The sequence below is a fragment of the Citrus clementina genome, unplaced genomic scaffold, assembly GCF_000493195.1.
Source record: "Citrus clementina cultivar Clemenules unplaced genomic scaffold, Citrus_clementina_v1.0 scaffold_2, whole genome shotgun sequence".
In the NCBI taxonomy this organism is placed as follows: domain Eukaryota; kingdom Viridiplantae; phylum Streptophyta; class Magnoliopsida; order Sapindales; family Rutaceae; genus Citrus; species Citrus x clementina.
Window position 1 is genome coordinate 9,926,012 of NW_006262688.1, and position 68,054 is coordinate 9,994,065.

General features: G+C 34.3%; 11 protein-coding genes across 17 annotated transcripts in view; 8 read left to right on the forward strand and 3 right to left on the reverse strand.

Moving 5' to 3' along the window:
* Positions 1-801, forward strand: part of LOC18051195 (serine/threonine-protein kinase STY13) — a 4,821-nt gene extending 4,020 nt beyond the window's left edge. The window contains exon 6 of the mRNA XM_006446557.2: positions 1-801. This exon is cut by the window's left edge and continues 509 nt beyond it. The gene's annotated coding sequence lies outside the window, so the exon portion shown is untranslated.
* Positions 802-1,053: 252 nt separating this feature from the next.
* LOC18051196 (SUPPRESSOR OF GAMMA RESPONSE 1) lies at positions 1,054-5,184 on the forward strand. Of its 2 annotated transcripts, none has more exons than XM_024191069.1 (6): positions 1,054-1,542; positions 2,459-2,591; positions 2,747-2,933; positions 3,335-3,831; positions 4,260-4,577; positions 4,674-5,184. In XM_024191069.1, exons 1-6 carry the CDS (start codon positions 1,529-1,531, stop codon positions 4,722-4,724), a joined length of 1,200 nt encoding a protein of 399 aa, XP_024046837.1. In that variant the 5' UTR covers positions 1,054-1,528; the 3' UTR covers positions 4,725-5,184. The 2 variants fall into 2 exon arrangements, with proteins under 2 accessions (XP_024046837.1, XP_006446621.1); XM_006446558.2 differs by having other exon boundaries at positions 1,054-1,536.
* Positions 5,185-6,459: 1,275 nt separating this feature from the next.
* LOC18051197 (uncharacterized CRM domain-containing protein At3g25440, chloroplastic) lies at positions 6,460-10,806 on the forward strand. Its single transcript, XM_006446559.2, has 4 exons — positions 6,460-6,673; positions 7,030-7,321; positions 8,610-9,011; positions 9,587-10,806. The coding sequence occupies exons 1-4, from the start codon at positions 6,546-6,548 to the stop codon at positions 10,556-10,558; spliced, it is 1,794 nt and encodes a 597-aa protein (XP_006446622.1). The 5' UTR covers positions 6,460-6,545; the 3' UTR covers positions 10,559-10,806.
* A 3,584-nt stretch (positions 10,807-14,390) lies between these two features.
* LOC18051198 lies at positions 14,391-17,131 on the reverse strand. 3 transcript variants are annotated; one of them, XR_002907180.1, is made up of 3 exons: positions 16,715-17,131; positions 14,814-16,024; positions 14,391-14,711 (listed from the first exon to the last, which is right to left on the reverse strand). XR_002907180.1 is itself a non-coding variant. In XM_006446562.2 (2 exons), the coding sequence occupies exons 1-2, from the start codon at positions 16,775-16,777 to the stop codon at positions 14,924-14,926; spliced, it is 1,161 nt and encodes a 386-aa protein (XP_006446625.1). In that variant the 5' UTR covers positions 16,778-17,131; the 3' UTR covers positions 14,391-14,923. The 3 variants fall into 3 exon arrangements, 2 of the variants coding, with proteins under 2 accessions (XP_006446625.1, XP_024047110.1); XM_006446562.2 differs by having other exon boundaries at positions 14,391-16,021; XM_024191342.1 differs by having other exon boundaries at positions 14,391-16,024.
* An 8,507-nt stretch (positions 17,132-25,638) lies between these two features.
* On the forward strand, positions 25,639-34,744 carry LOC18051199 (golgin candidate 6). 3 transcript variants are annotated; one of them, XM_024190510.1, is made up of 20 exons: positions 25,639-25,795; positions 25,907-25,968; positions 26,169-26,221; positions 26,690-26,817; positions 26,906-26,958; positions 27,251-27,397; positions 27,511-27,584; positions 27,684-27,753; positions 28,010-28,063; positions 28,987-29,082; positions 29,164-29,214; positions 29,290-29,376; positions 29,507-29,620; positions 29,722-29,793; positions 30,443-30,628; positions 30,756-30,859; positions 30,981-31,029; positions 31,205-31,270; positions 32,552-33,310; positions 33,936-34,744. In XM_024190510.1, exons 2-20 carry the CDS (start codon positions 25,936-25,938, stop codon positions 34,488-34,490), a joined length of 2,751 nt encoding a protein of 916 aa, XP_024046278.1. In that variant the 5' UTR covers positions 25,639-25,795; positions 25,907-25,935; the 3' UTR covers positions 34,491-34,744. The 3 variants fall into 3 exon arrangements, with proteins under 3 accessions (XP_024046278.1, XP_006446626.2, XP_024046279.1); XM_006446563.2 differs by having other exon boundaries at positions 25,928-25,968; XM_024190511.1 differs by lacking the exons at positions 25,639-25,795; positions 25,907-25,968; positions 26,169-26,221; positions 26,690-26,817; positions 26,906-26,958 and adding an exon at positions 27,042-27,106.
* Positions 34,745-35,650: 906 nt separating this feature from the next.
* On the forward strand, positions 35,651-38,517 carry LOC18051200 (glucuronokinase 1). The gene is made up of 6 exons (XM_006446564.2): positions 35,651-36,173; positions 36,274-36,423; positions 36,814-37,002; positions 37,082-37,198; positions 37,535-37,695; positions 38,048-38,517. Exons 1-6 carry the CDS (start codon positions 35,883-35,885, stop codon positions 38,289-38,291), a joined length of 1,152 nt encoding a protein of 383 aa, XP_006446627.1. The 5' UTR covers positions 35,651-35,882; the 3' UTR covers positions 38,292-38,517.
* A 263-nt stretch (positions 38,518-38,780) lies between these two features.
* On the reverse strand, positions 38,781-40,233 carry LOC18051201. Its single transcript, XM_006446565.2, has 2 exons — positions 39,688-40,233; positions 38,781-39,366 (listed from the first exon to the last, which is right to left on the reverse strand). Exons 1-2 carry the CDS (start codon positions 40,060-40,062, stop codon positions 39,208-39,210), a joined length of 534 nt encoding a protein of 177 aa, XP_006446628.1. The 5' UTR covers positions 40,063-40,233; the 3' UTR covers positions 38,781-39,207.
* A 2,571-nt stretch (positions 40,234-42,804) lies between these two features.
* LOC18051202 (probable LRR receptor-like serine/threonine-protein kinase At3g47570) lies at positions 42,805-46,153 on the forward strand. The gene is made up of 3 exons (XM_024191417.1): positions 42,805-43,539; positions 43,687-45,516; positions 45,611-46,153. Exons 1-3 carry the CDS (start codon positions 42,825-42,827, stop codon positions 45,985-45,987), a joined length of 2,922 nt encoding a protein of 973 aa, XP_024047185.1. The 5' UTR covers positions 42,805-42,824; the 3' UTR covers positions 45,988-46,153.
* A 1,124-nt stretch (positions 46,154-47,277) lies between these two features.
* On the forward strand, positions 47,278-53,746 carry LOC18051203. The gene is made up of 9 exons (XM_006446568.2): positions 47,278-48,437; positions 49,524-49,579; positions 49,679-49,761; positions 50,568-50,646; positions 51,228-51,338; positions 52,013-52,122; positions 52,708-52,791; positions 53,240-53,277; positions 53,528-53,746. The coding sequence occupies exons 1-9, from the start codon at positions 47,483-47,485 to the stop codon at positions 53,596-53,598; spliced, it is 1,587 nt and encodes a 528-aa protein (XP_006446631.1). The 5' UTR covers positions 47,278-47,482; the 3' UTR covers positions 53,599-53,746.
* A 510-nt stretch (positions 53,747-54,256) lies between these two features.
* Positions 54,257-56,924, reverse strand: LOC18051204. Its single transcript, XM_024191525.1, has 14 exons — positions 56,780-56,924; positions 56,569-56,677; positions 56,314-56,457; positions 56,117-56,221; positions 55,938-56,021; positions 55,712-55,827; positions 55,517-55,618; positions 55,297-55,410; positions 55,159-55,215; positions 55,001-55,067; positions 54,875-54,928; positions 54,712-54,786; positions 54,556-54,591; positions 54,257-54,453 (listed from the first exon to the last, which is right to left on the reverse strand). The coding sequence occupies exons 1-14, from the start codon at positions 56,797-56,799 to the stop codon at positions 54,316-54,318; spliced, it is 1,221 nt and encodes a 406-aa protein (XP_024047293.1). The 5' UTR covers positions 56,800-56,924; the 3' UTR covers positions 54,257-54,315.
* Positions 56,925-61,388: 4,464 nt separating this feature from the next.
* LOC18051206 (SAGA-associated factor 29) lies at positions 61,389-66,400 on the forward strand. 2 transcript variants are annotated; one of them, XM_006446572.2, is made up of 9 exons: positions 61,389-61,703; positions 63,218-63,311; positions 63,593-63,669; positions 64,090-64,199; positions 64,364-64,449; positions 65,291-65,344; positions 65,688-65,838; positions 65,978-65,991; positions 66,180-66,400. In XM_006446572.2, the coding sequence occupies exons 1-9, from the start codon at positions 61,580-61,582 to the stop codon at positions 66,280-66,282; spliced, it is 813 nt and encodes a 270-aa protein (XP_006446635.1). In that variant the 5' UTR covers positions 61,389-61,579; the 3' UTR covers positions 66,283-66,400. The 2 variants fall into 2 exon arrangements, with proteins under 2 accessions (XP_006446635.1, XP_006446634.1); XM_006446571.2 differs by having other exon boundaries at positions 64,093-64,199.
* The last annotated feature ends 1,654 nt before the right edge of the window (positions 66,401-68,054 follow it).

The window sequence follows — 68,054 nt, forward strand, 5'->3', positions numbered from 1 at the left end:
TCAGGACCTTCGGAGTTGGGGTTGCTGTGATGTGTTATCATTGTAAAATAAGGTCATCCAAAGGCTTCTCCTCCCGTTTACACGAAACTTTTCTCGTTATTATTCTGAATTTGATTATACCAAATGACTTGAGTTGCAAAATACGAGCAATTTCACCAGTGCAAAGCAGCGGTACCAAGTCATCTGACAAATGGGCAAACGGCTAGGAGGGGTTTACATAGATTGACTATATGACATGGCAGTTGACTAGGAGCTGACTAAGATTATTGGAGGTAACTATCAGAAGGCGACACCTGTCCTATAAAACAATCCAGAGAGGATTCGAATCTGCATGACTGCATCTCTTCTTACTCTTCTTGATCACTTCCAGTTTCTTCTCCAGATGGCATAATTCAATCAACGTTATTGTAACATAAACACTTGCATACAGAACGGTAAGATAATCAGCCAGCCCCTAGTAGGGTCGAGTGAGGGGACTCCCTGTTGTGCCTGGGTCTAAAATAAACCAATTTGTGGGAAAGTAAATGGTGGCGTGTGTGATTTCAAAAAATAAGAAAAAAAGAAAATGGTGACATGGGTCTAATCAATAAATCCCAAATACAAAGCAAAGGGAGGGAATCTTCTCCGACAAGGATTCCAAAACAAAGGAAACATGAAGATAATGAAATATGATCATATATAGCAAGAGTAGAAATTTGGGCTATTAGGGTAGTCTAAATACAGTGCAAATATCAATATTTTAAGATAGTTCTAAAAAAAAATTTAATTGTAATATTCATATCAGTGCAACAGATTAATTGTAAGGGGTCCTTTTATTTATTTATTAATATATTTATTTTAAAACACAAATATGGCTTCTGTTATATGTACTGATATCTTTATTCTATTGACTCAGAGCTGTGATCTTACCATTCCTGTTTAACATTTTTCGTTTCAAAGCGGAAAAAGTGGGCTTGCAAAGTTGCAATGATTATGTTGATCCGGTTGGGTCAAATCAATTTGACAAAGTCCCACTTGCCCACAAATGAACATTAATTTCAATGTCAAATTTACTTGAACAGAGACAATAAAAGAGTCGTTTGCTTCTGTTTCCTCAAAGAGCTTGGAGAGCAAGAAAGCAGGAGTCCCTACATCTCCATCCCAATGCCCCGCCTTTTTACGATAATGCCACTGACTCGGTTTTCGAAGTTGCCAAGTGTTTGGCATTCTCGCGACAAGAACTAGCCTCGTGTCCGAACGAAAGCCTCGGGTTTAGGTTCAGTCAACTCTCGGGACCCACATTAAACCGAGTTCTAAACATCGTTCGTCTGAAATGCTTGACCCGAGCCTCAGGTTCGGAGGGCGAGCCTATCATAACGGATCCAAAGCTAAGTTTTCCCGCTCTCTCGCTCACACTCTATTAATTTCCCCGACACATCACTTGACTTAATAGGGTGGAGAAAAGAGAAAGCTTTAAGTAGCTTGTTAATAAACTCTAAAGCTGTAGGACTGTAGCTCTTCCTCTACCCGTAAAGTTCTGCTCATTGAAATGTCGAGGTCAAGGTTTTAACTGTTAATAAACTTGTTATTAGATTTATTTTTTCTTATTTTTTTTTAAATTTCAATTATGGGTTTGATTGAAAGATTGCATTTTTGTAACTTATATTGCATATGGAAATGTAAATGCTAGATGTTGGATGGTTAGCGGAATGGTTTGGATTTTATTTCTGGTGTTTACTTGATAAACCCATGCCAACTTTTATTTTTCTTTAAAAAAAAATTCTGGGTTTTTAAATTTAAAAGAAAAAGAAAGAATTGGTGTCTTTATTTGTTTGAAAATGTGGAGGGCTCTTGGAGAAAAGGGTGTTTGGAGTCTGATTTTTGCTCAGAATGTCTTATTGAGGATTTCCCGGATGTACTGTTCAATTTTATGAGAACAAAAATGGAGCTTCCCAGTATGAACAGTCAGAGCTATTAGGGCTTGTGTTGGATATTAAAGGATCAGAAGTTGAACTCTGCATCACCTATAGAGAACGATTAATGCAAATATTTAGTCCCATGCTTATTTTATTGAACACTTTTTTCCAATTTTGGGGAAGAAAGAAATTAAGTCCTCTATCATTTGAGTTCACTGATTGGGATTCTCTTGAATGATTGAATTTCCTGAACATTGGATAATCTAATAAAGTACGCAAGTTTCAACCTTTGGCTGGTTATTATTATTTTTTATGTAGCCCTAATTGATGTTGCACGCTCTGGAACCGGAAACATGCCATTTATAATTGCATCCATATCAACACTAATGATTATTTGTGCAATAGGTTTCTAATGATTTACGTATGTAGTGTGTCCTTCTCTACTTGCTCTTTCACACTAGTTTTTACTCATTGATTACATTTGCAACTTTTTTTTCCTGCTTCATTTCCTTAAACATGATGTATAATTGAACCTTGAGTTTATCGACGTGTCATATTTGCAGAAGTTGGCTTGTTAATAGTAGGGCTATTGCAAAGAAAGTGAGAAATGCGGCTCGATCTTCTGCTCAACTAATCAAAGACTATGGGGCAAATCGGGAGTGCCCAAATTGCCATTATTTCATTGATAACAGTGATGTATGTTGGAACCTTACATTTTGCATAAATGGGCGTGCTATGATCTTCCTTTGATTTGCATGTGTTGGCTGTTTATGCCGACTGTGATTATAGAATTTCTTTTTTCACATGTTACCTCTATTAGTATTATATCTACTGCTGCTTCTTTGATACAGGTATCTCCTGAATGGCCTGGCTTGCCTATTGGTGTTAAGTTTGATCCATCTGATGTAGAGCTCTTAGAACATTTGGCAGCGAAATGTGGTGTCGGAAACTCAAAACCTCACATGTTTATTGACGAGTTTATTCCCACAATTGAAGGGGACCAAGGAATTTGCTATACCCATCCAGAAAATCTTCCTGGTGAGGGAGCTTTCAATCTTATATTTGTCTTTTGGTTTTGCTGCAAGATGCTGTTTCTTTTCTATTGACTACTCTTTCTGCACAATTATGTAAATTATTAAATTGAAAGATATGAAGACTGCTTATTCACACATGCTCATGAGGCTCTGTCTTGCTGGAATGCTGGTTGCTTTTGGCTATTCTTCACTCTTTATTGCCTGTTTTTTCTAGATTGAACTTACAAATTAATTTCCCTGTTTTATTTGGGTTGATTGGATTTATGTTTCTTTTACTCTTGCTACCGCAAAAAATGTACTGAACTTTTTTTGGCTTTGACAAAATTGGACTAAGAGGATGCATGCTTATGAAATTGCAAGTTAATCAAACTATTGTTTTAATCTCTATACCTGAATTTGTTGCAGGTGCAAAGAAAGATGGAAGCAGTGTCCATTTCTTTCACAGAACAACTAATGCCTATGCTACTGGACAGAGGAAGCGTCGCAAGATCCAGAGTGAACATAGTTTAAACGAAGAGCATGTTCGCTGGCACAAAACTGGTAAGACCAAACCTGTGATAGAAAATGGAATTCAGAAGGGCTGTAGGAAAATTATGGTTCTTTATAAAAGCACAAAGAAGGGTACCAAGCCAGATAAGTCCAATTGGGTGATGCATCAGTATCATCTGGGAACTGATGAAGATGAAAAAGATGACGAATATGTTGTATCTAAAGTTTTCTATCAACAGACAAAGCAGCCTGAAAAGAATGTTGATAGTCCAATCATTGAAGTTCCTGATAATTTGATCCCTGATTCAAGTCCAAGGACCCCCTTAACAAATCCTCCCAATCCTCCCCGGCCAGGGAAGTCCATGGTGTGCGATGATGTTGCTGATGATAACACACTCAAGTCATCTGCCCAGGTAGGTAGTTATTTTTTCTATACATGAATTTTTGGCACATTTTGATTATAGGCTGCCATTTTGTATTCAGATATGTTTGTTGCATGTAAAATTGTAGTAAAGATTACATGGGTGGTGAGGATATCAGTTAAAACTAGTCTTTTAAAAAATAAACCAATAATTATAACAATAAGATTTGTTTGCTATTGCTGATGGTGGAAATTTTGTAAAATTTGAAGACTTAAATCATTTTTATTCACAAAGCAATGATAGTTTTTGGACGGATAGTTTTATAAAATTTTTAATGAGGTAACATGATATTTGCATAACAAATTGTCACAATTTTTATTTCAATTATTAGCTAATTGTTAAGTTCCCATATAATTGGACCTGAGATTTGAATTTTAATTTCCTGTTGGTACTTATTGAAGTTTAATTTTGTGGATTAGGAACCATTGCATATTGCAGAAGCATCTCATGTCCCTCAACCAGCTGTCAAGCTCGAGGACGATCAGGGGTACATAACTTGTTTGGCAGGCGAATCCGAGCCTCAGGACATTGGAGACCCTGGTTTGGATGGCATATATGATTCTTTACTATTATGCAAGGAAGATATCAGCTCTAAAGTTTTCTCAGGAGTCAATAATGTCTCATATGCTGACATTTTCCACAATGCACATCACATGAAAGGGAATGACAGTGCACCCTGTGGAATTGCTGACCTGGAGAACCTAGAATTCGATACCCCACCAGATTCTCATCTTGCTGTAAGCTAAGCTTCTTTCATCAATGGATCTTCCTTACAGGCTTGCAGTCATTGAAATATAATTTAATATAAAATTTCTTCTCTCTGTATCTTGCAGGATTTGCAGTTTTCCGATGAAAGCATTTTGGGTTGGTTAGATCGCATCTAAGGAACTATGTCATGAACCAAAAGCATTGCATAGACAATAAACTCCCTAATTTTGTTCTGTCCCAGGATTTTGGCTGAAGTTTGTCTTGTTTCTAAGTATTTTCTTCAGCAGCAATGAGTTTAACTTGATTTCTGCAAGGGAAGCAGGGACTTTGTTCTTTCCGGTTCATTAAGTTTCAAGGCATCTGAGGCGGCCTCTCTTTCTGGTGTCAGAGATCGTTAACAGTGCTTGATCAAGTAGAAATGTCACCAGTGGTTTTGTGTTGTAGCCTCAATTGCAGCATATTTGTTGCATGTTTGTTTACCATTAAGGTGCTTTAATTCTGTGGTTGATTTCTGTACTTATGTTGCTTCATCAGTAAACCATGAATACTTACGTTGCTTCATCAGTAAACCATGAATTAATGTTTATTGATTTCCAAGCTTGTTTGTACTATCTCAATACTTGTAAAAACTAATTTTATCTTGGCTTAGGTGGAGATTTGCAACATGTACAAAGTTACTTACGTATAACATTTTGTTTTTTCCTAATTTAGATCTTCAACTTCGATCATTGAGCAAGTTTATTTGATATCTAAACACTCCAGTCAATGAGTTGAAAGCTTGAAAATATTTCAATGCCACGACTATGAGATTATTAGATGTGGGTATTATAGTGTCGTAAGTATTGCCCCCTTCAATTCTATTACAATTTAGTAGGAGTAAGCGACTAAATATTGAAATGGTTCGGTAATTACACATGATAAATCAACTTTTATAATTATTTATTGGAAGATTGTTAATTTCTCTCCAACTATAATTAATATATAGCATTTGCCCCTTTACTACTTTTATAATAGCTAATAATCTCTTTGATAGCTTAAGTTTACAATATTACTCTTATTTTCCAGTACACTCTTATTCATATTTATTATAGATAAAATAAATCATATAAATGAAAAAAAATAAGTATTAAAAATAAGAAGTATATGTTTTGATGTGAAAAAAATTAATAATAAAATAATTTTCTTGTACTTTTTTATTTTATAAACATTTTCTTATAATAAATATATAAGAAACTTATTATAAAATGATAAAAAAATTATTATAAGCAAACTTGAATTATAAATAAAAATTATTATAAAATAAATAATGAAATTTTTTTCTTGTGCTTTTTACATTTAATTTTAAAATATTATAAAATATTTATTAGAAGAAAATGTTTACAAAATAAAAAAGTTAGAGAAAAAAATTATTATTAATTTTTTTGTTCACATCAAAATATATATTTCTTATTTTTAATACTTATTTTTATTTTTATTTATGTGATTTATTTAATTTAAAATGAATATGAATAAGAGTGTATTTAAAATAAGGGTAATATTGTAAATTTAAACTATCAAGGAAATTATTCACTATTATAAAAATAATAGAAGGTAAATAGTATATATTAATTATAATATTTATTTATTTTCAAGCCTTTATTGTATTTGATTTTTTAAAAAAGTAGGGAATGGGCATGGTTAAGTCAATTTTTTAAATTGTACTTTTGCTATAAGAGCTCTTGAGTGCCTAATTAAATAAAATTCTTTGAAAACCTGTTGCCACTTTTGTTTGCTTTGCACTATTACCATTTACCAAGGGCTAAATTTCAAAAACATGCAAATCATGAGGGTAATATGGTAATTACAAAAAATCTGAAGCCATACTGGTAAATTCAACCATCACCATCTCTAAAGACCCAAAACCCTGAAAATTGAAAAACCCCTGTAACTCATGTGACTCGAATGATAAAATTTTTTCGATAATTTAAAAAAAAAAAAAAAAAAAGAACCATGAATGAATGCAAAACAGAAACAGTAACAGCGATTTGAGACAAGAAGATCAAATGTTTGGTTCAAGGAATATGCCGAAGCAATGCTTCAAGACTCTCTCTTGTCTCCTCCAATCCAATTCCTGCTCTATTATTAAGTACGTTTCATACTCTTTTCTCTAAACCCACAAGCAAAATTATCATTAAATAAAAAATCAACTTCTGGGTTTTGATTCTTTCTTTCAAATTCCTTTACTAAAGCTTTGGTTGTTTGTTTGCTTCAATCTGCTGTCAAAATGTCAGCTTTGTTTATGTTCGTGGTCATATATTAGCTTTGATTCAATGCTCGGATAAATGCATCCTTCTTAACTTGTTACATTTGACCCCTTTTGTTTTATTTTTTGTTCAAATTCATTAAATTCGTATCAGAAAATGAGAAAATGAGAGCGAGTCTTTGAAAATTTTCCATTTTTAATTTGTCGGGTTTGGTGTGCTTGTGTTGACTGAATTACAGGAACGTAACATTATTGAAGGACGTGTCGCCGAAATTAGTGTCATCCAATAAGATTCGACCAACTACTCATTTTTGTGATGATAATCGTTTCTCATTCGCACCATTGAATTATCCCTTCAATTGGTGGTCTCGCGCCATGTCGACTTCTAAAAGAGGGAGGAGCATGCGGAGCAAGGTAGAGAGGAGAATGCAAAAAGAGTCCGGTAAGACCATGAGAGAGATTCGAAGAGCAAAAAAGATAAAGAAGAAGCTTATGACTGATGAGGAGAGGCTTATTTACAACCTCAAAAGGGTATCTTCTTGCCATTATACATAGTTATGATGTATGCTTATGGCATACTATAGGTTATCAATTTTGAATTTTGATAGTCGCAGTTGTTCTTTGCTTACATTGTTTTACTTGGGAATGCTGTAGTATACAAATTGGTCTGTTTAGCCTAAGTAAACTAGGAATGAAGGCTGCTCATGTCTTCGGTCAGTTATTCACTTATGTTACTGCTGTTCTAGATTAATTACATGAATGGATTCAACAGAAAAGTATCTGACTGTGTTGGATAATTCAAATATCTTTTCTTGGAAATGAATAATAATCAGTTATATGAAGCAGATAGGCTATCGAAGTGAATCATACATCAAAAGCTGGGCCTTCTGATGTCTGTTTTTGGAAGATCTTACAAAGTACTTTCTGAAGATACTTCTGTATCTAACTAAATATTGTTGGCTTACTTATGTTACCATCAGTCAAAACGAATGAACACTGTCCATCATCATAGATTCCCCAATCCAGCATTAGCTGCTCTCAGTTACTTTGAATATGGATCACCGAGTGATGCCCTTAATTCCCATAGCTTCTGATGGAAAAATTTCTCATATTCTTGAGTTGTATCAGAGTAGTTAATTGGACCATCATCCGAGGTAGAGCTTCAACATCCAAGATGAATGTCAGAGTCTATTAGTCACATGAGACACTATAAGCATAATGGCACTAAATCCTGTAGTCCAAGTTTCCTTTTGTACATCATCAGAGATATAGATCATTTCACAAAATGCTTTTTTTTCAGACCTTAGAGATTGAATGTTCAAGAGAACGTATCAGATTTAGGAAAAATTATGTTTAGAAGAAAAAGAAGAATATATAGAAGAGCAAAAGAGACTCTCATATGATGTATATTTTTATTTTACTCCATTTGCATCCATAAGTCTGTGACTTCTTCATATGATCATCTATTGTGATAAGTTCTGGTTATCTTTAATGGATTTGGAGAAGCTGTAAGTCTCGCTGTTTCCACTTTTATCGATATTTTTTTCCTTGAGCCAAGGTTTCTGTAGTTACACTGCATTTTTTCAATCTTTTGGTTCTCTCCTCTGTTTGTATCATCGAATTAAGTTACTGGCCTTTAATATTTTTAAAATGTTATTATTCATGTGCTTTTGCCTTTGCAGTGATCAATCACGTTTTATTCTTCCGGTTAAATGTACTGCAATATTCAAGTTTTGATCCCTATTTTCTCTGTTTGTAACATCTTATTGACTACATACACTCCTCTAAGCAACTACGTTATTGTATATAACTGTTGCAGGCTAAAAAGAAAGTTGCTTTGCTGCTACAAAAGCTTAAGAAATATGAGCTACCGGAGTTACCTCCGTCTGTGCATGATCCAGAGCTATTTACACCTGAGCAGCTTCAAGCATATAAGAAGATTGGCTTCAGAAATAAAAATTATGTTCCTGTTGGTGTTCGTGGAGTCTTTGGAGGAGTTGTACAGAATATGCATCTCCATTGGAAGTTTCATGAAACCGTGCAAGTTTGTTGTGATAACTTCCCAAAAGAGAAGATTAAGGAAATGGCAACCATGATTGCAAGACTGAGTGGTGGCATTGTGATTAACATACATAATGTGAAAACAATTATCATGTTTCGTGGCAGAAACTATCGCCAGCCCAAGAATTTGATACCTTTCAACACCCTTACAAAAAGGAAGGTCGGTAAATACCAATGTTTCTCTGTCGCACTCAACCGCATCTTTATTCTCTCTATTTCCCTTTTATTTTTTTTGTTAATCTGAACATATTGTACTTCATGATATTTTACAGTACTGTGTCCTTGTGATCCAAGATATTGAACTGAACTCTATGAAGAAATTCCACCCTGTATTTGCTATGTGTTCGTGAACCCAGCCCCAGCCCCAGCCCCAGCCACAATCCTTTCTTTACTCTCAATCTGTGGCAAACACCAAAATAGGCCAAAAGCAATTAAAAGATGACAAACCTAAGGGCCTAGTTCTTCATCTGGTGAACAAATGTGCACTTCTATTCTGTTGATTCTAATTATCTGCTCTGTAGCCAATTGGATGCTATAACTATTCGTCACGATAAATCATGCGTTGGATGGAGAAATGGACATATAAAAATATGGTGCAGGCAGGGTTACACCAGTTTGTAAAATGGAGAAACATACATCTTAATTAGACAATGTATTATGATGTCAGCTTATGGTTCTCACTCTGCAAATCAAGGTTTAACAGTTCATTTTCTATTTTCTCATCTTTACCTGCAGGCATTGTTCAAAGCGAGATTTGAACAAGCTCTTGAATCTCAGAAGTTAAACATAAAGAAGATAGAGCAGCAGCTCCGAAGAATGGGCACCAACCCCGAGGATCCAGTTGCCATGGCTAGCATCCAGAGAGTTGCTTCAACATTCTTCAATGCAATTGACCAGAAGGAAGGAAGCCCTTATGTCTTCCGAGGAGAGAGAGAAGTGTCAGCGGTGGAACCCGGTAAACGTATAGAAGAGTCAGAACCTCCTGTTGATAGTGACCAGGAGGAATTGGACAAATTCATTGCTGAAATAGAGGATGCAGCAGATAAAGAATGGGCTGAAGAGGAAGAAGCAGAGAAAGAAGAGCTTACTAGAATTAGGTATTGGGATAGAGAGGAAATTGGAGGAAGGTTCAGAAGATCTGAAAACTTTAGAAACAGTGACATGGATGACATCAGTAGAAGAACAGTAGGTTGGAAGGATAATCGTGCTAAGAAAAGAATAATTGATAGCGATGACGAGCATGATTCTAGTGATGTTCGCAATGGGAGTGATCTCCAAAGTGATGCTTATGATTCAGATGAATCTCATGATGAATTCAACAGATCTAGAGTAGAAAGAAGGAAGCAAGACAAGTTTGGAAGAGCTCGAGAGTATGAAGGTCGGAAGAGAAATGTGGAAGCTGATTTTAGTCGAAAAATGACAAATGAAGATTCTGAGTCAGAAAACATGTTTAGTGATGTTGAAAATGCAATGTGGAAATCTGAATCCGAGGATGAACATGATTCAAGAGCATCAAGGGCAGAGGCAAATCATAATTACATGAGCAGCAGCGATGATGAGGATGAATTTTATGCCACAGTGGGGAATAAGAAGAATGGGATGAATGAATTTGAGAGTGAAGCTGATAGTTCTGAAGCGCACAATAAAGTGAATAATAGATTGAACAAGACACAGAAAGAGGCAGATGAGGCTTGGGACAGTGATTAGCTCAATGATTGCGGACTATTGTTCCTTTTACGATTGTATCATGCAGGCTGATGAAGGAATATCAAATTTTTTTTTTTTTAAAATGATCTAAAGTGACCTTTAACGAAGGTGTATTCATTCAGCTAGTTGAATTGTACCCTTTCCTCTTTCAGCATTGTGTGTAAAATGAGGATGCTTTTGAAGGTTCAAACTCGAATGCAAACGAAAAAGCTCCTTCATGAACAATATCAAGATTTTCAGTATTCCTTCTGCAGAGCATTTTAAATATGATTCTTCATTGCATTTCAACTGACCATATTTTGTTGATTTGATGGGATTTTATTTTTCTCACAGGATTTTGAAATTCAGTTAGCTTAGACGGCTTTCAAGTGCAGGTAACACGAGAGCAGTTGAGATAGAAATTTTCAGCATCGCGACTTTTAAACAATATACATGGAAAAAAAAAAAATATATATATATATATATATAGTAAAATAGTAAAGGGAATATATGTTTTTCTTCAAACATAACTTTTAAATTATAGTTATACGTGATTAGCAAATAATTTAGAGTTGTAACTTAAAAATCACTAACTGTGTAGCATTCCATCTTTCAATCCTGTCGAATGGGGGAACCCTCTAGGTACACCCCTGTGATTTGGGTTAGGTACGCTACAAGATGGCAATATTGAACTAAGCCATAGTTTAGAAAATCCAAAATTTGTTGGTTACAACTTTTTTTTTTTTTTTTTTTTTTATCATTTAGGATTTAGGGTTGTTTGACGAAAAATTTAGAAATGTATCAAAAAGTTGAAGGTTTTTAACAGAGAATTTAGGCTACAACCTCAATGGTGGTTTTATGTCCACTTGAGCCCCCATGGAGCTCGTGATAAAATCCCCTTCTGTTTCATTGTAGATAAGCTATATATCTAGAGTCGGTAAAAAAAGCTTGGGCCGTCCCAGCCCAGGCCCGTCCGCGGATCTAAAGCCCAGTCTGCATGAATTAGGCTTGAATATGAGTGAAAAAATACAAAACCCGTATAAACTCGGCCTGCTTGAGGGCTTAATATTTTTTTATGTTAATATTTTCTATTTATTATATTGTCTTACTAATATTTTATATATTATTTTATTATGAACTATTATTCTATTATACACTGAATAATTATCTTTAGTTTAATTTTTTTTACTTAAAATTTTATTTCAAAATAAATGAAAAGCCCAAGCCCAAGTCCGACCCTTTTAAATTTGTATGGATTTTTAAAAGACTTAAGCATATTCTCGATCACTTAGTCCTGGGCTTGAAAAAATTCGGCCCAAGCCTTAATTTGCCAAACCCTATATGTATCTCTCTCTATATGTCAAGGTAAAAAGTACTGTTATTTACTCTGAATTCTGGTCCCGAAAGGTAAAACGCACCGTTTGATTTGGTTTCATTTGCTTTCCAGTTTTTCTTACCAAATCAAACGGTGCATTTTAGCTTTCGGGGAGTAAATTTAGGGCCAAAATTCAGGGTAAATAGTTTTTCCCCAAGGTAAAAGGCTCATCTTTAATTGACGTAAAATTTTGAACTATACTGTACAGACCTCTATAAATTTAACTGTACACGCGGCTTAACTATTTGAGTCCTTTGGTTTCTAAAATTGTCTATCGAATTCTTTCTGAAAAGAGTGAAAATAATAATAATAATGATAATAATAATAATAATCGTCCTGTCATTATTTTTTTTTTAAGAAAAAGGTCCACGCGTCGTAGAAGAGAAGAAGATGTTTCGAGAAATATTTAATTTGTCAATTTAGTACATAGTGTATATAAGAGGATAATAAGAAGACATGGGACTCAAAAAACCAAGTCAATTTGTCAATCTTTAGACGGTGACCACGCACGAACTTGTCAACCATGCGAGCGCCTATCAGCCCCGCCCAGCCATGTACTTTTGCCAATTAATAACTTGCAAATTTAATCGCTGGGAAGGCTGATAACTAAACATTCAACGAATCGTATTACATATGGCTTCGCATGGTTTTAAAATTTTTTTAATCTGTTTTAAAGGCCAGGAGACTAGTGTAGCATACAATCATGTTGATTGGTTCAAAATAAGCACTTTTACAGGAGACTCTCTCATCAGAATTTTGCCTTTATGGTCAGGTTGTTGAAGCTGAAAGGAAGTGAAAAGAAAAAGAGAGAAAAAAAAAAAAAAAAAACAAGTACCGAGTCCAAGCGAATAGGAATAAATTGCACCGATTTTGCTATTGATTAGCATTATCTAGTCTCACTTTTTTGGTATTTTGCCGGTAAAAAGGTTCCAGGAAGTATAAAGTAGCTGTGTAGGTCGCGAAGAATATTAATTAGAATACAAGGATACTGTAAGTTCAGCTAACATAAAGCCGACTTAGAAAGATTAATAGGTTTGTGTATTTGGCCATTCATGTTGTGACAAAACATATTAAAAAAGTCGGTTGTTCGGAGGGTTTATTTAAAAAAGTTCAGCTTTTGGGTCGAGTTGATTCTTTTTAAAACAATACAATTATACTTACTTATGTCACTGTTTGATTAATATACTAAATTATGTCGTGTAACTTGAAGAAATGTTAAAGAATCATGTCACTAGGTAAGTGGCAACCCATTAAAGTATTCACGAAATTTGTTTCTAAGTTTTAATAGAGGTAGATATCTTTTCGTATATGTGTAAGAGTAAGATATCTTTTTGTATATATATATATATATATATATTGATGCATAAAAAAGTATATAATGTCAATATCAGGTCTCTTTTAAGCAAAAACCAACAACTTACATTTACATTTACCTTATGTTTGGGTAGAAATGAAGTTGAATACTTTGTTGTATACTAAGGTAAATTTTGTCATCTAGGCAGAAAGAAAGTCTAAAATGCTCCTGGTGTATATATATCTGCTTATTAGATTTTTACCACCACATACTCTTTCAGTGATTGGGAGGTAAAATCTTATGGAAGGGCTTATTGAGAAATTTGGGTGAAGCTGGCCCTCCGAAGAGAGAAATTCTGGACAAAGAATCAAGAAGCATATGAAGTTAGGGTTTCAGCCAGCTAAATTGAGTTGGCATTTCTAGACACTTCTTTAGATTCTGGAATCACAATGTCAAATCGTTCAACTACTTACTTGTCAATCTAAGTAGGCTTGCCTTGAGGGTTACATTTGAACTTGATTCATTCTATAATGCCACTTCTTTTAGTGTCAAAAACTGCTGCCAAAAAAAAAAAAAATGCTTCCATTGGTTCCACGGGCACCTCAGAAAATTGAACAGTAACATGAAAATAAAAATATTGGAAGAGCTGTGGCATATACAACATGACTCGGATTCCATTTTGCTCATTTAGACAGCAGGACCACTAAATTTGACAAATACAAGGCCAAGATTTGCAGCAATAAAAGGCCAAGCAGCACGTGTCGACAGCTTCTCTGATGATAAATTTCATACGAAAGATGGTGACAGCAAAAAATTGACTCCCACTGAAGCAGCTGCAGCACCAGGCAACACAACGCAACAATGGACAGTTTAAAAGATAAGAACAAATTCAATCGTTTTGATACTTTAAACTTATTAGGTGGATGGTGGGCAAATGTTATAAATCCTCAACATCAAAGTTGGATACAACAAAAGGAAATTGTGTGATCCACTCTGAGGAGAATCCATGAATCTGTTAATTTGATTTAAAAAAAAAAAAAAAATTGCCCCATCCTTGTTCTGAGAATAGAAGTAAACAAATATTCACTCAATCATTAAGGATTTAGACAGAAAGAAGACAGGGAGACCTAAAAAACTCGATTTTAAAAAGTTGAATAATGCTAATTACAGTATCTGCAATCGGGTGGAGAAAGAATAAATCAACACTATTGAGTAAGAAAGAATAAATCAACACTATTGATTAAGACTCGGAAGAATGTACAAATGGATGACAAGTTTAGGCAACACAAATTGTAAGAAGACTAGATGATTAAAATTAGTCTAAGCATGCAAAATTCCCGTCGTACAAAAGGCCGCTGGGAATGTCGTTCTGCACTTTATCATTTGGGGATGGATTATGCCATATTGACAAGATGTTGTATATGTAAAAGCTTGCCAAAATCATGAAAGCTGCTTTCATCATCACAACAAGCTCTCTCTCCACTTGCAAGATCTGATATACCTCCCTAAAAGAAAACAAAAATATACACAGAATTCCCCCTCAAAATCCAAGTTCCCATCAACGCTCTGTAAAGAATGACATAGATTTTGTTGGCTATAAGGTATACCTGTATCAAAACCACAACCATCACCATCAATTATCCGATAAAGCCCATTCAGGTGTAGAACACAATCAGCATCTACAACATTTACAATCACAGCACCTATCCTCATAACGTCAGCCACCTTCTCTCTTGCAGTTGCCAGGCAAGAGATACTTGTACTTCTCGGAGTTGTTCAACAAATATGCAGGAAGATGAACTGCTGAATAAGAATGAGGTACAGGACCCATCTTTCCAATGATCTCCTTAAATGTGTATTCCTCAGGCAGCATGTCAAATAGGTCAGCTCCTTTGCATATTACATCCTGAATTCTTTTGGGGTTCAAGTAATGAGAGAACCTCACCCGGTCATAGTGGCTGTAAGCCTTCATCTTGAATATGAAATCCCTTATATGGCGGAAGCAAAAGCTACAATGCCATCCCGCATCCGAGAAAAGAAGATCAGTTTGACGATAGTGAGCATATCTAGTCTTACCCCTCTTATACTGGTGAACTGAAGCTCTCCAACTGTTATTATCAACAAAATACTCAAACGAGTACAAGTAGTTCCTCAGCTGAAGATGGAGGATAGACGGAATGTCATCACACCACCTCAACAGATTAATTGTGTGGGCACTAGGTATCTCATCAACATCAGACATTATCAACAAGTCATCATCTTCTATACCCGCTATTCTAAGAAGCTGATCCAGTGCAACTCTCTGATATGCCTCCTCAACAAATGGATTTTCACCTTTCTTAAATCTTCCCCCAATCATCCCATAAGTCAGACGAGGCTCCACAAATTTAAATTTATGCCGATTGCTGGCAAAGAACAATGGCTTGGGTAAGCCAGTAAATGTCGAGTTCGACTCAAGAAGTACAAACTGTGTTATGAAAGGATACAACTCCTTCCATCGAATTGTGAGAATGTCTTCTTCAGTACTGAACAACACAGCATCAAAGACTCGTCTGGGGGACTCCCGAATTCCCCACCCGTGAAGCTTGCAAAGTCTTTCCATTGTCACATTCTCATGGTAATAATGAGGGATCTTGATGAAGGGCTTTGGAGGAGATTCCCATAACGGTCTGAGGAAATAGCTAATCTTCTGACCATGCAAATAGATTCCAAAGATGAATACTGGGATAAACACAAACACGAAAAACAAGGTCTTCAAATCAAACCCACGCAACATACACCGAAGCCTCGACATTGTCAGCCCCACACGAGATGCCTGCTGCAAAAAATCACAAACTTCATAACATACCCGATTACACACATGTAAACTCATGCCAAAAACGCGCACACACATGCACAACTTCCAATAAAGCTATTAAAATGTTAAAAGAAAAAAATGATATAACAACAATCATGCATAATCAACAAAGTTTAAGGTCAAAAAGTCTAAAGCAAGTTGAATTTCACAAAATCAATTCCACCAGCCAAAATGATACACATGCTCAATATATATGCTAATTATTGCATTTACATCAAAACTGAGAATACTACATTCCCTTTCTTAAAATTAGCCACAAAAAGAAAAACTGAAAAAAGGGGGGGACAACTTTTCTATGGTCAAATTAATTCCTAATGCAATATCAATTGAACCTAGAAACTTAAATTATCAACAATTGGGTATGCAGAACCTACAACTCCAAATTCAAAATCCTAAAAACCTTGACTTTTCAATCAAATAGAAACCAAACACAAAACACAAATTTTTATTTCTTCTCCAGTTCTGTTCGTTCATTCACACAATTTCATACAAAAATTTAGCAGAGAACCACACCAAAAAAAAATAATAAAAATTAAATTAGATTAAATCGATTTCTTCCATAATCTACAAAACAATAAATCAAAACCAAAAGGACCCCACAAGGAAAACTTTCAAAAAAAATAAATAAATAGATAAAAAAATAAAAAGTACCTGACCACAAACATCTTCACAAATATCATCAGTCTTCTTAGAACTATAGTACCCATCAGTCATGATTAGAAAAACAAAAAAAAAAATTTAATTAATTAACCCAAATCAATAATTAATCTCCGAGATCGTTTCGTTCATCGCCCAGATCAGCATCAGCCCGCGCCAAAAGCTTAATGACCAAATTTTCTCTCTCAAAAATCTGGCAAAGAAACCCTTCCCTCGCTCGCACCAACGATCTTAAAATGCACTCTCTCTCTCTCTCTCTCCCCCCTTCCAACGCTGCTCCTAATTATAGCCGTTTGGTAGTTTTTTTTTTTTTTTTTCCCCGAACTTATTTTTCTTCTTTTTCTTTTTTTTAATCTCTTCAAAAGTTTCAATTCTTATTAAACTTTTCCCCTCTCTCTCTCTTACACGGCTTGAGTTTTTTTGTTTTAGATTGTCACGCACTTTATTATTTTTTTATCTCCGCCTTTGATTTTGTCGTGCTAGATCCGACGGCCGAAATCGGTAACACGTGGACCTAGGGAATTTTTGCGGAGACAAATCGTATACAAATGGGAGCCGTCTCGCGTGTGGATTTTTGGATTTTTTTTTTTTCACTAGAATTGCGTTAAAATTTTTAAACATGGTAAATATCCTTTCAGAATCTATCTGGATATTACCAGAAGGGGGTTGACATGTTGACCCTTTGAGGGGAGATTCAAAAGGGTGTTTTGGACTTTGCTTGTGTTATCGAATTAGCGTACATGGTTTTTTCCGGAGTTAATTGTTTCGCATCTCCCCATGTTTGACCTGGTCAACCCTTTCACTGTTTTTATTAGCTCAGTAAAACAATAAAACCTAATTAATTAAATTAATTAATTGAAAAGGAATATATATATGTATAGGATATATATATTCTCAAACTTTACCTTAATGTATATGTAGATTCCAATACATAAAAGAATAAGCAAATTGATTTTAATTTAAACTGTCACGGTTAACATTTTGTGTGGGACTCTTTTGATATTCTTTTCTGCAAAATAGATTTCACAATCTCATAAATTTCGAAAAATTGAGTTAGAAGTATGTTCAATATTTCTGAACAAACTAAAAATACTAACAAAGGTATTTTTATGTCCTTTTTTAAAATATTAATTGTTTTTGTGTTTGTGAAGCAAAAAGCAATTAGCTTAACAATAAAGCCCTTTTTGTTAAGACGGTTTTAAATTGGTAAGAATTTGGGAATACTTTTGTTGGAAAGTTTCCGCGTATAAAAGGAGACAATCTTTTTATTGAAGGGTATGATATAGAGACAATTAAAAGAGAGAATAAAGATAATATAAATTAGAACACATTACATTAGGAAAAAGATAATGTTACAAATTCAATTTCCACCGAAGGAATTACATATCTCTCTACCTAAGTTAGGTTATACCAATCCAAAATCAATAGTTTAGTATATGTCACATTTGCTGCTTGTTAAACAACTAGAAAGTCATAGAAAACTACTTTTAAATTAATTGTAAGTTATATGTAATATAGTATAATAGTTTCAAAACCAGTTGATTTTACTTTATCTATACTCTGTCTTTGAAGCACATCAACAGGCCTTACAGTTAGAGAAACAATTTAATCGGCGTACTAGTTACTCAAACTTTTTAGGATCTCGAAATGTTGTTTGTAATAATTCAAACCCGACTTGCTAATTCTACAATTTCACTCCTCCAAATGAAGCTAGTAAAACTAGTGAAAGTGGTCAAAGCAGCAAGAGCCAGTCCCCGAGTTCGGGATTATGCTATTTTAGTTGCAGGGAAAATGAACACTAGATGCCAAAGCGTGAAAAAGTAAGAAAGTGTGGTAAAAACTTATTCGTAGGCACAAAAGAAAGTGAAGAGCACCATGAGGAAGAAACCGGCGACTCTACTGAGGAGTCAACTTTCGATACTAGTGGCAGTGCACAATTAATTCATTAAAGATTTTTGTGATAGCGGCCTAATGTTGATAGTAAATTGAATATTCTTTATTTCTAGACAAGTAATCGCGTTAAAATAATTTTCAGGTTACTTGTACAATTAGGGAAAAAGTACGACGGTGGTCGGAAATCAGGAAATGATAACTTTGCAAATGTCTTATCTTAAACCCTCCTCATTAAATGCTAATCATTTGGAATATGATAACTTTGCAGATGCCTTATCTTTAAACATTCCTCGTTAGATGCTAATAATTTGAAATATCACTCATAATGCTCTTAGTTTTCTTTGTTCTTCTATTGATTTCAAACATGTAATATTGTAATCCAGTTGAAGTGTAGTGTTTGGTCAAAATTAAGCGATGTGATAATAACATGTTTATTGATCGTGTCAATACCGTGTAACAAACCTAGCCCATTTATAATTTGTCACTCGCTTAAAACATGTTAATAATTTTTAAAAATAAGTATTTGACATATTCTTACTATATGTTCTCTAACATTATCTGCAATACCTTAATTGATTTTAGCCCCAACGTAATGATTTTTTTTTTTTTTGAAGTGTGGAAAATTTACCATAATTTTAATTGTGTAAAAAATGAGTTCGTGAATCAGCGCTCAAAATCGAACGAAATACAAATTACAAATTAATGGGCGATACAGATGTAAATCGTTCAATAATTATATCATTTTAGCCCCATTCAACATCAATCATGTCTAATTGGCAGGTCATTTCAAAAATTGGTATCCGTAATTCTAATTTATTCTTATTATTTTATTTCTTATTTGGTTAATTTGGATTTACGCCAGTCTTCTTCATAGAGATAATCGCGTCTTTCAATTGTAATATAATTCTTGTAGCTATATTAATCCCAATTATTAGCTCATTTTATTGGCTCATCGCATGTGGATAAAATACCAAAATGTTTTAGCCTCATAAGAATGAAAGTCTTTGTTATTCACATTTCAACACTTTGATAATTTTTACATTCATTGAATAATTGTGTCGTCACTTTCAATAGACAATTAGTACCTTCGGTAAGGTTACTTTACACAAAAAAAGGGGGGGCATAGAGATAATAATAAAAAAAATTATTTGTAGCGATTTCTAATTTTTAAATAAAACAGACAGCATTTTTATAAGAAATATATAATCATTTTCAAAATACACACACGTTCTATACAAATTGAATGCACAAAAACCGAGTGATTGTCTCATAAATGATATAAATTATAAATCATAAGTGGTAAGTGATGAACAACATTTAAATTTTTGAATCAAGGTATTATTATATATCTCTCAAATAATTAATGTCACGCAGCATGCGTTGAGTCCATTTCAGTATCGAATATAATTATTCTTTTTTCTTTCTTTTACGTGATCTTATTAGACAACAAATAAAAATAAGATTAATGGGATTGGTTACTAGTTTATTTTATCATCTTAATATGATGAGGTGATTATATGATGATAGCCACGTGTATAAAAAAAAAAACCCAATATTTGTTGACTTTGTTGTGAAAAGAAAGACACGGCTTCAATTTATTGTAAAAATAAAGTGATGGGTAAGATGAAGGGATTTTTTCTAAGACTCAAAATTGGAGATGCCTAAGAAAAGTCAGAAATGTTCTCTTGTAAAACCAGCACATAACGAGGCCACGTGTCTCATAAATAAACACTCTCCATTGGTTTAGAGAGAGTGATTGTTGACTCTCATTCGGAACACGAGTCGTGTCTCTGTCTCTCTGTCTTTTCGTCTTTCTTTTTTCTTTTAATGCTCCGAAAGTCTCGCCACTTTCTCCATATTTTGTTTGTACCACTTAACGCCACCCTATACTTGATGTAGATTCTTTAGTTCTTTGTAGTTATCTAAACCCATTTGATATATTTTTAGATGTAGATCTTCTTAGTTTGTAACGCATTCTCTATTATAGTGTTTGTGTTTTCTAGTGAATTGAAAATTTATTTGTGTATTGATGAAATCTTTATGTATAGGTGCATTTATTATGCTCTAAAAATAAGAAAAGAAGAGGGTGTTAACTCGTACCATCATATCATGTCTTATTTATGTTGTGTCAAATTTGAACAAACACATATACTACTCATTTATTAATGGCGTCAAAGCATAAAAAATATAAGTACGTCTCATTCGTTAATCGTGTTGACTCGTTTAACATATTTAACACAAAAAATAAAAATTAATTTAAAAATAATAAAATGTCAATATGATTCTTAAAAATAGGTCATGTGTAAGTTAATTCGACATAAATATGACATTAATACGTTCATAACGCAATCTGAATATGACACGAATAATTAATTTAGTGTTTAGTATATATACATTAGTTAAATATTTTAATAATATTACCACGGGTTAATTGATATTCATCTCATAAGCATGTAATCATGTTGAGGTAGGTCGACACGGATACAATACAGTTATTTATCGTGTCATATAATGTCAATTCATTTATTAATTGTGTCAATATTTGTCAACGAGAATATGAAAAAATTATGTCGTATCTGCATCATGTAATCGTGTCATATCACATTTTATTTATCAGCTACGAAAAGATATCATATTTATTGGCTACAGTTTTTTTGTTTGTATAGCATACAGAGTAATGAAGCTTCTATTCATGCCATAAAATGAGTTATCATATGGGAAACACTAAATCTAAATCCGATATGAATAGTAAAATAGATTATATAAACCCAACCCATTTTATAATTATACATATCAATACCGATTCAAATCTCTCAGATTATACCACCTAGGTATAGTGGTAACCGGTTAAGATTAATTTAGCATAGTCACATACTTAAAAAAGTATAATGGAATCTCAACGGATTATCAAACAATAATTAATGATAGAAATTTCAAAAAATAAAATTTTGAAAACGGAAAAAAAAAAAGAAGAAGATTTTAAAAGCACAAGCACGAGGTACGGGAATATAGAATTAAACTAGAATAGGATAGGATACGACAGTTGGATACATATAATTGTCGCAGTAAGAATAACACAACACTATCTATGGATTATCGATAGGCACCAAACAAAAAAATGCATTAAAAAAAATGCAAAAAAAAAGAAAAAAAAACAGAAGCAATTTCCTCGAAGTTTCAATTAATTAACTAATGATGGTGAGAAACTTCCTTGTTTTATCTTTTTCTTTGTTTTTATCATTGCCGGAAATGGAATTCACTGAAAAGCATATTCTTTTTTTTTTTTTTAGGGTAAGATAAATGCTGCATTACATGTGTGTTGTTTATTTTGCCAACCCCACCTTTCTACTTTTTCATTTTATAGAAGATTTTTTCCTACCTTTTTTTTTTATTAAGTACTTCGAATTTTTTTTTTAAAAAAAATTATTGATTGTGCATAGATGATGATCTGGTTAACCATTTTAAATATTATGATACAACGTAATTGTGCTTTTTTCTTGTAAGTTTGATGCTTTTTTTCTTGTTACATACCTACATTATCTGCCATGTTTAGCCAACTATGTAAGCCTAGCATGGCCGGATAAAGAATACACAAATCTTACAAAATTAAAAAAAAAATATATATAGATATTTTAAATTTTATTAAAAATTTAATCAATTTATAATATTTTATTTTATAGACGGAGCTTTATACTAAAATCCAAAAAAAAAAAGTAAAAATTTTAAAAAAAATTATTTTAATTACTTCCTAAAAGGCATCTTTATTTTTGTAAGGGTACATACGTTGCTCGTAATTTTGCCGCGCCCATCTTTAAAAAGAATGTATGCACAATGACTTACATGTCAAATTGTATGGACCTTTTCAATTATTTTACCTAAAATCTGGCAAAATTGGAAGTTAGGGTCCAAAGGTTCTCTGTCCTCAATCCTATAAATTTTTTATTAAACGCACCTCTATTAATTGTTTGCCACTCATGGGTAGGCATAGCAAATAAGCACTAGTCCAATTATTGACTTCGGTTAGGCAGTCCAATGGGCAATGGGACTTTAATTGCCCATTAAATTAGTAATGATTGACATGTTTGATAAAGTCACAAACGAATTAGTTTGTTTTGTCGACATGTTTTTTTTTTGTAGTTAGATTGATACTTTCACCTAAGTTTTAAGTTCAAAATTGAAAATTTTTCTCATGGACCACAATTGCAGTAATGGCGTGTTTGTGTTAATTGGAGTTGATTAGAATCGAAATAGAGAACGCGACTTTGAAAAATTGTTTACTTTAGTTGTAGGAATCATAATCGAATGAGTTGTATTGCAATTAGCATGTTTACTTTGTCTTGAAATCGATATAAATTGTTACAAGTGGTTAAAATGACCTTAATTGATCATTATCTTTATTTATTATAATAATTGTGATAATTATTGTTATTATTATTATTTACAATAATAATAACAATAATCTTTATTTATTTTTAATTTTCACCGAGGGTGTAATTGTCAATTCCCTTCTCAATTCTCATTCCCACCTCCTTGGGATCTCTCTTCCTCTTTTCAAAATTGGTAGGTTGGTTCCCATTCTCTTTCCTTATTTTAGAAGTAAATAATTTAGTGAATCTCGTACCCTCATTTTCATTCGCATTTCTAATTAATAAACAGAGTATAATGTATTCAAACATAATGTCCACAAATCAATTACCTCCCTCACGTACGTGCTCAGTTTGAAGACCACAAATTAATTAGAAATAATCTTGTAAGTAGGTGTGAGAGAATGATTCTTAAAATATCTCCCAAAAAACCTAATTAGTAGTTACTGGTGGGTTGACCTTGACCTTTTGAAATAACAAAAATAATGAATCTTAAACGTTGTCATTACATATAAAAGCACATGATTATCCTATTAATTTAAAGACCTAGCTTTAGATGACACAATCACTGGTTGTTTATTATTATTATTATGCATCTTTATTCGTGAGGGGTATATTTTTCAAAGAGATTGGACCACACTACATGCATTTTTCCAAACTACAAATTGGCCTTTGTTTCAATTTCTTTTGTTCCTTTTAAAGAATGCTTTATATCTATTAATACAATAAAAAGGAGACAATGGCCAATCAACAAATCACAAGTTCTCAAAGGTTATTGGTAAGAGCTTTAGATGGGAAGTGACCTGCCCTAGACTAGTAAGTGGCTTTTTGGGTGGATTTGGGCCCATTTCAAAAATAAAAACTTAAGGATCAAGAACGCATGTATGAAGTCAAAAGTGAACAAGATCTTGCTAGTGTGTTAGTCGTTATAAATAGTATCAGAACCATTCACAACCCGAAGTGTTAAAGATGGTCATCACCAATGAGGATATTTGACCTTAAAAGAGGGTAGATTGTGATACCCCATGATGCTTGTGAAGGACGTTGGCTATTAGCTTATAAGGAGTGACTAATAAAAGACCTTTTGGGTGGATTGGACCTCTATCAAGAACAAAAATGCAATAGTGAATGACACATGCGTGAAGATCAAAGCAAACAAAATCTTGCTAGCGAGAAGTCGTTGTAGGCGACAAATGGGTCAGTCAATGAAGGTTAGATTGATGGTGTCCATCATCGTTACTCGCTATCATCAATAACAAACAATGATAATATGAGATGATATTGTAAATAAGACAATGATTGGTTATATTCTTGAAAATTTTATTGATAATGCGTGTTGAGAGATGAACTATTGTGTTTCCATGAGGATAATGGAGATGAGAGGGGAAAAAACTATTTCTTTTTTCTAATTTACCAATTTAAGGGTATATTTGTCTTCTTGTTGATATTAACGTGTTACGGTGATTTATATGTTGTGGATGTAAACAAAAAATTGTTTCCATAATTATATAAAATAGTAAATAAGAAAGAGTGTAAGACAATAAATTGAATTTTTACGATGCATGTGAGCAGCAAATACATGTATTATGAATATCTTGCACATAAGAAAAAGCACGAGACTCTCAGTGAAACCTAACAATCGCAATAGACAAAAGCAAGGGTAGGGAAATGTAATTTTAGTGTTAATAATAATAATACTTTTATCTTTGTTGTCACGTTGAATGGGCCAATGGGGGAATATACAATTTGCATAATAAGGTTGTAATGTGTAGAATATATGTGAGAGTGTCATAATGTTGAAGCTAGTGAAGTGTCATACTGATACACATGTACTTAATGTTGAAGCTAGTGAAGTTTAGTCAAATATTGATATTATTTCAAGTTTGAAAATTGGATTGAAAATGGAAACGTTGCAATCAATAACCACGATTTCTATTGTCCATTAGTTATGACGCTTGGATTTACATTGATGTTTAGGATTTTATGTTTTTATATTGGGTTGGGCCGGTTGCCCCAAACTTTGTGAGATAATTGTGAGTGCACGTGCGATTGGCACCCCTCAATCTTCACTCTTTAAAACTCTTTACTTCTGTTTCACAATTTAAACCTTAACGAAATTATACATTAAAAGATTTGTATGATTCTAATTCTAATTAAACTTTTTAAGACACATGAAGTATACAACATTCCAAAAGGAAAAAAAAAAATGTAGTTTGTGTGTGTATTTTTTAAAACAATGGGTTCATATATAAATATAATTTTGGGCATACTTTTATATATTTTTATTCGAATCCAAAGAGAAAAATATAATTTTGATTGAAATTAAGATACGATTTTATGGAAATAATATAGTTAGTGGAGGCAAACCACCCATACTACTTTCCATGTAGCTCCCTCCATCGTAATAAGTGCTTGACAGAAAAGTGTTTTTGGGTTTTTGATATACTAAATTCTAAAATAATTTATTAATTTACTTATAGTCATTTTATTTCTTTTTTTTTTTAAGAAAAAAATTAAATTAGAGTCTTTAATGGGCCGAGTAAAAACGCCCATGGGATTTGGACTTTAAAAACGTTCACCCAGCCCAAAATGCCAGCTCCTTTCCGTTTAGTGACGTAAGCCAGACCAAAAAGTTACGTGTATTCTTCACACATCTCGCCGCTGACAGCAAACGGAACCCTTGAGCTCTATTTCTACTCTGTCGAAGTGCGCGTAACACTAATAAGAATTTTTTTTTTCCCCTTGAATATATATTAAAAAAATAGATAATTATCGTGATATCGATATTTCCGTCGAGCTTGGATTCAATTTCAGATCGGTATGTGATCAACGTCTCTTTCGTTTCGTTCTGTTTTAGGTTTTATATTAGTTTTCTTGCTCTTAAAGCTTTGATTTTTAAGCATTATAGTTGTTTTTAACTGTTCGAAAGATTGTCAATTTGTTGGTTCAGGTTTCAGTATGAAGAAGATGGATTTGGTTTCTGGTTACAAGGTCAGTATATTATTTTGGTCAATGTAATTGAATTAATTTTTTCTTGTAGGAGTTGAACGTGATATTAGGAATTGATATAATTTTTTTTTTTTTTTTTTACTTCAAGAATATATTATCACCCTTTCAGTAACTGAATAGCGGCTAGTAAGTGTCTTTACTGGCTTCTCTGCTTTGTGATTATGTAACGATTTCCTGTGCAGGGGGTCGTTGGGCTTGTTTTTGGCAATGAAAATTCTGCTTCAAGTGAAGATAGGTAAACTATTGTTTTATGTTTGTTACCAATCTCTTTATGCATAAAAGTTTTGTCTTTGGATTATGTAATGGACATAATGATGCAATGCAGTTCTAGTTTTACAGATATTTGGGTGCATTTTGTTTTGAGTTATAGGAAACAGTGATTACTAGTTCCGTGTGGCTACTACATAGTTTTTCTTGCATTCTTTTGTTTAGTAAAGCATACATTTGTCTTTATCTGAAACTTGGTTAAAAAGATTAATGTACTCAATGTGTGCTGGTTGATAATAGGTATTTAAGTTTTCAAATTTATCAGGCTTCTATTTACCATTTTTATTATGTAGAAAATACCTTAGTTATTCATTCTGATAATTTGCGTGATCAACAAATGTGACCTCATATCCACTTTTGTCTATACTATGCAATTCATTTCTCTCCTCTGTTATGAATTGTGTTATCTAACTAACATATGCTACGGTATCAATAGCTACGTTGAGCGCTTGCTCGAACGTATCAGCAATGGTGTCCTAGCTGAGGACAGGAGAAGTGCTATGACTGAGCTTCAGGCTGTTGTCGCAGAAAGTAAAGGTGCCCAGCTAGCATTTGGAGCAATGGGTCAGTGTTTTGTTCTTCTTTAATGAAATTAGATTAGTTTCCATTTTTCTTTGTGACGCATAATGTGATTCTCTTACTTTCATTTCAGGCTTCCCTGTAATAATGGTTGTCTTAAAGGAAGAACGAGATGATGTTGAAATGGTGTGGAATTTCCTCTTCCCTGCTATTTTCTTTCTAATTTTTTATTTTATTTTTTACTCTGGTCCATAGAAATTGTTAGTAGAAATCTTTTTTTTTTTTTTTGGAAGGAAACAAAGCAAGGACTGAATGGGAATTCCAGGCCTTGAGGGTCGTTTCTTCTTGTCTAAATTTGGATGTTATGAATCATTCCTTTTCAATGATTATTATATATTTTAATCTCAGAATCTGATTATCTATTCTATCATGTAACAAAGATGATCTGACATCAAAATCATCTAATCCTCATGTGCAGGTTCGAGGGGCATTAGAAACACTTCTTAGTGCTTTGACTCCTCTTGATCATGTTAAAGGGCCTAAGAATGAGGTGCAGCCAGCTTTAATGAACACCGATTTACTTTCCCGAGAAGCCGAAAGCATTTCTCTTCTTCTAAGTTTGTTGGTGAGTTCTATTTATGTTGATTTTAACAGCTTTAGTATGTTGCTGGTTGTGCACTTTTGTTCTGTAGCTGGCGGACTTATTTATTTTCTTTACCTTTTCTTCTGTTTTTGCAGTCAGAGGAGGATTTCTACATAAGATATTACACTCTTCAAGTTTTGACAGTTCTTCTCACAAATTCTCTCAATAGGTATGATTTATGTAGTAAATGTCATTCATCTGTTTATATTTTGGACTTTTCACGTTATGCTGGAAATGCTGGAAAGACTTGTTCTGAGTTCTTCTTCAGGTTACAGGAAGCCATTCTGACCATTCCGCGTGGTATCACTCGGCTGATGGATATGCTCATGGATCGTGAGGTATAAAGCTTTTAATACAGGTTTTCTTCTGACAATATAATCCTCAAGGGTCTTTTATCCTATTCTCTAATTGCAAACTGCATGTTTGCCTTTCTTTTTGATCATATTTACATTATTGCCTAGCTTTAACCTACAATATATTTGGTGGGTGGGACTTCCTAAGGGTAACATCAAAACGTTTTGATTGTTTATGCAGTTTGTTGTTTGTTGTGCTCACTCTTCTGTCTTTTATGTATGATTGTGGTTTACCCTGTAGGTCATACGAAATGAGGCATTACTTCTACTTACATACTTGACTCGTGAAGCTGAGGTGAGTTTTTTCTCCCTGTAATAATAATAATAATTTCTTTTCATATTTTTCTAAAAACTTGTGACTATGATTGTTGTTCACCTTTTATGATCCTGATTTACAGAGTGCTCTTAGGGCATCTCCAATGTAGCACTAAACCTAACACCAAATCACCTTTTACATCATTTTTGGTGTAAAATGCTTCTCCAATGTAACACCAAAATGGTGTTATGAATAGTATTGCACCAAATATGGTGCAACACTATTCATTTGGTGCTAGGAAAAAAAAGTCCCAAATATCCTTATTACTTTTTCTTATTTACATATATGTCCTATTTTATATAATATTTTAAGTTATTATTATTATTTTTGTTATTATTTTAATTTCATTTTTAATTTTTGAATATTATACTAATATTTTAAATAAAAAATATTCAACACAAAAATTAATAATAAAAATAAAATGCCAATAACATTAATTACTAGATTACATATTACAAAATTAAAAATACAAAATTAAATTAACACAAATTAAAAAAGCTACTACTACTAGCATAAATTAGAACAATTATTTAGTAATCTGGGAGATCATTATCAGATCCTCTAATTTAGTACTAATTTTCATAATGTACTAATTTAGTTACTTAAATGCAAATTTAATAATTTTCTATATTTTTTTGTTAATCGATATAAAATTACTTATTACTTAATTATCTATATTAATAGTAATATTTACTGTGTTAATTGAATTAATTCTTGAGAATTAAAAGAATAAAAAGAAGAATATTATTTTTGGTGTAAAATTAGGTGTAAATGGGTTGGAGATGAAATAGTAATTTAGTGTGAAAAAGGTACATTTTTTGTGTTGGTGTTACACCAAAATGGTGTTAAGCATTGGAGATGGCCTTAGTTTCTATCTAACACATAAAGTTTCATGGCCACAGGAAATTCAAAAAATTGTTGTCTTTGAAGGTGCCTTCGAGAAAATTTTTAGCATAATTAAAGAGGAAGGAGGTTCAGATGGAGGTGTTGTTGTGCAGGTATACCTTGCAAGTTTTCACTTTCTGTCTAGTGCAGTGAACCCTGCTCTAATGTCTTTCTAACACAATATCACTGCTCAGGACTGTCTTGAATTATTGAATAATCTTCTACGCAACAATGAATCTAATCAGGTATGTGGCCTCTGCTGTTAATGTTTTATGCAGTTTTTTTTTCCTGCTATTAAATTCGAGGTTCATGTGATTTAGATACTACTGAGGGAGACTATGGGCTTTGACCCCTTGATATCAATTTTGAAGCTACGAGGAAGTGCATACAGTTTTACCCAGCAGAAGGTTAGATACTCAGATGTTTGTAGCTGTATGTGGTTGTTGCTATCTTAGTTGCTGCATATTTTTTGGACTTGCTGTCACAATCCTTACCAGTGATTTCTTGTTGTTTTTTGAACAAACACTATGCCAGTAGACAATTAATCTTCTCAGTGCATTGGAAACCATCAATTTGCTGATAGTGCGAGGTTCAGAGGCTGATCCTGGGAAAGATGCACACAAGCTAACCAATAAGACGGTTCTAGTTCAGGTTCTTACAAACTCATTTATGCTGAAATTAATGTCTAAAATGTCGATTAATTTGATGATCTATTATGCTTTACATATGCCTTTTTTGGTCAATGATCGTAGAAAAAAGCATTGGACAATCTGCTAATGTTGGCCGTTGAGAGTCAGTGGGCTCCTGTAGCTGTCCGTTGTGCGGTACGAGAGCTGTTTTGGATCTTTGTATTTTTTGTATTCTTCTTTCTTCTGTGAAACACATTTGTAGAAGTCATTCTTCCTTTTTGATCCCTTGTTTCTCTAAGTATATCTGCAAACAAAAAATTGAGGAACTCATGAAGATGCCTAGTTCTATCTCTATTAATCTTTCTTTCGTTACAGTCAATAACTGGAATGAAGAACAGAGAGGAAATCATGAGGCCTTGACATGCCTTAAGACTTCTGATAACCTTAAACCTCATCCTCACATAATTTAGTTTGTTGATATATCAAGTTCTATCTGTATTAATCTTTCTTTCTTTACAATCAATTACTGGAATGAAGAATAGAAAGGAAATCATAAGGCTTTGATTTAAGAGGAAAGCTTTAAGACTCCATTAAAGCCTTCAACCTTGTTGATTGCATGGTTTCATTAGAAGCTGAGAACAGAATGTTGCTTATCATTTGGATTTTATGCAAATGGGTAATCTTGCAATTAATTTGTGTAGTTAATAATTCTGATCTTATTGGATTAGACCCATCCTGAAATTTATACATATGTCTTGCTTTTAGCTTCCCCCCACTATCCTTGTGCAGTGGCAGCTTCAGCACTGATATGTGCTAATGAGTGGTTATTTATTCACTTTGTCAGGCATTGCGGTGCATTAGTGATATAATTGCTGCACATCCCAAAAACCGTGATGTCCTTGCAAGCAAAGTTCTTGGTGAGGAACCACAAGTTGAAGCTGCTCTGAATTCTATTCTGCGAATCATTTTGAGGACATCTAGTATGCAAGAGTTTCTTGCAGCCGACCGTATCTTTAACAGCTTTTGTGAGGTTGCTACTCTTTAGTAATTTTGTAAATTTCATTGTTCTATGTTGTTTATTCATATTTACAAGTTAAAATGTTTTGCTTACATACATATATATTATTCTTATTCTAATTTTTTGAATTGTTTCTCAGAAAAATCCAGATGGCCAAGCAATGTTAACTTCCACTTTAATTCCTCAACCACAATCAATGAGTCATGCTCCCCTCGAGGAGGATGTGAACATGTCATTTGGAAGGTCTGTTTGTTTCATATATGACAATTGCTTTTCTTTTTCTGGTCTGTCTAATACTTTATCTTGAATTTGAACTTGAACTTGGATGATGTGAATCGTCTAATAAGATCTACTTGCATGGCAGCATGCTGATACATGGTCTTACTTTGGGTGAAAGTGATGGTGATCTTGAGGTAAGATGATTCCTTTAGTATCTTTGATCACAACTTCTGGAGAAGAATGAGGCATTTTTCTCCCCACTAGAATGCGCAATGATTAAGAGATACTGATCCGTGCTGCAGAGAGCATAAGATAAATTTCTTGGTGCTTTCTACATGAGATCAATCTAGCTAATACTGTGAAGTGCAGGTTTGTTGCAGAGCTGCTAGCGTACTCTCTCACATACTGATGGACAATTTGCAATGCAAAGAACGGGTATGTGATGCCAATTTATTCAGTTTACTCTTAATCTGCATCTATTACTTCAATTAAGATATATTTGAATTGTTTCTTTCAAAAGTTATCAAAAGTTTTCTTGCTAACTTATGTTTCAGACTCTAAAGTGTCAAAAGCTTCTGTCCCTTTGTTGATGAATTTCATATCCTCTTATTTTATTTTATTTTTTTATAAAGAAGATTGGAAAGTACCCATCTGTTTTTATAATCTTGGTGAAATAGCCGTATATTCTAATTGGTTCATGTTTGCTTTTAGCTATTTATTACCGTATGCCAACTCATTTGCATCATTAAATTATAATTTAAAATTATTTTCTCAGCTGAGGGCTGCAGCTTGCGTACAAACAACCGACAATTTATATCAGAGAATGGGTTGCGTTTGGCAGTCTAATTATGCAATAATTGGAAAATAATTTTGTGGCGTGCACGAAATAATTCTAATTGTGGTGTAATATAATGGATTATACGGCAGAAATAATCATTTGCTCGTGTAATGATATCAGAGTACTCTGATGTAATCCTTAACTTGTCATAATTTACAGATGGTACGGCAGTGTTAATAATTTAAATCTACTTTCAGAGTACATAATATCAGAGTAATCTAACATAAGTTATGCAATTGAAAGTAGATTTAAATCTACTTTTAGAAAGTTAAGGATGTACTTTGCAAGTTAAGGATTATACAGCAGTGTAATTACAATTAGAATTATTTCTGAGCACTCTGATGTAAGTTGTCATAATTTAAACAATTGCAGTAACTTGTCAAGTTACAAGTTACATCAGGGTGGTTACCGAGAAAATAATTCTAATTGTAATTACACTGTCGTATAATCCTTATCGCCATTTTTTTGCTTGCAGATGGGTTGCGTTTGGCAGTATTTTGTTTTATCTAAAAAATGTTTTGAAGGACGAAAAAACACAACACTTTTCTAATATTTTTGACTGGTACATAACTTAGGACAATTAATTGGAAAATAATTTTTGCATTCAGAAACTAGGACTTATGATTTTCATTCCCGTAACTGCACTTTCATTTTCAATACAAGAATTCAAGTGTGTTTTGTTAACAGGTTTATGAAAACATTGATCAATGCAACTAGCTAAACAAATTTGTAGTCAAAAGATTGCAGATATATATATATATTTTTTGTGTTTTGGGGAAACAGGATTTCAACCTTTCTCTCAACTCCCTTTGGTTTATACTGATTGTGTTCTTGCTTCTCTTTTCTCCATTATTATCTGATTCAGAGAGAATTTGCAGGTTCTACGAATTGAGCTTGAGGCACCTATGCCATCTTTGGGAGCTGCAGAGCCACTGATGCACCGTATGGTGAGATACTTGGCTCTTGCTTCGTCGATGAAAACTAAAGATGGCACAGGTAAAGCAGGGTACATTCAACTGATAATATTGAAACTGCTGGTGACCTGGCTAGCCGATTGTCCTAATGCTGTGCACTGCTTCTTGGATTCACGTCCACACCTAACCTATCTGCTTGAGCTGGTGTCAAATCCATCTGCGACTGTGTGCACAAGGGGGCTAGCAGCGGTTCTGTTGGGGGAGTGTGTAATTTATAACAAGTCCAGTGATACTGGAAGGGATGCTTTTTCTATAGTTGATTCAATAAGCCAGAAAGTTGGGCTTACGTCATATTTTCTGAAGTTTGATGAGATGCAGAAAAGCTTCCTTTTCTCTTCTGCAAAGCCAACCCAAGCCCTCAAACCATTGACAAGATCAACTGCTGCCAGTATGGCAGAGATTGAAGATATTGATGACAGTGATTTGTCTGATAAGAAAAATGAGGACCATCCACTTCTCTCATCAATGTTTGATGAACATTTTGTTGACATCATTAAGAGCCTGGAGTCAAGTATCCGAGAAAATATTGTAGATGTCTACAGTCGTCCAAAGAGTGAGGTGGCAGTTGTGCCTGCTGAACTGGAACAGAGGAATGGAGAAAGTGATAAGGACTATGTCAAGCGGCTAAAAGCATTTGTGGAGAAGCAGTGCTCTGAGATACAGGTATTTTAGTTTTTCCTAGCTTTGTGCATGTAATCACATTTGATTTGGAAATGACTGGTTTTGGTGAGGGGAGCCTTAATGGACCCTAAGAAGGCTTCTTAGGTTTTGAAATATTGTTAAGTTGGATACAAAACAATCAGTCCTTTAAGACTTCTTTGGATGAATGAAGATTCTCAACCTGTTCAATTTCAACCATTCTTTTGACTAGCAACAGCTGTAAGGTGCTCTGTAAAATAAAAAGACAAAAAGTATCAATGCCCTGGAGCCACTTAAACTCGCCCTCAAAAGTAAAAAAGGAAAAATGGGCCGACTTGAAAGTGGGACTGTATGTAAATCGACTGAACAAGGTCATCTGATTCTATAGATGTGTGACTTCGATGCTACTACGCACGTCCTCAGTCGGTCTGCTAACTTGCTACTTCTGATGTAACTTGTCATTATATCAGAGTCCTTTGTTCCGGTCATAATTATTCTTTGTTCCAGAAATAATGATTGTGTTTTTCATCATTTTTAGATTTCTGTTTAGATAGGGCAGGCTTATCATTAATCATTTTTTGGTCATGTAAGGTTTTATATATTTTAATGTGGAATAAAGTGGTAACATTTTTTCCCCCTTATTTTATAGAAACTTCTTGGTCGGAATGCAACTTTGGCTGAGGAGCTGGCAAAGATAGGTGGGGATGGTGCTTCCCAATCTGAGCAAAGGGCAAGTGGAGCCTTGGATAGAGTCCAGGTCGAGACACTCCGTAAAGACCTTCATGAAGCATCACAACGGTTAGAGATCCTGAAGGAGGAGAAGGCCCAGATTGAATCCGACTCATCAATGTATCGAAATATAGCTGCTAAGATGGAATCTGATTTAAAGAGTCTATCTGATGCTTATAATTCCCTTGAACAGACCAACTTCCATCTAGAAAAGGAGGTGAAAGCTTTGAAGAGTGGAGGGAGTTCAGTCTCTTCTCCTGATGTTGAGGCCATAAAAGCTGAAGCTCGTGAAGAAGCCCAGAAGGAGAGTGAGGCAGAACTGAATGATTTGCTCGTGTGTCTCGGACAGGAGCAAAGTAAGGTGGAAAAGTTGAGTGCAAGACTGTTGGAGTTGGGGGAGGATGTTGAAAAACTGCTGGAAGGTATTGGAGATGATATGGGACTGCCTGAAGACGATGAAGAAGAGGAAGACTGATGTTGCTCGTATTGCTTGCTGCTGCATCTTCTTACCCCCCATCCCCAGGTATGGTCGGTTGTGCTGACTCTCACCTTGTACATTTCGTAACGAACTGTACAGTTCTTCTGTTGTCTATGATATTAACACTTTGGATCAAACTGATCTTTCTTCAGCTGGATTTAAATTATTGTTCCTTTAAACCTTGCTGACTGTCTAATATTGCCATTGATCTAAGTGGTAAGTCATTTGTATCAAATTGACCATTTTCATAATGAATGAGAGTCGGGGAAATTTATTTATTTATTTTTTAAATAGAGGTATATTGTAACAAAGGTCTCTATTATATTTGCAGTTATATATATATATATATATTTTTTTTATTTAATCATCATTAATAAAATGGGAGCAGATTTCGTAGCTTTATAGCCAAGTTTGTTCCCAGATTCAATTTTAATTTTGCTGTACGGATGGATGGATTATGGAAATGTTTCTTTCGTGATTGAGAAAGGATAAGGGAAACTTTTTGGCTGAACTGTATGTATTTGCTCTAGAAGGTTGCTTGTTAATTATTATCAATTATTTATTTATTTATTTATTTATTGGAGTATTAATAAAACTAATTTTTAATGTACTTTTGGGTTCAGAAGTCTTAACAAATCCCTGGTTGACAATTGTAAAATAGTATTATATATGTTGTGGCCAATCATTTTAAATAGTAAAAAAATTGTACTAAAATGTTAATCTATAAATATTTTATTATTGATATTGTATTTGTATTTATTATATAATTGTAAGGATAATTTTTTTTTTTTTGGCATTGCTTCCATCAAAGAAGGCTATAATTGTTTAGCTGTATATTTGAGCTGAACTTTTGTTTTATAATTATTTTAATTTATTTTTAAAAGATATGAGCCCCCAAAGCTCAAATTAATTAAAATATATCTAAACATGGCATAATTAATGTTGTATTCTTAATGAATCATAAATAAGGCTCTATGAAATAATAATAATAATAATAAATGATACAATGAAATATTCTGTATATATGGGATAAACTCTAAATTCGAAAGAATAAGAAATAAAATAAACACGCGCTACAAAACAAAAATGACAAAATCGCCCCGCCAAATTTAATAAAGAAAGGGAGCAAACGTTTGAATTTACAAAAGAGGACGATGATGAGTCGATGACACGACAGGAACGGAAAGCCAGATAAGAAGAACTATTTGGCATTTTGATATGGGTGCCAGTTTTATAGCTTCGGATATACGTAGAGTTGCTGACTCGTATCCACCTCCCTGAGACAATGCCGCACCAGCCGTCTACTTGGGCCCCACGTCCTCGGCCCATGCAGTGCGTCTCAATTAGCAATTATAAAAAGAAAACAAAAACAAGAAAGAACAATACGCAATGCAATTCCCGTTTGGCCTTCTCTTTTCTCAGAGCTTCGAGGCAAACGAGGTTGGGGAAGAAAAAATGGATCAACTGAATTCTGGTGGTGTTCGGGTGGGGGTCATAGAGCACAAAGCGTACGCGAGAGTTGGACTGTTGGGTAATCCCAGTGACGTGTACTACGGCCGTACGATCTCATTCAGTCTCGCCAACTTCTGGGCCTCCGTCAAATTGGAGCCGTCTGATGATCTCGTCATCAAGCCTCACCCTGTTCATGATCTTGTCCAGTTTCAGTCCCTCCACCACTTGGTACCCTTTTTTCCCCCCAAAAATTCTTGATCTTTTATCAGATAATACATTAATGTTGCCGCTGTTGTTGTTGTTGTTGATGTTGTGATGATGATTACAGATGAATAGATTGCAAAATGAAGGATATTATGGAGGCGTGCGATTGGTTATGGCTATTTGTAAAGTGTTCTTTAAGTATTGTAAAGATAACAAGATTGATCTTCATAAGGGAAACTTCACTCTGTCATACGACACCAACATTCCTCGCCAGGTACAATCTTTTTTTTTTTTTTTTTAAAGAAAAAAAAAGAAAAAAGATATTGGTGTTCTTCTTGCATTGTATCCGAAATTTGTTTCTAATAATTGATCGCATTTCCCCAAAAAGGGTTGTACGTTGGATTTTCTTATTATAAAAATGACTTATTGGAGGCGGAATCAGTAGATTGATAAATTATTCCCACAATAGTCATTCGATTGGACTTTCTTGTCAGTGCCTGACAGCTGATAATGCTTTTCTTTAATATCCAATACAAGATTACTAGTTCATTTTTGGATTAACATAGTCTTTCCATTAGAAGACAAGAAACCCGTGTGAGATAATTTTTGTATTATATACTTTTCATGGCAATGCATGGCTCAAGTTATAATTTTGACATTTCAGACAGGACTTTCAGGTTCTAGTGCTATCGTTTGTGCCGCCCTGGACTGTCTTCTTGACTTTTACAAAGTCAGGCATTTAGTCAAAGTAGAAATCAGGCCAAATCTTATTCTTAATGCGGAGAAAGAACTTGGTATTGTTGCTGGTCTTCAAGATCGTGTGGCACAAGTCTATGGAGGCCTTGTTCACATGGTATGTGATGTTGTTGATGCAGGTATCTTCAGAAGGTCATATTTGTAGTTGCTGATCATAACAATTTGTTTGTCTGTAGGATTTTCGTAAGGAACACATGGATGAGTTAGGTCATGGCATTTATACACCAATGGATATTGATCTCCTTCCTCCTCTCTATCTCATCTATGCAGAGAATCCCAGTGATTCTGGAAGGGTACCAATAGCTCCCATCTTATCTTTCTTGTTTATGCCTGTTTCTCATTTTGTTGACAGCAGATAGTATCTGTCTGGGGAAACTTTCCGTTTTGTTAGTGTAATATGTGGGGTTCCATTTTCTGAAAGTACTGAAGTTATTAGTTTTTGTTTGTTGATATGTTTATCACCTTCTTTTTCCAGGAGTTTTGAAACTTTCTTGTTAAGGTCTGTTAATTGAGGTTTTGCTAGATAACTACTTACTGCCTAAATTGGGGGCTTGTGAGGACTGTCTTTTAAGATGTGAACTCCTATAAACGGTAATCATACAAACAAATAACATGCTAGTCTCACACAGGTACATAGTACAGTTCGTCAAAGGTGGCTTGATGGTGATGAGTTTATCATATCATCAATGAAGGAAGTTGCACAAATCGCCGCAGAAGGACAGGCAGCTATACTTGAAAAGAACTATTCAAAACTTGCAGAACTCATGAATCGCAATTTTGACCTTAGAAGGTAAGATGTTTGCCCCTAACAAATTTAGATCATATATATGCCAGAAATGAGAGATTAAAGTTACTCCCTACCGTAGATTTTATTTAGTAATTTATCTCAATAGTTGTAAAGCTAAGTTGCAGTGCTAACTAGAAATTAGTTGTGTATGAAAGATGCTGTAATGTGAAATTTTTTATAGTTTTATATATATCTCACTGGAAATGGTGAATCTAGAATTGATGGATTGCTGATACCCTTTGTGACAAAACTGCCATTTACTTCTTTAAACTGAATTTTGGTATGTCAGCAAGCCGTGTTCATCCATGTTAGGTTTATTGCTTTTGACTGAAGTTTGGCATGTGATTTATTATAGGTGCATGTTTGGAGATGATGTATTGGGTGCTTTAAACGTAGAAATGGTGGAGGTTGCACGTAGGGTTGGCGCTGCTTCAAAATTTACAGGCAGTGGCGGCGCGGTGATTGCATTCTGTCCCAATGGGCCTTCACAAGTAGAGCTTCTGGAAGATGCATGTCGGAAAGCTGGATTTAGTATCGAACCAGTGAAAATTGGTCCCTCTCGTTTAACCGACATTGATGCCAAGACCATTTCACGTTAAGAAATTAAGCAAGCACTGTGGTTTCTCAAAGGTGTAAAAACTAAAAGGGTAAAATCTGAAGCACATAACTCACAAATCTCAGTATCTAACGCAATGAATTGGTGTAGTAGATAAAACCAAATTCTCTTTTATGTTTTAAATGCCTCTGCTTGTAAGATGATTTTTAATGTCAGTAAAGTTGAACTTTTCATTACATTACAAATATGATCCAGATGGAGTTTTGACACTTGAGTCTTCAGAGTGCCAAAATGGTGGTTAAAGTACCAGTTCACACAATGGTGGAGGATGTTTATACACACTTCAAAGGGGAACAGCATAATTTTATTTAAATGGCAATCCAATTGCAAAGATATTTGAGTAATTACTCGTGATGGCTACTATCAGCTTTAAAAATTTTGACTGTGATTACTACTAGCAAAGTATAAAAGTTGAACAATTCATAAAATGGCAAATCAAGAAACCAAAAGATTGTTTTTTTTTTTTCAAATTTATTTATTTATTAATAAGAAAAGACCAGAATAGCACAAGAGCAAGAAACTAGTCTGAAAGTAATCCTAGTCCTGGCAGCTGTGTTAACATACTTTTGAACAATTAAGGCTGCTAAGTTCAGCTGAAAGTTTCCAATCACACTGCAAACACACATCTACCAGTTGCATAATCATGATAAAAAAAAAAAAATCGAGTTAAACATTACAATATGATGATATGGGAAATCGACAAACATGTATACATTCACTCAGGTTCCATAACACAATTTTCATACTCTCCTTGTGTCTCCCTCACATGCAACCCCTTCTCAAATTACAGCATCATCCAAAAAAATAAACTACAGATATCTACGCTACCATTCTGATACTTACCATTGCACACATATCATTACAGTAACACATTAATAAAATAACAGTAAAGAAGCAACCTACTCATCACAAAGTGAAGCCATAAGCTCGCGTGGTGAAGACCAAACAGGAAGATCAATAAACGATTGCTTTAACTGTTCCTCTTGTGCACGGCACATTGCCTCTGCCACATCACACAAACTTGAAATATCGTGAATTATCGCTTCCTGTGCTTCAGCCTGCATTGCAATCCAGAACTAACAAGAATTACAACACTACTCAACATTAATGAGTAACTGAACATCCCTTCCCTTTTCATAAGGTACGGGTTTTGGTAATTCAAATTTACCAATTTAAATTACGTCAAATTAGGTTTCAAGAATTCTTCATCAGCAAAGTAAGCCCTAAAAATCAAGCTCGTTAGCTCACAAAAATTCAAACTTTAAATGTTTTACGACAACCTAGTCTCTCAACAGACCCAGAATTCATACTTTAAGCAAGCAAAATTTCAAATTAAGCACATACAATTAAACATTAAAATAAGAAAAAGACTCAATTACCTGCAAAAGGAGCTGATCGACTAGCGACCCGCAACCAATTTCATCCTCCTGCACCATCTTCGAAGCCGAACCGAGTAACGCCGCCGTTTCCTCCAAGTCTAGCGGTCGCTGTTGCTGTCGTTGCTGTTGTTGGTGAGACTTCTCTTGCATTGCGCGTAAGGTGTTCGACAAAAATTCCCACTGGTCGATCTCTTTCTGGTACCGTTCTTTGAGCTTCAGTAAAACCTTTCTCCTGCGTTCTCTTCGCTGCCGCTCCTCAGCCTCGGGATCCGGGCCTTGAACTGGTGGCGGGTCGTCCAGCCTCCGCTTCTTCCGCTTGTGGATGAAACCGTCATCGTTGCAGAGCTCCCACTCGTCCGCTGTTGAGGGGTCCATGTGTCGTGTGCCCACTTCAGCGACACCCGAATATTTTTTATTTTTAACCGGGGAGGAGATGCCAAAATGACGGATTCAATAGAAGGAGAGGGAGAGCAATTGCGTAGCGCGTGTGGTTCACTTGTAATGTGCGTAGCGCGTTGACCATTAGACCGGATAGCCTAATATATATGGGAGCCTCTAAGTTACAATAATTATAACATATATTTCTTATGTGAACCACATAAAATTATAAAACCCATAATTTATGTGATTCACATGAGAGATGTATGTTATAATTATTGTAACTCAGCATTTGTGAATATATATAAGTTTCGGGTAGTTACAATAATTATTAAATAAATGGATTATTTGAAGGAGAGGAGTGGACAACCGACATTACACGTGCGCTTCCCTTTTGTTTATTTATTTATTTATTTTCTCTCTTCTTTCGACCCTTCAATAATCACTGCACAGATGCAAGCAAATAGCTTTCTGTAAGTGAGCGACCCGTAAGCCGAGTCAATTAGGAGAAGCCAACGCAAGAGATCGTAGGGGATTGATTTGGTTAGGCAAGGCACGAATGGCGGGAACCAAGAATCAAGATAGAAAAAACCTCATTACCGTCACCGGCTTCATGATAATCCTATGATCATCCTAATATTTACATTACGATTATGAATATTCATCATCCATTTCATCACTTGTATCATCATCATTATCTGAACTACGTCATCATCATCTGAACTACATGAGAAACTACATATTTTATTTTCTTATAAACTCATAAACTGATTTGAGTATTACAGGGTTAACACCGGAAAAAATTTCAAGACCTCTTAATGTCCCTTGTGATTTCAGATGTTCATAAGTTATCTATTAGTGGTCTCAGGGAATCCTTGACAATTGGCGAGCCACTTCTTTACCAAACAAATTTGATGCTGACCCAGGGCCTAATATCAAGCCGCTAACCAACTTGACTAAATTTCGGCGTTAACACTATTTAATGGTTTGCTTTATGTCAAATCTCGATTATTTTTAATTAGATTGAATTTTAATTTTGTTTAGTTCTTTGTATTTTATTAATCTTTTAGTTATTTTCAAAAACAAATCTAGCTAGAAGTTTTTCAAATCTGTCATTTGGTATGAAATATGTCCCTGTTGTATTCCTCATTGAATTTCGATGTGATTTTTTTTCCAAAAAGGATATTAAAATTATGTTAAATGGGTGATTTCTAGTTAGGGTAAAATCTCGTTTATTCCTTATATTTTGAGTTTAGTATCTGTTCAGTCCCTATATTTGTAAAAATACCTTAAAACATTCTCGACATTAAATTATTAGCACATTTCCTCTTACTTTTTGTTGCTTTTTGCTTAATTTTTACAATATTACCCTCTCACAATATGTTTTTTGGACATTAGTAAAAAGAAAAAAATAATTATCAATTTAATCTCAAAAAAAAAATAGAAACAAATTTAATATATGTTACTTTTTTGTAACACACGAATTAATATATTAATTTTTTTATTACTAATATCCAAAAAAAGGTAATTTAATTATTTTTACAATAAATTTTTTTTGGACACATGTAAGCTTTCACAAAAATTAATATATATTATTTTTGTTTTTATTTAATTTTTGGGGTTAAATTGATAATTTAATTTTTTTTGATTAATTTTATAAAAAGAATCATTATTGTAAGAGGGTAATATTGTAAAAGCAAGTTAAAAGAAACAAAAAGTAACAGTAGGGATGCCAATAATTTAAGGGTAGGGATGTTTTGAAGCATTTTTAAAAATATACGAACTAAATGGGCACTAATATTAAAATATAGAGATGAAACGAGTTTTTACCCGTCTAGTTAATATTTGAGATTTTTGAAGTAATTAATAAATGGAACGAATTCGAATTAGCTCAAATTTGAAAGAACTTACATAAATTCACAATATACCAACTCAAATTACCACTTATAGATTTCTCATTTAAGATTACAGCTTGTGCTCTGGTGGCATTCTTAAATTTCACACTACACACATAATTTGCTTCAGCTGAACTTCTAGTATATCCTATAGGAAAGTTCATGGCGGCTATTCTACCAAAATGAAGTCATCAAAATTCGAAAAAATAAACTGGGCATTTTCATTCCATTCAGAGCCCTTCGACCGGGGTTAAAAAAAAAAAAAAAAAATCAAAGAAAGCTCAAATAATGTTTATGCAGTAGACATTACAACAACCATACTGAAGGCGATAAAAATATGGGAAGAGAAATCATGCTTTTGCTTCGTTGTTGCTTACACGTACACTACACAGATGATATCTTTTATCTAACTTTGACGTAAAGACCTTTAAAAAATCATGGATGTTATAGTATGCTACCTAGTACTTGAAGTGCCTTTTCCCCATTTTAGTTGTTTCGAGTCAATAGAGTTGAATCATAGAACGTTGAAACTTGGAAAAAGGAATGGTGCAGGATTTTCTTAACTTACATTTATACCAACTTGTAATTAGGGTTTTCGGTGTGGAAATAAGTAATAAAACTGTAGGGTCAGGTGGACTTATATTTTTGCCTACCTGTAAGATACATTAAATGTAATTTAAAGTCTATTCACTCAAAGAAGTTTTACGTCTGCACGTGTATGGGGCTCCACTGCTTATACTTCCACGAAAGTATCGTTGACGTTGACTCGTGTGCAAGCTCATTTTTGTGCTTATAAGACCCCATCACATGAACTTGAAAAGATTATCATCAATTATATTCCACACATACAGCGTTATTACTCTTATGCTAAAAATGCTTAATTCCATTTCCTTGAGCTGCCAGCTTGCCACTCTCGTATGGTGCTTCAGCTTGTTGCTTCAATCTCATCATAGCTTTTCTGTCCCTTCAAACGAGACAGATCGTCTCGCATTGCTTGCGATCGGGTCACAACTTGAGGATGATCCACTTGGCGTTACAAGTTCGTGGAACAATTCTACCAACTTGTGCCAATGGACAGGCGTGACTTGTGGTCACCGGCATCAAAGAGTAACCAAGTTAGATCTGAGTAACCGAACAATAGGGGGCACCTTGTCTCCGTATGTTGGGAATCTCAGCTTCCTCAGGTACCTTAACCTCGCAGACAATAACTTCCACGGTGAAATTCCCCATCAAATTGGTCGTTTAGTCAGGCTTCAAGCTCTAGTGCTGGCCAACAATTCATTTTCAGGTAAAATTCCAACCAATCTGTCGCGTTGCTCCAACCTCATCAGCTTCAACGCCCGTAGAAACAACCTGGTCGGAGAAATTCCGGCGGAACTCGGCTACAACTGGTTGAAGCTTGAGAACTTGACGATTGCTGACAATCATCTGACCGGACACTTCCCAGCGTCCATTGGGAATCTTTCGACCCTCGAGAGAATCAATGTTCTCGGGAATGGATTGTGGGGAAGAATCCCAAACAATCTTGGCAACCTGAGAAACTTAATTCTTCTCAACCTCGGTGAAAATCGATTCTCCGGTATAGTTCCTCCTTCAATTTTTAACATCTCTTCTCTTGAAAATGTTTTTCTACCGACAAATAGGTTCAATGGAAGTTTACCACTTGACATAGGAGTAAGCCTTCCAAAGCTTCGAGGGTTTATTGTTGCTGAAAACAATTTTGCAGGGTCCATACCAGAGTCCTTGTCAAATGCTTCAAATCTTGTGGAGCTTACCCTTTTCGATAATCAATTCAGAGGCAAAGTGTCGATTTATTTTCGCAGCCTTAAGAATTTAGAGTGGCTAAATTTAGGGGCAAATAATCTAGGTACCGGTGAGGCCAATGATCTTGATTTTCTAACCCTTCTAACTAACTGTACCGAACTGACAGCCATTGGTCTTGATGACAATAGATTTGGAGGAGTGCTGCCACATTCTATAGCCAACCTGTCGTCAACCATGACCGACATCGTCATCGCAGGAAACCAAATATCTGGAATCATACCTACAGGGATAAGAAATCTGGTCAATCTAGTTGAACTTTGTATGGACGATAACAAATTAACTGGAACTATTCCTCATGCAATTAGTGAGCTTAAAAACTTGCAATTACTGTACCTGGATTCTAACTTTCTAGCGGGAGGCATTCCCACATCTCTAGGTAATTTAACATTGTTGACCAATCTTGCTCTCAGCTCCAATAACTTGCAAGGCAGTATACCCCCTTCCCTAGGAAATTGCAAGAATTTGATAGAATTGCACATGGCAGATATTGAGCTCACCGGTGCTTTGCCTCCGCAAATTCTCAGCATATCAACTCTTTCACTTTCCTTAGACCTGTCGTATAATCTTCTCAGCGGTACTCTTCCTCTAGAAGTTGGCAATTTGAAGAATCTTGTTTATTTTAATATATCTGTAAATCGATTTTCCGGTGAGATTCCTGTTACTCTAAGTGCCTGCACAAGCTTGCAACAACTTTATCTACAGGGCAATTCTTTTAGTGGAAGCATCCCCTCCTCTCTTAGTTCTTTGAAAAGCATTAAAGAGTTAGATATGTCAAGCAATAATTTGTCCGGTCAAATTCCAGAATATCTTGAGAATCTATCATTCTTAGAGTACTTGAATTTGTCTTACAATCACTTTGAGGGCGAGGTACCAACAAAAGGAGTTTTCAGCAATAAAACAAGAATTTCACTCTCTGGAAATGGGAAGCTTTGTGGGGGTCTAGATGAATTGAATTTACCACCATGTCCCTCCAGAGAATTGAAAAAACGAACAGATTTTCTTCTCAAAGTGGTGGTTCCAGTAACAGTCTCAGGCGTGATCTTATCAGTGTGCCTGGTACTTTTCTTGGCTCGAAGGAGGAGGTCTGCCCATAAATTTTCTGTTTCACAGCTCATGGATCAGCAATTCCCAATGATTTCCTATGCAGAGTTGAGTAAGGCGACAAATGATTTTTCATCATCAAATATGATTGGTCAAGGAAGTTTTGGCTTTGTGTATAAAGGAATTTTGGGTGAAAATAGAATGATGGTTGCGGTGAAGGTGATTAATCTGAAGCAAAAAGGGGCTTCCAACGGTTTTGTTGCTGAATGTCAGGCATTAAGAAATATTCGCCATCGAAATCTGATCAAAATCATCACTATTTGCTCTAGCATAGATTTTAAAGGGGTTGATTTCCAGGCTATTGTTTATGAATACATGCAAAATGGAAGTTTAGAGGATTGGCTGCACCAGAGCGAAGATCAACAAGAAGCGCGCAGTTTAACTCTCATTCAAAGACTAAACATAATCATTGATGTGGCTTCTGCAATCGAATATATTCACCACCACTGTCAACCACCCGTTGTTCATGGAGATCTAAAACCAAGCAATGTTCTGCTTGATCAAGACTTAGTAGCCCATTTGGGTGACTTTGGGTTGGCAAAATTTCTCTCTTCTAGCCCGCTTGATACTGCTGTGGAAACTCCATCATCCTCAAAGGGGATAAAAGGAACTGTTGGCTACATTGCTCCGGGTAATATTTACATACTTTAAATGCTTACTGATTCATCTACTAGCTAGATTTTAACACACATATGACAACTAACACAGTGAAATGACATGTTTAGAGTATGGCATGGGCGGCGAAGCATCGATGACAGGAGATGTTTACAGTTTTGGAATTTTGTTGCTGGAGATGTTTACAAGAAGGCGACCAACCGATGGCATGTTTAACCAAGGCCTGACTCTCCATGAATTCGCAAGAACGGCTTTGCCCGACAAAGTGATGGAGATTGTTGACTCTTTGCTACTGTTGGAGGTACAAGCGAGCAACTCCAGGAGTTGCGGAGACGAAAGATTAAGAACTGAAGAGTGTTTGGTTGCTGTAGTTGAAACCGGAGTTGTCTGCTCCATGGAATCTCCAATTGAACGAATGGAGATGAGAGATGTTGTGGCAAAGTTATGTCGTGCAAGAGACACTTTTCTGGGCCGGATGAGGATTTGAGTTCAGATTGAAAAGAAAAAGAAATTTTCTCTGAGAGTTAGTTAAGGAGAATGCTTTGAATTTCATATGTTACTTAGGTTAGTTAAATAAAGTGATCAGTTATGTACATATATTACTAGCTAAACACATGCATAAGTTAAGAACAGAGACTTAATTTTTTTTTTAATTTTATAAAAAAACATATCTCATGAAATCATAAAAGCACTATCTACACATGCTGCATATGTAATAGAAATTAAAAACTGGGAACTTATATAAATATAAATTTAAACCTTTGTTCCATCTCCAACGCCAATGAATTATCCTCCTCTGTGATATCTCCATCTTAGCCTTTGGCATACACAAAATTGGTATTTGATAAAGAAAAAAAAAATTATTTACTTTGTCACCATTTTTGTAGGTACGGATTTTTTTTTATCCACTAATTTCCTTTTTGGTAAATCCCACATTCTTTATGGCTAACAAATTATGCAGTGGCAGCACTAGTTCATCATTGTCGTTCATGAGTTTTCAGCTGTTTCGCCCTCTTCCTTACTGCAAGTAGATAATAGAGGTGGTTTGAGATTCTAAATAATTTTAAAAAATTAAAATATCGCGGATATAAAGACATGACAACATTGATTGAATAGCTCTATTCTTATGAAAAATTATTTGTGTTGTGAATAATTATTAGGAGGTAGTAAGAGATATAAAAAGGTTCATATGTCAGCACTCTTAAATAAATTGCGGAAATATTACAACAGCTCCAATTGTATTTATCTTAATTAGAACTGGGCCTGGCCCATTTTGATAATCCAAAATGGATCAGTTTTTAAGTAAGAGTGGGACTATTGGCACCCCTCTAAACACTTTTTAAAATCCTTTTAATTTTTTTACAATTGTAACCTCTATTAAAATTATATAAAAGGATAATTTCTAATTAAACCTAACTCAAAAGTTAAATTATTATTTTTATTTTATAAATAAAAAATATTATATTTTTTTCTAATTTTCGGATGATGAATTTATTATCGATGACTATAATAGAGAGAATAAAAACTAATTATCTTTTTTTTTAAAATGGAAGAGATTTTATTGTTGAAATAAATTTTAATAATGAAAAATAAAAAATAGAGTTTATATAATAAATTTTACTTAAGGATATTTTTATTATTGATGGAGGTGTTAGTTAAAAGAATTTTTTTTATAAATATTTTAATGAAATTACTTAAGAAAAAGGATGTTAACGAGAAATTTAGAGGGTGCCACTAGTCCCCACTCTTTTAGGTAAAATTCATCGAGGGCCGGGTCAGCGCGAATCGACTTACACGACGTATCAAATATATCAAGCTAAAACAGATAACGGAAGAACAACAGGCGAGGCGCCGAAAACACAACTCCGAGTTTTAACTGTTCTTCTTCCGTTAACTTAAAAACAGAACTCGAATCATGTTAAAACCAAAACCCCAAACAATAACAACATAATCAAGTACATAGATCACTCAATCTAAGCAAAATGTCTCTGCTTTTGTTGCGTCCAAAACTCATCACATCTTCAAGAACACTCTCTCTGTTGCTACCTCCACCATTGAAGGACAATTTTATTAAAAAAAATGTATATTTGTTGTCAACCAAAGCCTTCTCCTCCTCCATAACTTCAACTCCGTACCCACTTCAATATGACATGATCATTAACCACCCAACTCAGCCCCAGCAATCCCAAACCCGTCGACGACCCGCCCGAGTCAACTCGACCAACTTGGATGAAAACCAAAACCCAGATGGAGAATTGGGTTTTGACAGTTGGGTCGATAAGAAACTTGAGAAAGAAGCAAAAACGAGGCAGCCCGGTTCGGATAATGCCGAGATGACCAAGTCCATGAGGAAATATTATAACAAGAGAAGGAAGAGAATGTATGGAACGGATTCTGAGGATGAGTATGGGAAAAATGATGACGGTTTTGTTGAGTTGAAGCCTGAAGTTGTGGAGTTTAATCGGTTACATAAAAGGGAAGAGGAGTTGTATTTTTACGATACTTTTGCTTATCCTTGGGAGAAAGATAAGCATTACAAGATGGTGTATCAGTTAGAGAAGAAGTATTTTCCTGACCAGTGTCTTGATAAGGCGTTTTTGGACCCGAGTGCAGATCAAAATGTCAAGAAAATGAGGAAGAAGGCGGGTGGCAAGAGTGAGGAGAAGAAATATAATAAAGAGGATGATAAAAGGTTGGTGTTTTTCGATGATCAGGAGAAGAAGAGTGAGAAAGATTCAATTTTGGGGGAAGATGTGAACGTGAAGGGGGAAGTTAGTGCGAAGAAAGTGGAGGAGTTCTTTAAGTGTTTGAAGAAAGTTCCCAATAAGGAAAATGAAGTTGGTAGCGGGGAGCCCTATATTGTGTCCAGAAGTACCGAGCTTCCTCCAACATGGGATGGTCCTTTTGGAGCAATGGTTTTGGTGAACAAGCCAAAAGGTGAGTCAATATCCAGGTTGGGGATTCTTGCTTACAATTGACATTGCATGCATTGATGCATTTTAGTTGATATTTGCTTTTACATGATTTAACGCAATTGCACAGTTAGGTTTGATAACTAGATGTCAGAAACTGTAATGCAGTTAGTATTTGTCTTTTTAGTGAGTTGAATGAAGAGATTATGGATTTCGAAGATGATTATAGCATCCTTAGTATCTTGAATGGAAAAATCTTTCAAGAGACAAATTGAGTAGTTGGTTATTGTATGTCAAACTATGATCTTGAGTTTATATGTTTGTACAGATTAGATCTTGCAGCATATACTTATGCATGTATTTTGGTTATTTTAGTTACAACAGTCTGGGTTCTACCTCAGTGTTCATGGGCAAAAGCTTGGAAATACAGCTTTGTAAATTGGAATTTATACTATGCTGGGAAGAAGGTATTTGTGTAGGTAATCATCAAACAGACAGAAGTTGATGCTTTTGTAATAGCATTCTTGTCTTAAAGAACGATAATTGAATATGATAGACTGTGATTTTAGTGAGGACAGAATCAAATCCAAAGTCATGAGACTGAGAGCATAGATTCTCTAGCTGTGTGTTAAAGAATATTAGTTTATTTGATATTCTCTAAATTGTTTAATTATTAAATTTTTACAATTGATTGGAAACATTAGTTACAACTACTCCACATGGAGGTTTGTTAGCAACGCATGCTGCTTTCACACTTACAAAGACAATTTTCTTCTTTTGCATTTTTATGCATTTACAAATGATTGGAGTTAGAGAAATTAGTGATTACTAAAGTGATTCCACATTCAGGCATTCTGCTTATTGCAATACTACTTGAAATTTGTATGTTTCATGGTAAGCAGAAAACTTGGATCCACATGGGCCAAAAAGGATAACTTCATAGGTAGCATAGGGCTTGTTACTTGGTTATGAACATTATGAGCATTATTTTATCTAATTTCTAAGGCTGGTTCTTATCACCGATATTGACAGCTTGTTCAATGTTAAATTTAAAATTTTGAATTTTCATTTTACATTTATTGGAAGATAACACTGTCATTTTATGAGTCAGGATGGACTTCATTTACAGTTTGTGGTAAGCTGCGACGTCTGGTCAAAGTGAAAAAGGTGTGTTTTTGTTATCACATCTGCATTGAAGGTTCAACTTCCGATGTAATTCTCTATTATTATTATTATTATTATTATTATCTCTCCACTTGATGATAGGTAGGACATGCTGGAACCCTTGATCCCATGGCTACCGGTTTATTAATTGTATGTGTTGGTAAAGCAACCAAGTTGGTAGATAGGTAAGTTTGAATGTGATCCATCTTATTACAATTATATGGCTACTTATCCGCCTGTGAAATTTGTAACATACTCTCCACTTTTCTTTCTAACAATCATGGCCGAGACCCTTAAAAATGTCTTTCCTGGGCCTAGCTGCTTAAGTATAAAGTCATTCTTTCTTAAAAATGCATCAGGATTCAAAATAAGTTTTGTGGGTTTAGCTCAAGGCAAAGTTAGTACCAAAAAAGCGATTGAGAGAAAGTAACTGATGATTTCTGTCTGCTTCTTGGGTGTGATATGTCGAAAAAGTGAAGAGACCTCTGGTAACCTTTTCCTTCAACCTTGAACATGTCGGCTAGAGTCAAAGAAGCCAAGATTTATGGGCCATCCTAGGTTCTTGTGCTACCTACGTTCAGGGAATATTTTTGCCCTTGGTAATAGGAAGAAAACCAAAATACTTTGGGATGTGCAATTTCAGCACTTTTATGGTGAAATGGCCAGATACAAACAACTACATTTTGGGCGAGAATGAGGAGAAACAATCTGTAGTCTGTAACATATAGTTTGCCTTTTTGCATAAGCTTTACTTTTTGCTATTTCTCAATTGGAAAGGTTGATGTCTGTACATGTGAATTATTTTTATTATAGATTTGTCACCCCTGCACTAGTGTATTTTTTTTTTTTTTTCATTTTCTTTTTGGCAGACACCTCTTCTATAGCTGCATATCCTTCCATCTTCTTTATTTATATAATTTTCTTAATTTCTAAGTTTGGGGAAAAAAAAAATACATCAGACCTTTTCTGAGAGCTTTATATTCTATTGTAGATATCAAGGTATGATTAAGGGCTACAGTGGAGTTTTCCGTTTAGGGGAGGCTACTTCAACTTGGGATGCTGACTCACCGGTATGTACAATCAATTACAGACATTTAACCATGGACATATTTTGAAGTTTTATACACTGCATCGTATTTGTCCTTCTACTGTCATTCAATTTTGTGTTAATGGATGAGAAGCATTGAAGAGATGGCTGACTGTTCTTGAATGTAACGGAATCAAGATAATTATCTCACCAAAGGTCTACCACCTAATAAATGGGCATCATAAAATCAGAGAGGGTGAAGCATAAATGAAATGAGTACTAAATTGTGAGTTCGTGACCATAAGATGGATTTCATTTCCTGAAAAATGCCCAATGCGGAACAAATGCTGAAATTGGAGTTTCTGTGGTGTATATTTCAAATTCTAATGACTGAATTCTATGTGCATGCTTGGAGAAAGATGTCATGCTAAAACAAGATAATATAAGAATGTTCTCCAGTTATGAAGGTGGTATTTTTCCATTGCTTTCTGTGTATAATCATATTCGAGATTTAATCTTCTCAGCATCATCCCATGGGATGAGCTTCTCATATTCAATTTAGAATATTAGACATGCTATTTTTTAATTTTCATCACACATACAGATGTATACCTTTTTTTATAGGTTATTCAACGTGAGCCTTGGGAGCACATCAAAGATGAGGATATAAGAAAAGCTGCTGCATCCTTCCGTGGGGAGATATGGCAAGTTCCTCCAATGTTTTCTGCCATCAAAGTAAGAGTCTGTTTCATTTTTCATGATTATTTTATCAAAGAGCTCGTATAGCTATAGATTTGAAGATAAATTCTTTGATTAGGATATGTAAACATACATTTTTAGGTATTTTTCCCAAAACTTGAAATTTTGAATCTATCATGGTGCTAAATGTGTGGTTGAAAGGTAAGTGTAGTATGACAAATATAAATTTGAGTTGAAGAGATGGAAGAATTGTTCTATAAATCTTCTTCTCCAATGGATGATGTGCATTATTTTGTACTCAGGGATTCGACAATCTCGATGTTCTCTCCCCCCCCCCACAATCCCACCTTTTTACATTTGTCATTTACTTCTAACTTCATTATTTCATATATGTTATTTGTCTAGGGTATACCAAAAACATCTGAAGATTAATAATATTAGTATGCGTAACTTATAGAGATGGAAAGAAATATTCCAGCTTGACAACAATGTCAAACAGTAGGCCATGAGGGTCCTTCCAGCTTAAATTTCCATGCACACTTTATCTTGTTGTCTAGTCCTTGCCTTAATTGTAATAAGATTTGAGTTCCTATTTCTCTTTTAGTGCTGGATACTATGAAATTCATCAATTTGTTTGACGACTTCATCTTAAGATGGCGCTTTCAAACAGCTTCTGTTAACTGCTAATGAATTTCCCTGAACTGTGATAGGTTGGAGGTGAAAAGATGTATGACAAAGCAAGAAGAGGAGAGAGCATCGAGCTTTCACCTAGACGAATTTCAATTTTCCAGTTTGACATTGAGCGTAGCTTAGAAGACAGGTTTTTCTTTTTCGTTTTCCCTCTGCCCCTAAAATTATTGGATGTAATACACCTAAGCACATGAACTTTTGCTCACATACTCCATCTGTTTTATCATTATGGATTTTGTTTAGTTTCTTTGTACAAGGTATATGTGACACATAAAAATGTAATATGATTATCTGTCTCCCAGTAGTGCATCTGTTTGACTGTAAATTAACTAAGACACTGTACGTTTTGTGTGCTGCACCTCAAAGTGTGGAAATGCTTCCTAGTATTGATCTTGGACATCTTCTGTGACCGGAAAATGGAAAAAGCGGCACTCATTTGAGTTTACCCAACTTCATGATAAATTTAGAACAAGTTATTTAGTCTAAATAACTTGAAAACTTGAAGTAACTTCTTGGCATTTTTCTCCTTTTTTTTGTTGTTGTTGTGGGGGGGGGGGGGGGGGGGTGTTATGGAAAAGCTGATCTTCTTGTGCTTTAAGAAAGAAAGTTAATGGTAGGCATAAGCATTGTACAATGATGAAAGCTGTATTTCTTTTTATATGATGTCAGGGAGATATTGGTTTCACTTGTTACTAAGTTTCTGCTGTGTTTGCAGACAAAACTTAATTTTCAGGGTGACTTGCTCTAAAGGAACGTATATTCGGTCACTATGTGCAGATTTTGGAAAGGCTCTTGGGAGGTAATCACTATTGATAAACTCATTGATCCTTTGTGCCTTTCTTGTGCCTCGGAATAGTGCTGATCGTCCTTATTTTATCCTTTGACCAGTAGTTTTTGGGTTCTGGAATTGTTGATGAGTTGCTGCCTTTTTTCAGAAAGATTTTAGTCGAAGCTATGAGAATATGTGTAGAGTAAAAACTTGATTGCAACAAATAAAACAGTAACCTGCACCTGAAATTTGTATTCCTAGCTAATGCATAAATTATTTGAATTTGTAATGGAGGTGTTCGTTTCTCCCTCTTCCGACTGAACCTGAATTTTTTTTATGTAACAAGGAAAGGGAGAATATAAAAGAAAAATCTTATGAACATTTAAAATAATCAGAAACATACCAGCATGAAACTACTGTCAGTTTGCTTATGCATTGTTTTCATTGGAATATTCTAACTTCCTCTTTTGAATTACAGTTGTGCTCATTTAACTGCTCTTCGAAGAGATTCAATTGGTAAGGGCCCTTGTTCTTCATTCTGGAATGTTTAAAGCAAAATTTTCTTTATTTATTTCTGCCCTTTCTGCTATGTTGGCTTAAAAAACCTGTAAATAGTAGATAGCCCCCCCTCTTGGCAACCCTAGGAGAACACCCACAGGGTAAAAAGGCAATTAATTTTAAGTGTTCGCTTATCCCCTCTCCTGCCTTTCAGGGTAAAAAGGCAAATAATTTTAAGCTTTCACTTATTCCTTCTCCTGCCTTTCAGGGCAATATTCAGCGGATGATGCATGGGAGTTCAAAGAGCTGGAAGAGGCAATTACTAAAAACTACTTCTAATTTATGCTCCTTACAAAGGTAGTTTAGGTTATATTCACTTTGTCAGGAAAACGAGTTGCAGCAGTTTCTTGTATAAGAAATCTACAATATTCATTCTTTAGTAAACTGTTTTAAGAAATTTATGTGTATAGAGAAAAATTTAAGCTCATTCTTGGGTCTTATCCTTGAAATGGTAATTCCACAAATAATATACTTGGAATTTACTAGAAATTGAACTCATATCTCATGTGCAAAACTAAACATCAAAGAGCTGGAAGAGGCAATTACTAAAAACTGCTTCTAATTTATGCTCCTTACAAAGGTAGTTTAGGTTATATTCACTTTGTCAGGAAAACGAGTTGCAGCAGTTTCTTGTATAAGAAATCTACAATATTCATTCTTTAGTAAACTGTTTTAAGAAATTTATGTGTATAGAGAAAAATTTAAGCTCATTCTTGGGTCTTATCCTTGAAACGGTAATTCCACAAATAATATACTTGGAATTTACTAGAAATTGAACTCATATCTCATGTGCAAAACTAAACATCATTGATTTTGGGTGCAAGAACTATTTGCTACAAAATCCCTTTTTTTTTTTACTAAAAATATAAAAAGTTCAATTCTTAACTAGTAAACAAAATAAAAAGCTAAGACTAATGAGTATAATATTATGGGGAGGATGAATAAATTAAATAAAGTCGGATGTGAAACTGCAAAGTAGGAATTTGGAGACTTTGATCAGTCCATAACTTTGCTTTGGTTTTCATCCTTTTTGAGAGTGGTTGAATCAACCCCCAACGCCTCGAGGTATGCTTTCTCTGCACTTGTCATTCGATCTTTAAACATTTCCCATTCGTTTTTACATCTCTCCCTCACCTGCAGAGGTATCACAACTTTCATATTCACATTCACAGTTCAATTCTTTTCTCATATTTTCAAGTGTCAATGCGAATTCAATAACATATATTCACTACATACCGCTTCCCATGGCGCCCTCCCATCATGAGGCTGGCCCTGCATGTGAAAAAGATGAAACCATCATCGACTAAAACGTCTTTACAAAGATTTGTCAAAAGACAAAAGAATATCTCATACTCTAATTCGAATGTTTGCACTAGATAAGGAACTGGTTACCTGGTTCCCAAGCGAGGGAACGCCTTGGTGAACAATCCATTGAGCATCTACAACTCCTATTTTCTCATGAGCAGGCTGTTGTTTCAGACCAAATTACATATTATAATCAGAAACAGGAGGAATTAATAAGTTGATTAAGACACAAGAAAGAATTTAAACTCACCTCAACACATTTTCTTAGAGCAAAATCTAGACCCCATCCATGAACCAAGTCATTCTGCATAAATGTTTCCAATTAGTGGTAGATCACAGATCATGATTACAACACAGATTATGTACTGATACACACCTGAATCATATACCAAACGCAACGCCATGCTTCCCTAGAAAACACAGTGGCCATGATCTCAACAAACCTGCAGGGAACAACGAAGAAGACAACGAATCATAAATCGTGTAGATAATTAGATACCATAAATTATTAGACATGACAACAAGTTCACTTACGCAGCACAAGGAGGCTCATGTGTTTCAGCACACCATCCCTCCCTCTCTTCAGTCTGTCTGCAGGTAAATAATTAAAAATAAGTATGTTGAAGCAGCGAGTGAGTAAAATTAATTAAGGGTTTTTCCGTTCTTCCTTACGTGTGAACTTCAGTGTCGTTTCTTCTCTTTGTCATCTGCCATGTTAACCATCCATTTGGTTCTAAACCAGGCTGTGATATCTCTAAACCATGTTTCCTCACCAATTTAATATATCTGTGATGAAAAAGAGAATGAACTGAGTTAATTGAAATAATTGCTTGAGCCTCAAGCTAACTCAACTCACTCAAAGCAGGATGCTGAATTTTGCAACGCTACTTACTCCTCTCCATTGAAATTCTCCACCCCAAGATCCTCATCCCAGATGAAAATATAGTCGTATGATGCCACAATGTCAGGATGCAGAAACCGTTTAGCGTACCACCTTGGTTACATTTTACAAACAAGCTCATTGTGAATATTACAGCTTTTACATATAGATAATTTACAGAGGGAATAAGCTTCCGAATACAATTACCATTTAGTTTGCTTGCGGGCACTGACATGGATAGCTCGCTTTGACCACTCAAACTCTTCCCAATCACTTGTCCGGCCATCGTAATGAAACAACATAATGGTGAAGTTCTCTGAAAACTGTACATGTTGAAATAGTATGTAGGAAAAAAAATATATATTTAAATTAATACAGCAACAATCAAATTCAAGAGTCATCAGACACAGACAGAGTGAGGTATGTAAGTGACCTTTTTAACTGCTGCATCTATATTCTGTTTCAGGTCAAAACCAACAGTAAAAGTTACAAGATACTTTGGTCTGATGGGTAAGTCCTGCAAATGCAGAACAAACCTCCATTATAAAAAATATATAATGGAAGTTGGTAAAATTACTCAATGAAGATGATGATGATGATGATCGAGCTTACCTTATCAGGGGAACCCCATAAACGGCGAGGATACAAATCTGACTGGGATTCAATGATACCAGGGGCAAGTCTTTCAGCGCCTCGAGGATTTGTTGGAATCCAAATCTGCATTTTGCATTGCATTATAATGAAATTGATACCCAATTTTCTCAAACGAAGAACAAATAACCACATAAGATCGATACACACAAGTATACCTTCGTATTGTTCTGAGAATAAAAGCCTCGGTTAGTCTGCAACGTAGACCAAGCATTCAACAGAGCTTGTGTTGAAATGCCAGTGTACTTGTCCTCCACATAATTGAGATCAGAGGTAGGAAAAAGGCTAGATGGAAGATTCATCTAACAAAAATTTGAACACAGTATATTGACAAGCTTATGTTGCTACCCCATAAGTCTAAAAATGTAACTTATTCATGATAAACTAAGCTAATAGAGCTAGTTAGGGGGCACCTTCGAAATTGAGATTGCGGGGAAGCAAATGCCTAGAAAGAACCCAACGGCAACTCCAACGAAAGTTGTTATCATAAGCTTCATTGTCTCTGCAGGTTTTATGGTTGCACTGCACTTTAAGATGACAATGTGCCGCCACTCTTAATTTGCATTAGTAAAAAGATAAAACAAATAAAATAAGAGATTAACTTTGTCTTCGAAAAGACCATACCTTCGCAATGGTGCTGCCATTGTTGATTACGACGACGACGACGATGATGATGATCAAATTCAAATCTACTAACTGTATAATCTGAACTGATGATCACAGAGGTGCAAGTTGAACTCCAAGAAGAAGTACATAGATATCGAAATGAACAACTTTATTATGGCAACACAATCTGCCCTGAAATGTCATTAATTCATCGTATCTATAAGAATATTAAAAAGGCACAAACAGGGTATATATAGCAATTACAACAGGATCCACATAAAAATCTATCACCAATAAAATTATAACATTTCCATATAACATTTCTTCATCATCAAGGCAAGAACAATATCATATAACATTTCCATTAAGCGCAATATTATCAACTCAATCAAATAAAAAAAAAAAACAAAAAATGAATCATGAATCTGAATAGAAACACAATGCTTATTCCATGCAAATGATGAGAACAAACAATGTTTCACATCAAACGCGACGTACCCTTTTTTTCGGCACAAAAGAGGAAACAATCCCGAGTAAATAATTAACGAGATCACGTACGTAAATAAATAAAAATAATAATAAATAATTTATTTGGACAAGAAGATGGCGTTTTAGCTTCTCATATGTTTTTGTTTCAGCTTCGGCTTCTCCGAGGAATCTGTTTTCTAACTGAAACTAAAGAACAGAAGAAGAAGTGATCGAATGAAACTGATTTCTTTTTCCTGTATTTTTCCATTTTTTTTTGTCGTAAAATTTAGAAAGTAAATGAAAACGCCAAAATTAATAAAAAAAATATAAAAAAATGAATGCAACGGTTTCCATGTAAAACTCTTTACCTTAATAGTTGGAACGGATCGTTATGACGTCATCAATATGCGTGCCACGTAATGTTTTTCAATTAATTTTGTTGATTTAATCATTGTTATTGCTATTATTATTATTTGAACTTTTTTGGTTCAACAAGTCTGCACGTTATGTCTTCTCAGAACCATTAAAAAATAAAAAAAATAAAAAAAATAAAAAAAATAAAAAAAAAGGTCTGCACGTTAAGTATTTGGAAGCTTTGCCGAAGAAAACTGCATGCAGAAGAAAACTACGTGCAGCGTGTTCGCGAAAACTTACAGTGTCCTATATATACATAATTTATTTATATTATTATTCTTTTTAATTAAGGTTTTTATTAATTTTGCAGATATTTATTTCCTATTAAGAGTATATAAAATCAAATTATATTATATATATATAGAAAGGACAACTAATATGATTTTCTTGTTTAGTTATTGTATTTAATTGGAAAGATAATTAAAACTATATTCTGCATTTACGAAGCAACTTTAGTCAACCAATTTTAAATGGGTCAGTTTTCTCCGCAATTACGAATTTCAAACTCATCATGAGGTAACTCAAACGTTATCCAATCAATCAAGTAAATATATGAAACAAAAGCAAGATGCTGAATATAATCAATTGTAATAATCTCGATTAAATTCTCAAATATATAGATACTGCGTCTTCGGAAGTGTGTTTTGAACACAACACAATTCTAATTTATATTATTTTTTTATGATTTAATATAAGATTATTGCTGCAAATTGATTATTCTTAGAGCTAGCATATATATATATATATATATTAAGTAAGATGTGGGTAAAGTTAAACTCGAGTGGCTAGTCAAATAAAAAAATTAAAAATCAGTTGGTCATATTATTATTTATATTTTTTTTTTCTGAATGAATGAAGATTATTAAAGTTAAAATTGTATAAAAGTACGAAAAACGTATAAATGATTGATAGGTGATTAGTTTAGGCGAATTAATATTTTTAAAACTTTTTGAATGAAACTTTAATTTAGGTTAAGGTTATTGATATAGCTTATTATTTGGCACAAAGTGCGGCCACCTCAATAGAACTCATATAACCCAGTTGGGTACATGCCATGTATGAAACTAAATATTTGATCCAAAACTTCCACCAAAGTTTAATTTTGCATAATAATATTGATAAACCTCTTTACAATTCAACCTGTCTTCCAGCGTTTAGTTGCAAAGGCGAGTGAGCGAGCATATAAAATTTGATTAAGAGACCGTCTTAAGCGAAAAAAGAAAAGAAAAAAAAAACACATTTATATACTGAAAAAATAAATATTTAAAGGGTGAAGCCATTTGCACTTGGAATACTTTCATTTGCACTTGGAATACTTTTTAACTCTGCAAACATATTTAATAAAATTTAAGAATTATTTACGATTTCTTCTAGTCTAGGCAGACAATTAGTTGAATAACATTGGGTAAATATTTATTTAGTCTTTTTTATTTTGGATTGAATGTTGGTAAAGACTATATAATTTAAAAAATGTTTTAAAGACACTCATACTATTAAAAATGTTACAATCAGTAAATCAGAATGAAGAAGATCAACGAATTGGTAATTTAAATGATGTTTTTTAGATTTTTTTATTTTATTATTATTATTATTATTTTAAGAAATGTTGTATGAGAATGAGGTTTCTAATCCAATAGACATCAACTCTCGGAGACTCGGACCCCTATTATTTACTTAAACACGACACATGGCTGACTGCAGGCATTAAAGTATATTTCCATCCAAGGACATCTTTTAAGTTTAAAACCTGAAAAAAAAAACGAAAAAAACAATAGTTAATAAACATAAAAACCGAGCCAGCATTGTATACCTTCAATGCAAAATTCTATGCAATCCTAGTTAATTGATCATCACTGATTAATCAAATGTACAGAATAATTTGTATGATGAAACATTTATAATTAATATCTTTCTTATTTTTGTCAAGGTTTTTGTTGGGGGACTTAACATAAGATTTTTAGGTATCCAACCCAAAAGACTAGCCTTTTAGGTGGAGTGACCTACCACCTTATAAACCCAAGCGTCTCCCCTTTACTAGCTAATGTGGGACACAACTCAACAATCCCCCCCTCGGACAAAACCACCGCCGGACTCCGGTTCTTTCGTCCGACACACCTGAGTTGTTCCACCACCACATTCCGGCTACTAGGGTCTAGCTCTGATACCACTTGTTGGGGGGACTTAACATAAGATTTCTAGGTATCCAACCCAAAAGACTAGCCTTTTAGGTGGAGTGACCTACCATCTTATAAACCCAGGCATCTCCCCTTTACTAGCCAATGTGGGACACAACTCAACAGTTTTAATTGGAAATTCATATTTAACACACACACCATCAACTTTTATCGCTATATATATATTGCAATAAATATAATTTTTAAGTCAATCCAGAGATCATTTCGATTCCATTAGTAATGAGGCTTCAGAATATCACACATTGATCAATCAAAGAGAGATTCAACAACTAAAGGAAAGATCGATTCTTTGGGATCTTTCTTTTCTTCAAGCGGAACGAAGAGAGATAGAATCAGACCGATTCCCTAAATGTCTTTCTAGATATTCCTCAATGTCCCGACTATTTACGGAACGTGAAAGGCAGATGAATAAGCATTTGCTTTCGAAAGAAATCGAAGAATTTCTTAAGAATCCTACAAGATCCATTGGTTCTTTTTTCTCTGACAGATGGTCAGAACTTTATATGGGTTCGAATCCTACTGAGAGGTCTACTAGAGATCAGAAATTATTAAAGAAAGAAGAGGATGTTTCTTTTATCCCTTCCAGGCCATCATAAAATAAAGAAATAGTTAATATATTCAAGATAATTATGTATTTACAAAATACCGTCTCAATTCAGTATTCAATATTAAGCTAAAATTTTCAAGTTAAATAACCTTTTTAATTAAGATAAAATTTCAAAGATAACAAGATAAGTTTTGTGGAAATTATTCCACTGTTGCAACAAAATCACCACAGAAGAAAGCGAAATTTACCAAAGCATCTGCAGCTGCTTGACTTGACTATTTTGATAAAAATAATTGTTAAATAATTCAAATAGCTCCATACAAATAATACTTGTCCATCATAACACTCACTGAATAATACGAAATGGATCCAATTCAACAATTGACAGCATCAACATGATCGGAATAAGCACTAATATCAACAACTAATCCGGCGTGATTTCGCGCCGCCAGAACAGCCAAAACTACAAACCCCAGTTGAATAACTTAAAATGTAACTAAAAGTCAAGATTTGACCTTACGGTCTGGTAATATTATGTCAGGGAGGCCCACGTTTAAAATGCGAGAGTTCGGCCTCCTTACACCAAGCCAGAGAAGCAAGAGGTGTCGGGTGTCACACGTGGCAGCGGAAGCAGCAGTTGGAAAAAGCGATCACTGGTCAGTCATCATTCACGTGGCAGAATCAGACACAATCCCAAAAAAAAAAAAACCCGCAAATTTTGAAACTTCTAATAAATCCAAACGAGGGATTAGCGGACAAATAACCAAGTTTAATGATCTTATCAGCCAATCAATATAACTCAAATCCTTTACTTATGCTAAACCCAAAACTGCTAATCATTCCCAAAAGGTTACCATAAACGGCATCACTTTCACTCGCCTTTAAATCCGATTTTCTTTTTCTTTTCTCTTTCCTTTTTTTATTTTTTTAATTTTGTAAAAATACAGCCTTTTTTATTATTTATTCTTCGCTCGTTGATTTTTCTCACCTGAAAAACTAAAAATATTATAAAAATGAAAAATAACTTCTAGGAAATTAATCATTTCGATTCTACTACAGAATGCAAAATATTGTCCGTACGAGATGATCGAACTTGAATTCAAGCTTAAATCGAGCTGAGATTGAAGTGAAAAGAAAGAAAATAATTTTTTTTTTAAAAAAGCTGCTAATTTTTTCGGCGAGGAGAAGACGGAAATGATGTCGTCGGCGCCGGACATTGCTGATATCTTAGACAAATCGAGGGAGCTCGATCGGTTGAGAAAAGAACAAGAGGATGTGCTCCTTGAAATCAACAAAATGCACAAGAAGCTGCATAATAGTATGTCTTCTTAAACTTTAATTAATTAATTAATTTTTTATTTTAATGTATGTATGTATGCATATGTTTATGTAATGTACGTTTATTTTTGCTTTGGGCAGCTGATGATGATTTGAAATATTGATGCTTGGTTACAGTGAGAATGATAGGCTTGTGTTAAATTGATTAATGCTCTTGTTCTTGAGGATACTTCATGGTTTTACTGGATTGTGTGTGTGTGTGTGTGGCTACGTTCAAGAATTGTTGTTTAAAGTTCTATTCGCTGAGAATTAGCTAAAACTCTGAGGTTATGCTTGATGGGTTTGTGTTGTGTGACTAATGGGACTATTGTGTTTGAATTCACTTTATTATGATTGAGCTGAATTAGGTTGAGATTAGCATTTATATTGAGGTATGATTGTTGGGTTGTTTTCTGCGGATGCATATTTTGAAGATATTAAGTCTGTGAAAACTACTAGCTGGTTGTTTATGGTGGTCTAGATCGGTACTGTAGTTTAAGGGACCATCAGAAGGTGAGAATTTTGGAGTTCTAAATGGTTGATAAAGAAAAGGTGGAATAGTTTGAAGCATGGGTTATTTTGGGGAAAGTTGTGAACATTTTTTTGTGAAGAAGCTTAAGTGAGCTTATTAGGCCTAATCAGGGCTGATAAATAGATAAACCTGAAGTTAGTTGGTGTTCCAGGATGGTGTTTGTTTAGATACAATCATAAATGATTTCATGCATTTTGGTTGGACAAGCAGAAGTGCCTTGATTGAGTTCAAATAAGCATTTTAATGCTTTCTTATTGTAATTTGTTCTACTCTATTAGTTCAACGAGTTTCCTTTGATAGGAAGGACATTTTTAATAAATTCAGTGGTTTCACTCCTTCCCGCTCATAAGACAAATAAGTGGTTTTCCAGCTACTTTCTTTGATACTTACCTCAATTCACTATAATATGGTTCTATATTTATGGTGGTTAATGTTGTGTTATATGCATCTTACGTCACATGTCAGTGTCCGCCGATCTCCTGCAATAAATTCCTTTATTTAGCTTTTTAGTAGTTAATGATTATAAGTATTTGGGATCCCTAACCTTGCTCTTGTATAATTAATTTTTGCTCTACAAAATTGTAATGTAGTTAATGATAATGTGGGAATTGCTCCCAATGGATAATCAGGAGGTCAAAAATTAATGACACTTTTAAAAAATGATGGATGGATAGTTATATCAACATTGAAACATATATGAGCGACAGTTCAGCTTAACTGCATGCGGATTTAAGAAATTCTTGATGCAATATGGTAAGGGCGATCCATTTGGAAAATGATGGGTTACCTAATATTAATTGCACCTAATCGTTCTTTAATACTTACAATCATGCTTGGAACAAGGCCTTGTTCATAACCAAGTCAAAATGCAAGGTGGGACTCATTAAATATACACACGACTGTGGGATGGTTTTTGTTTTCTTCTGGATGTTAACAGTTGTAATTGTTTCGTATCAAATCTAATCTTTTGTTTGTTTATACAGCTCCTGAGGTGATTGAGAAACCTGGTGATAATTCTTTAACGAAGCTGAAAAGTTTATATATTCAGGCGAAAGAACTTTCAGAAAATGAAGTCCAGTATGTTCGTTACCCATATCATGAATCTGATGACATCTGCTGTATTGCTTTCCTTTTCCTGTTTCCCTTTTTTCATTCCCTTTTAATGTTAATGAAAATAATAGAACCAAATGTTGAGGTTAAGAGGATTGGGCAGTTTGTTGACTTTTGCAAACATGCAGTCTGCTTGTAGTTCTTATATGGTTCATTTTGCTAACATGCAGTCTACTCGTAGTTCTTATATGGTTCATTTTATTGTTTGATGATTGTGTTTAACCTATTGTTTCTTGAATTTCATATAGTGTTTCCAACTTGTTGGTTGGTCAGCTAGATGCTCTTTTACCATCTGGAGCTATGGGACAGCAACGGAGAAGAATAGGTGTGTACTACAGTCAATATATCTCATACAATACATATGTGTCTGCTGTAATTTTTTGGAACCTGTCTGCAAATCTTCAGCAATATATGCTGTACTTTAGTCAGTCTATATTTTAATTTTTCCAGTCCTTTCTGTTTTGACGATATACTGGAATGTGTATTTTTGGTTGAGTGCCCGAGGGGTGATTATCCTGCTTTGTTGAGTATTCAAATCTGTTAGGCAGTGGTTTTTCTACACTACCTAGTGAAATTGTCAAATACGGATTAGGATCTAAACTTATTAATTTTGACATGGGAACATTGAATGCGTGGCATATACCGAAATTGTAAAATTTATTTCACTTCCACTGGAATACGAAATAGCGGCTTTTATGAAACTCTATTTACTTTGTTCCTTTAGCTAATTTTACATATGTTGCAGAAGGTGGTGATCAGAAAAGGAAACGAATGAAGAATGATTCTGATATCTCAAGACTTTCTCCTTCTATGCGAAATCAACTTGATACTTGTGCTAGTCTAAAGGGTGAACAGGTATGCATTTAGCTTCATGGAAGTTAAAAATTTGTGATTGCTGCTTTATATTAAAAACAAATCTATTGAATGACTTTTTGGAACTTTTTCTCTTCTGCTTAATGATCAATTGAGCAATTCCATCTCATCCTTAAGTTGAGGAGGTAAGTTTTCTGTTTATTCAGGTGGCAGCTAGGGTGACAGCTGAGAATGCTGACAAGGACGAGTGGTTTGTTGTGAAAGTAATGCATTTTGATAGAGAAACCAAAGAGTAAGTACAATTCCCAGACATAATAAAAGACACTTGATCTTTTCAGCTTTCCCTAGATGGCAACACTGTTCACTATGGGAATACATGATATCATCATTCACATTTTGTTAATAACATGATGTGTGTTTAGTATGTCTTCTCGAGGGAAATGGAGATCACAATCAGTTATATAATCCGGGGCAAGTAATTCTTCTGATGTAGATTGAGCCTATTCAACGGTTTAGATATGTATAGTACTTTGGAAATAACACCTGGATATTGAGACTAGGCCTTCAATCATTTTCAATCCCTAATAAAGTATGGATTAAGACCAATTGGACCACATATATATATACACGAATTACTGGAAACTAAATTCCTTCCAACCCATGAAAATAGAGTTCGAAACTCACTCTTCTTGTGACACTCCAATAGATTTTACCATCTAAACTAACTAGCACCCATGATGTAATATTTTATGTTTTTTTTTATATATATTTTGGGGAGTCTTTTTTATTAGATTCATATTTGGTAAGAAATTTGAGTCTTCCTTTTCTTGCTTAGGTGAGATTCTCTTTCTATATCTAAGCGTACTCAGGCAGTAAGGTTTGCTCTGTATAAATCCAGTGTTTACCTTACATGTTTAATCATCCTTTTGAATAGAATTCTTATTTTCCATGGGGATTCCTTGAAACTTTGTGTTTCATTTGTCTTTACCATGTTTTCCACTTTGTTAACCCACATATTTAATAATAATTAGATCAAATTTGAATTTAGGTATCTGAAGGTTCATGCATAATCTGGATTAAGGATTCCTTTTTTTTTTTATATAATTTTTTACATATTGTTACTCTGTTTCTAGATTTGAAGTACTGGATGAGGAGCCAGGTGATGATGAAGAGGGTGGTGTGCAAAGGTAACTTCTGTACATTGATATCTTGTTTACATTTTGAACATTAAAATAATTTTACCTTGTTCATTTATGCTAGAAGATATATTGTAATTTATTACTCATCTCATGCTGCATTAAAAACTACTTTGCTTCCGATTGATGATTTCTGGGTTAAACTTCTTTTCAAATTTTAATTATAAAAGAGAGACCCCCATGTGTACCACAAAGCCTGTGGTGAGAACTTGTATGGTTTTGATTCCAGCTAGAAATGTAGAAGGCAATCTTCGGTTCTTTTCTTTTATTAATTTGATAAGTATGGGAAATTGCCTCAGCTGAACAAAGTTCATTGTGTCATTGTTACTTTCAGAAAGTACAAGCTGCATATGTCATTTATTATACCTTTCCCGAAGCGAAATGATTCTAGCATCCCGGAATTCCCCCCTGGACGACATGTTTTGGCTGTTTATCCAGGAACAACTGCACTCTACAAGGCAACTGTTGTTAGTACCCCTCGAAAGGTGACTATTCCATCTATCCACCATAACGAATTGATACCTATTCTTTAATTATTTTCCTGTTGGTGCAATGGCCTGAAACTGACTATTATTGTATTGTGAATGCTGTGGGGGTGCCCTCAACAATTCTGAATACTTGCAGAGGAAAACAGATGAGTAAGTGATATCCTTCTTGTGTTTCATCTTATTTTGCAGATTTTGGATTTGGTTCTTGAATATCATATAATTAATTAATTTGTCTTCGCTCTGTCTAATTTTGGAAGTTTTCTGGGGTCTTGCCTCAAGTTTCTCTAATTATTTATTAACCTCAGTGTTGTATTCATAATCATGTTTTTATTGAGCAGTTATTTGCTGGAATTTGATGATGACGAGGAAGATGGAGCTTTGCCGCAGCGGACAGTACCCTTCCACAATGTGGTTCCCTTGCCTGAGGGACATCGCCAATGAATTCTTACTGTTGATAAACATGTATAAATTTATAGGAGTTTATGTTGACTTTGAAGACTTTGACATATCCTTATTATGTGTTTGGTAATGAAGAATTTGCATCCCGGACTTCTTATTATTTTGTGTTATATGGTGCTTTCATTGATCAGGAAAATCTTTCCCCTCTCTGACATATCAAATGACTGGTGTTTGCATTTGACCCTGTTACCAATGAAGCCGAACATTCTGGAGTGTAAAACAAGAACTCGGAATTTTTAGTTCCAGAAATTTCATTGACTTGTTGCGGAGTTTGGTTTAAATATCGATACATCTCCTTGGTCCTATAGCATTGGTGTTCTTAGAATTTCTCCGTGAAGAGCTTCTTAATTCCCTGATTTGCATGCGTGTGAATCTCGGAGGACTTTTTATTGAGAAAGTTCTTGTGACACATTCACCGGAAGTTCATCGATTGATGCCAATTTGCAACAACCCAGCAAACTTCCAGGATGTGCAGAATGCCGAATAGTTCTGGAAAAAATGGCCATATATGAAAACTGCCATTCCCAGAAATGCCAATCACTGTCGGATGCATCAGAGTATCGCCATCAACAGCAAAAAAGAAGTTGGTGACTTATAAGTGCCGCACGGGTTGCTGTGCAAAGTAATCACCCTGTGTCAGTGTGCGCAGCCGCACTTGGCTCGTTTAGTTATATGAGAGTATAGAAGCAAAGGCAGGAAAGGAAAGCTTTGCACTTGCCCTTATAGCCTCAAACCCCAAAGACGGCTGGCCGAAGAAAGACTGCAGCTTAATTTATTATTATTCTTATTATTATTATTTTCAGAAGAAAGACGGGACAAATTATTAATCGTTTCCCTAGATTTACCTTACTATAAAAAAGTATTATAAAATTTAAATTTATTTTATTTTCCACACAATAAATGCCATTCCATTTCTATTAGCCATTTACTAAGAAGAATTATCCTTACAAAATTGAAAAAAAAAAAGTAAACATAAATTATAGCAGGAATAATTTTATAAGGATAATTTTGTCATTTTGATAGACAATTACCACATATTGTAAATAATATGTGAAAATCGACCAAATTTAAATTTTTGCAATATTTTTTAAATAAAATAATTTTTGAGTAAATGGCTAATAATTTCTCTATAATATTGAGATTAAGAATTTCGTAAATTTTTTGGTTAGTTAATCTCGGGCTTCTTGATGCGGGCCTAGCCTAGTTGAGCTCAGGCTTACAAAATTAAAACTGGGCCAAGCTGATATTGTTGGATCAGATTTTCGTTAAAACTCACTACTTTACTTAGATTAATAAAAGGGAGATTACCAATTTCTCATCTACAGTAATCAACATATATTATTTTTCCCTCTGTTGTTTTTATAATGGCCAAAAACCCCCATGATAACATAAATCTTTAATATTACTCTTATTTTCAACTACTCTTTTATTTATATTTATTATAAATTAAATAAATCACATGAATAGAAACTAAATAAAAAATTAAACATGAAAAACAAGAAATATATGTTTTGATATGAGAAAAAAATTAATAATATAATTTTTTTATACTTATTTATTTTGTGAAAATTTTCTTATAGACAGTAAGGCCATGTGTTTGCAATTACATTAACAAGTCCCTTTTACCTGTCATTGATAAATATCATTAGCCTACCATCATCCAAGTAATTATGCAGGTGCTCCATAAATCAGCCTCATATCTCTGTATTCTCAATCTCACAAACATATAATGCCAACGAAACAATCCCATTCTT

Bases quoted from the DNA above. Each gene is read 5' to 3' on its own strand.
- LOC18051196 (XM_024191069.1), top strand. The intron at 2,592-2,746 runs GTATGTTGGAAC...TCTTTGATACAG, and splicing joins ATTTCATTGATAACAGTGAT to GTATCTCCTGAATGGCCTGG. The intron at 4,578-4,673 runs GTAAGCTAAGCT...TGTATCTTGCAG, and splicing joins CACCAGATTCTCATCTTGCT to GATTTGCAGTTTTCCGATGA.
- LOC18051197 (XM_006446559.2), top strand. From the start codon at position 6,546: ATGCAAAACAGAAACAGTAACAGCGATTTGAGACAAGAAGATCAAATG. The intron at 7,322-8,609 runs GTATCTTCTTGC...TAACTGTTGCAG, and splicing joins TTATTTACAACCTCAAAAGG to GCTAAAAAGAAAGTTGCTTT. The intron at 9,012-9,586 runs GTCGGTAAATAC...CTTTACCTGCAG, and splicing joins ACACCCTTACAAAAAGGAAG to GCATTGTTCAAAGCGAGATT.
- LOC18051198 (XM_024191342.1), bottom strand. From the start codon at position 16,777: ATGACTGATGGGTACTATAGTTCTAAGAAGACTGATGATATTTGTGAA. The intron at 16,025-16,714 runs GTACTTTTTATT...GATTTTTTGCAG, and splicing joins GTGAAGATGTTTGTGGTCAG to CAGGCATCTCGTGTGGGGCT.
- LOC18051199 (XM_024190510.1), top strand. From the start codon at position 25,936: ATGAAGAAGATGGATTTGGTTTCTGGTTACAAG. The intron at 29,083-29,163 runs GTATACCTTGCA...ATCACTGCTCAG, and splicing joins ATGGAGGTGTTGTTGTGCAG to GACTGTCTTGAATTATTGAA. The intron at 30,629-30,755 runs GTTGCTACTCTT...ATTGTTTCTCAG, and splicing joins TCTTTAACAGCTTTTGTGAG to AAAAATCCAGATGGCCAAGC.
- LOC18051200 (XM_006446564.2), top strand. From the start codon at position 35,883: ATGCAATTCCCGTTTGGCCTTCTCTTTTCTCAGAGCTTCGAGGCAAAC. The intron at 36,174-36,273 runs GTACCCTTTTTT...TGATGATTACAG, and splicing joins TTCAGTCCCTCCACCACTTG to ATGAATAGATTGCAAAATGA. The intron at 37,003-37,081 runs GTATGTGATGTT...GTTTGTCTGTAG, and splicing joins ATGGAGGCCTTGTTCACATG to GATTTTCGTAAGGAACACAT.
- LOC18051201 (XM_006446565.2), bottom strand. From the start codon at position 40,062: ATGGACCCCTCAACAGCGGACGAGTGGGAGCTCTGCAACGATGACGGT. The intron at 39,367-39,687 runs GTAATTGAGTCT...ATTGCAATGCAG, and splicing joins TCGATCAGCTCCTTTTGCAG to GCTGAAGCACAGGAAGCGAT.
- LOC18051202 (XM_024191417.1), top strand. From the start codon at position 42,825: ATGCTAAAAATGCTTAATTCCATTTCCTTGAGCTGCCAGCTTGCCACT. The intron at 43,540-43,686 runs GTATAGTTCCTC...ACAATTTTGCAG, and splicing joins CGGTGAAAATCGATTCTCCG to GGTCCATACCAGAGTCCTTG. The intron at 45,517-45,610 runs GTAATATTTACA...TGACATGTTTAG, and splicing joins TGTTGGCTACATTGCTCCGG to AGTATGGCATGGGCGGCGAA.
- LOC18051203 (XM_006446568.2), top strand. From the start codon at position 47,483: ATGTCTCTGCTTTTGTTGCGTCCAAAACTCATCACATCTTCAAGAACA. The intron at 48,438-49,523 runs GTGAGTCAATAT...TTTATGAGTCAG, and splicing joins TTTGGTGAACAAGCCAAAAG to GATGGACTTCATTTACAGTT. The intron at 49,580-49,678 runs GTGTGTTTTTGT...ACTTGATGATAG, and splicing joins GTCTGGTCAAAGTGAAAAAG to GTAGGACATGCTGGAACCCT.
- LOC18051204 (XM_024191525.1), bottom strand. From the start codon at position 56,799: ATGGCAGCACCATTGCGAAG. The intron at 56,222-56,313 runs GTATACTTGTGT...TGCAAAATGCAG, and splicing joins ATTCTCAGAACAATACGAAG to ATTTGGATTCCAACAAATCC. The intron at 55,411-55,516 runs GTAAGTAGCGTT...TTTTCATCACAG, and splicing joins GAGAATTTCAATGGAGAGGA to ATATATTAAATTGGTGAGGA.
- LOC18051206 (XM_006446572.2), top strand. From the start codon at position 61,580: ATGATGTCGTCGGCGCCGGACATTGCTGATATCTTAGACAAATCGAGG. The intron at 61,704-63,217 runs GTATGTCTTCTT...TTGTTTATACAG, and splicing joins GCACAAGAAGCTGCATAATA to CTCCTGAGGTGATTGAGAAA. The intron at 64,200-64,363 runs GTATGCATTTAG...CTGTTTATTCAG, and splicing joins CTAGTCTAAAGGGTGAACAG to GTGGCAGCTAGGGTGACAGC.